Source organism: Nicotiana attenuata, chromosome 6, assembly GCF_001879085.1.
Source record: "Nicotiana attenuata strain UT chromosome 6, NIATTr2, whole genome shotgun sequence".
NCBI classification, from domain to species: Eukaryota; Viridiplantae; Streptophyta; class Magnoliopsida; order Solanales; family Solanaceae; genus Nicotiana; species Nicotiana attenuata.
This window is the reverse complement of record NC_031994.1, coordinates 39,316,098-39,388,186: the sequence shown is the minus strand read 5'-3', so window position 1 is coordinate 39,388,186 and position 72,089 is coordinate 39,316,098. Positions and strand designations below refer to the sequence as shown.

Genomic DNA, 72,089 nt, shown 5'->3' with positions numbered 1-72,089 from the left:
CGGTCGGGACCAAAACTAGCGGTTTTGACAGGTATTCCTTGATTCTATCAAAGGCTTTCTGACAATCAGCAGTCCATTTAGTAGCAGCATCTTTCTTCAACATCTTAAAGATTGGCTCACAAATGACAGTGGATTGAGCTATGAACCGGCTGATGTAATTGAGTCTTCCCAAGAAACTCATGACCTCTTTCTTGTTCTTTGGCGGTGGCAATTCTTGAATGGACTAAACCTTTGATGGATCCAGCTGTATTCCTCGACGACTTACGATGAACCCAAGCAACTTCCCAGCAGGAACCGCGAATGCGCACTTGGCGGGATTCAGTTTCAGATTGTACCTCCTCAGTCTGTTGAAGAATTTCCTCAGATTTTCCATGTGGTCGGAGACTCTCTAGGATTTGATGATGACGTCATCTACATATACCTCGATCTCTTTGTGTATCATGTCGTGGAAAATAGTAGTCATGGCCCTCATGTAGGTGGCCCCAGCATTCTTTAACCCAAACGGCATCATCTTGTAACAATACATCACCATGGCGTAATAAAAGTTGTTTTCTCAGCGTCTTCCTCATCCATCCATATCTGATGATATCTAGCAAAACAATCGACAAATGACTGCAGCTCGTGCTTGGCAGAATTGTCAATCAGAATATGTATGTTTGGCAAGGGGAAGTCATCTTTCGGACTTGCCCGGTTGAGGTCCCGGTAGTCGACGCAGACCTCTTCGGCACTAGCACAATGTTGGCTAGCCATGTTGGATACTCCACTACCCTGAGGACCTTGGCTTTCACTTGCTTGGTGACTTCTTCCTTGATTTTCAAACTCATGTCAGGTTTGAACTTCCTGAGCTTCTGTTTTACCGGCGGACATGTTGGATCTGTTGGCATTTTGTGAGCTACAATAGATGTGCTGAGACCAGTCATATCATCATACAACCAGGCGAATATATCCTCATATTCCCGTAGAAATTCCGTGTACTCTTCCTTTTCCGATGGTGACAGATGAACACTGATGCGCGTTTCCTTGACATTCCCTGTATCCCCCAAGTTGATAAACTCAGTTTTGTCCAAGTTAGACTTAGGCCTATTCTCAGAGTTCTCAACCTCTTTAACAACCTCTTCTAGTATATCATCCTCTTCTGAGTCTGTATCCGTTTGTTGCGTTATCTCATCGCATGTCACATTCATCGGTTCGTCAAGATAAGTAATAGTAATGCTATGAAATAAAAATAGAGAAAATAATAAGAGCGAGATTTATAAGAAACTGAAATACTTTAATAAATCCCATAATTGTTTTTGAACATCGGAGCTCTTTTCGAAATATAAAGAAAATACGGAAAGGAAATCAACTAGCGAAAAAGTAAAAGATAATGCATAGTGCTTTGTTCAGCCTTGCTACCCCGAAGCTTTTCGGGCCTTGGTGGTTCTGACGGACCAATTGTTGAGGCACGCCCCTCGCTCACAGCTTGTATGGAAGGGCATTCCTCCCCTTCCTCCTCAAAAATGACATGACAGTCCATATTGTCGTCTTCCAAGAACAGATTCTTCATTGCCGCCGATGTTTCCTCTTCTTCTGACCCATATATGATGTCTGCCGGCTGGAAAGTCTGCTCCAGGCAAGGTATAGGGTGCTCCAGTGGATAATAAGGGCCGCGCCATGGTGGCGACCAATCCTTGAATTCTTCCCAAGTATATCCATACCCCAACCCGAAGGTGGTGCCGTGCTTCTTCAGTTTGATAAGTTTAGTGATTCCCTGGAGGTTCTTGACGAGCCCCTTGCCAGGTTCATATCCGCTCCAATTCAGTATACTTTCGATCTTGTTATCCCACCACTTAGCCTTGTCCACGACGTTGACTCGCTCAATGTGATGGTAGGTTTCTCCGCCCATCTTCCTTCTTCATCCAATTGCTGGGATGGTCTGGCGACTGTATATGGGATTATTACCATCGCCATGAATAATCACCTCTTGGTGATTCCACTCGAACTTCACTGCTTGGTGCAGGGTTAATGCTACAGCTCCAGCGGCGTGGATCCAAGGTCGTCCCAGTAGTAAGTTGTAAGATGCTGGGATGTCTATCACTTAAAAGTCAACGTCAAACCAGGTCGGTCCCATTTGTAGACACAAACTGATCTCCCCAATAGTGGACATTTGGGAACCATCAAAAGCTTTGACGTTGATAGCCCCATCCTTGATCTCATACAGGCTCTTCCCCAACGTCCTGACAGTCACCAATGGACAAATATTGAGGCTGAACCCTCCGTCAATCAAAGTCCTGGTGATGAAATAGTCTTCACATTGCACAATGATGTGCAACGCTTTGTTGTGGCTCAACCCTTCTGGGGGCAACTCATCCTCGTGGAAAGTGATCTTATGACTCTCCAATATCTGCCCTATCATGTTCGCCATCTTTCCTCCAGTTATGTTGCTGGGTACATATGCCTCACTCAGTATCTTCAACAAGGCATTCTTATGTGCATCGAAGCTTTGCAGCAGAGCCAGGATGGAGATCTGCACTGGTGTTTTATTTAGTTGATCAACGACCGAGTATTCTTTTTCCTGTATCTTCCTCCAGAGATCAGCGGGCCCAGTTTCAATATGCCGTCCAGAGGCCTGCTTACTTGATTCAACTAGATGCTCCGAGGTATAAATCCTGCCGGTTCTGGTCATACCCTGTGCTGTAATTGCTTCTCCAAACCTAGTTTTTTCCTTCCTTCTCGCCTCGGCTGTGTAGTCCCACGGTATAGCTTTTGTGTGAAACGGTGTTATGGCTGTCATTGCTACTAGAATAGGCACCCTCATTTTGGGAGGTAACACAACAACTCAAATGGTGCAGGTGCCTTTGGAGACCCAAACTCTACCTCAATTGGCTCTGTGGTCTTTGTGGATGACGGTGTTTGAAGCTCGAGTGGTATGGACACATTTACTTTAGCATCCCCAGAGGGCTGGATCTGGACTACAATTGGATTCAGTGTGACTGTTGGTTTCTTGGGCTCGTCACCCTCGGAAATTAATCCAATCGACCCTTTGGGGTCCCAATCATCTTCTACCTCAATCATGTGCACGCCTCCACTCTTGTGGTCAGGCAGGGGATTGTTGCGAACATTAGGAACAGGCTCCTTTGCCACGATGATCTTATTGTCAATTAAAGCTTGGATTTTATCCTTTAGAGATCTGCACTCATCAATGGTAAGCCCCTTCTTGCCGGAATGGTATACACAGGTTTTGTTTGGGTTGATCCATTGGGAAGGATTTTCTGGGGTTATGGCAGGGATTGGGGTGACGTAACCAGCAGCTTTGAGCCTTTCATATAGCTGGTCGATTGGTTCGGCGATGGAGGTGTATTGCTTGGAAGGTCTACGGTTGAAGTTAGGGCGCGGTTTAGGGAAGTTTTGGCGGGTGGGAGGTGATTGATAGTGAGAGGGTTGAGCATTATAGGCTTGGTAGACGTGTGCGCGTTGGAAATATCATGGTGAGGTAGGTTGATATGTGGGGGATGGAGATGATTGGTAAGTAGGTGGTGGATCTTGGTAAGAGGGCGGAGGTGCTTGGTAATTAGGGATAGGTTGATATGTCAGAGGAGGTACTGGGTAAGCTTGGTATTTTACTAGGGATTTCGTTCTCCGTGCAACCATCACCGCACTCACATCCTTTTTCTTGGATGTGCCACCCGACTGTAGAGCCTTGTTGGTAGCCTGCAGTGCCTCAAAATTAGTGACCATACTACTTTTAATGCCTTCCTCAAACCTTTCTCCTAGCTTGATAATGTCGGAGAATTTCTGGCCTTCGATCAACATCAACCTCTCATAATACTGTGGATCCTGAGCTTGGACGAAAAACCTGTTCATCTATTCTTCTTCTAAGGCCGACCTGACCTTAGCAGCCTCTGATCTCCAATAAGTAGCATACTCGCGGAATGTCTCTGTAGGTTTCTTCTTCAAATTCTGGATGTAAAATACATCTGGCTCATTCCCTGTGTTGAATCTGAACCTATCCATGAAATCGGATGCCATTCCCACCCAGCTTGTCCACTTCTTGGGGTCTTGGCTAATGTACCAAGATATAGCATCACCTTTCAAACTTCTCATGAAGAGCTTTATGTGAATCTTCTCATCTCTTCCGACACCGACCAGCTTATCACAGTATGTCCTCAAATGGACTCTAGGATCCCCCAAGCCATCAAACATCTCGAACTTGGGAGGTTTGTACCCCTCAGGAAGTTCGACGTCTGGCTGAATGCAAAGGTCCTCATAATTCAGCCCCTCAATACCTTTGTTTCCTTCAACACCCTGGACTCGGCTAGTAAGTTTCTTGAGTTCTGCGGTTAGGTTCTTGATGAGAGAGTCTTTGTCATCAGACTCCGGTGTGCTTGAAATAGGTTGAGTGTATTGTGGCATGGTTTACACATAGATGGGGGTATGGTGGGGATGATCATTTGTGTTTAGTGGTTCGGGAATGAGGAGCGGGGTGTTGTTTGAAGTGTGACATGTGTTGCAATTTTGATGGGGAGCGGGTTGTTTCTGTGGTTTTGGGACGTTCTGTGGAGGTATAGGATTTTGAGCATTGGGGAAGTTAACGTCTGGGGTAGTGAGGTAAAATGACAAGTTTGCCAAGTTCCGAGCTTGGTCCAATTCTTCTTGAAATTTCAGTAACTTCTGTTCGAGCTGGGCGACACTTTCTTTGGAAACCTGAATACCCTGAGGAACTTCTACCCGTTCACCCGAGTTCTCCTTTCTGATGTTGCTCAAGTCTTCCATTTTCGCTTTGTTCTTGTTTCTGATAAGACTCGGAGGAGGAGGAGGTGGAGGGCCCTTAGATCTTGTGGAGTAGGATGATGATGCCAGAGTGCACAAACTAACCTTTTGGGGAGGGGAATAAAACAAAAAGTAAAAAAGGTAGCAAGTTAGTAAGGATTATGAGAAAAAAAAATGTTGCAATATATAAACACATAGTGTGAGAATATAAATCGTGTCCTAATTTGGGTGCCTCGTTGCGCCCGAGGTAGGCCTAGCAACAAGTTAATTTGGAGAACTTATAATGCTAAATGCCTCATGTTATTGATAAAAATAAGACGAATCCCAAAACGACACTAAAGTTGCAGAAAGTAAAATGTCACTAATGGCCATTGGACTTATTACATTTAAAAGCAAAAGAAAAGACTCCTAACTACTTGGTCCCAGAAGGACCTTCCGCATGTTGAATGCTCTCGTTGATCAAATCCTCCAGCTTGCGTAGGTTCATCAGTAAAAATGCTTTTGCCAGGCGTTCTCCTTCGTTTCCCTCAGCGTTCTGGCAATCAGTGACTCTTTTCCTCACTTTTCCTTCCAACTCCGGCAGACTGTATTCCAGATATTCCATCTTCTCACTAGCCTTGGTGACCCTCTCTTTCCATTCATTGCTTTGGTCACTTGATGGGAGATTCCTCCACCAGGTCAGCAAGAGTGAGGGTATACTGACCATACCGAAGTCGGGGACCTTGTTCTCCATCTTCTGCAAAATAAAAGGGTTAAGACCATACCCCCCACCGGACTCGACTATTTAAGCCAATAATTAGCATAAACAGCACTTAGTTCTCCAGATAAATGCACAGAATATGGTGGCATCCGTTTGGGTTTCGAGGAAACCCAGTGGACTTTGGGCAAGGCTATCTTAAAGAGTCATTATGTGGACAGCATAACTGACTCGACTAGGTTTGACAGTGATGCATGCACAGTTTTAACAGAATAGGGTTTCTATGGGGTATTAGACCAGTACCCTTGAGCGGACAACTCAAGAGGGAAAGGCACGGAACCGTCGACTGCACCGCTGATCGACTGGTTTTACCGCAAATACGCCTTTGCCAAATTTAGGGGGTGATATATTGGAAGGGCGCAACCACTCATTATAAGCGTTGCTATGGTATTTGTTTGGCACGAGTGGAATATGATGTTGAAGATGCAATTACAAAAATGAAACAAATTGTCACGTTCATAAAGATTACAATAATTGCTCAAAAATTACAACAATACTGAAGAAAGCATTAAAAGAAAGCATTAAAGAAAAAAGAAACAAAAAGCCAAGTCAGTTTCGTAGTAGAAAATATATAAAGACATTAAATAAAGGCAATAATAAAGTCACAAGCAACATGCAATGGTAAAAGCCTAAAGAAATCCCCAGCAGAGTCGCCATGCTCTCGACGCCCCCTTTTTCTCGCGAAATCGGGTTTACGATATTTGGGAAGACAACTCTATTCCCATTTGGGATTTGGGTTTTGGATTTGAAGAGTCGCCACCTAATGATTAAGTGCATTAGGACACTAAGGGTTTTTGAGTTGGAAAACTAGAGTTCGGGTAAGGACTAGAAATTATCTCGAGGGGAAGGTGTTAGGCACCCCTCAAGATCCACTAGTGTGGTTCCCAGCCATGTCATATTGTGACTTTAAATGCAAACAACAAGTAGGCAAACAAGCACTACTAATAGAAAGGGGTCTTCACATAATAGTTGCAAGAAATTAGAAACTTTAAAGAAACTGAAATTTGGTAGGAGAAACCATTTTCTTATTCTGAATAAATGAGTAAAGGGGGGAAATTCCATACAGTTGAAACAATTTTTTAAAAGCTGAAATTTGCGAAAGAAAAATAGTTGAAATAAAAGTGGACAAATAAGGGAATGGGTCCTAGGTTTATACATAATATGGATCACCCCACACAACACCCGGTAACCGTTTATACACGTGGTGTTATCGCGTGGTCATCATATCCATATCTACCCTTTCCCACCCCGTTGAGGTATTAAACGCGGAACGGTCTCGTTTTGCCTATTGCATGCTATTACCCGCCCCATCCTATCAGTCCCGGAGGTACTTAGGACTACTAGTCCTAAAGGGTAGGATATTAGGCTGATTGGTTTTAAAGGGCAAAAATCTAAGGCGACATACAAAAGCACATACTGCATGTTAGGGGGAAAGCATGTAAACACGTAAAGGCCCATGTACACCTCCTCAAACAAAACACATAAGTAGCATGCCTTAAACATGATTAAGGTCTCAAAAGATAGGGACTTTTTCAGCGGTTAAAACTTGGTTTTAGAAATGAAGTAGTAACAATAATAGCACGATTCTGGACAGAGATAGGTAACCCAGGGATTTGCAGACATAAAAAATCAGAACTCAGTAAAAGTAAAGGTGTGTCATTTTAGAAAATCGTTTTTCAGCAGAGTTTTTGTTTTAAGAAAAGAAAAGCTGAGTGAACTTCAGAAGATCACAACAAGAAGGGGGAACTGAAGAGTTAAAACTTAAAGAAGCTGGTTGGTTTTAGGCTAATAAAAAAGACACAATTGGTCAGTTCCTAACGGGCCTAAGGTTTGCCTAGGCGTCGTTAAACATTACCTGATTATTTATAAAGGAATGAACATACATTTTTTTTTGATTTATAAAGGTACGCGTGGTAAGGTGTTTGCAAAAAACGTTTCAAACCACTTAGCCATATTTTAACACGGTTATTGGACTAACATGAATTAACCACTACAACTCGAACACGTGAGAAGTCCTATGGGCAGGATATCTAATGCACATAAGAGTTCCTAAGAACATGATTTCTAATATGCCAATGCAGTAATGACAAGTTTTTTGGCTTGTTGTTAATCATTGCTGGTTATTAACTGAGCGTGGTTACAAGATGAGCGTAATGACAGACTGAAAATAAAGAACCTAAAGCAGGATTTCTAATGAATGAGATGCATGGCCTATACAGGTTGTCTATTGCGCAAATAAAATCCTATAAGCATGTTTTCTACCCATGATTTATACTAACCATGCATAACCCTCCCCCATATTCACTATTCACCCCCAATTGTTTGTTTACAAATTATTACAAACCAGTAGCATCTGAATTACAATACCAAAGAATAGAAAAATTAAAAAAAATGCTATGCTATAGGGAGCCTTCAATCAGGCCCAATCTTCCAACCTCAACCCCTTCGAGTTCACAGCCTTTGCCATGGTCTAGGTGCGGCAAAGCTCCCTAGGGCCCCATTAGGTCCCTGGCCAATACTAGCACCTAGACATTTTAAAAGAAAATGCAGGACAGGTGCAGTGTGGAATACCAGCCTTGTGTGTCAATGTTCAGTGAGTACTCAGAGGTACTCAAAGCAATGCTCACACGAAAGGGGCAGATCCTATTTTCTAAGAATAGTGTGAAGTGCAAGAAGAAGTGTTTAAAAGAAGAGTTTTTAGAAAACAAGGGGGTTTGTTTTAGAAAGAAACAACAGAAACAATAGCATAAGATTGTATACAATGATCATGGGGAAAGGGAAGCAAATAGATCACACAATGCTAAAAGGGATGCAGGTTTAATGGTCATGATTACACAGAATCAAGGGATTCAAGGGACTGGGAGGCAGTAGAGTTTAGGCATGCTAATGTGTAACAACAGGACATAGACATAACAAATAAAGTTAGGAGTAAACAAAGTCAGACTTAACATGTAAATCAGAAGGCATGGTGAAACATTAGAGTAAAGAATCAATTACACACAGAACAGGAGAAGCATAAGTAGAAGAGAATCATAAAATAATGAACTGAAACAAAAATAAACACACTGGTGTGAGACTTGAAATGTTAATCCGGACATACCAGTAAAGAGGAAAAGCAGGATGCAAAGATAAAGGAGTAACACTATATTAGCCTTGGCTTTCAGCCGGCTAATAATAAACAGGAGCAGAGAATAGTAGTCGAGCAAGAGGGCAAGAGAGAATGCAGTTTTGAAAGTATTCAGTGGTGTGTAAGTCAGAAGACTGTTGTGTGTTTGTGTAAAAGACTTAGGGTATTTATAGTTGAAAGTAGGGGGTAAAATAAGGTAAAAATCACAGAAATATGTTAATTGAAGACTCGGAATCAATTAATCAAGGAATCAAGGAAGTACTCCCATTAATTGAGGGAATCAAAATCAAACGAAAATATTCAGCACCATATAAGGCAAGTAGGAAAATCAGTGTATGAATAAATAAGGAGGGGATCAAGATTCAGTATTGCATACAGTAGCCAATTAAGACCAAATTCAGGAAAATTCTAATTAAGGAAAGGCTTAAAAGAACAAAGTATTATAACAAATAAGGTAACAAAATCAATTAATTCAAACGGGCGGGTAGAATGCTAGGGTTTTAAAAGAAAGTTTTTGAATTACCAATCAATCAAGGAAAATCAGAATCAATCGTGTGAAGTCATGATTCTGCATTTTTAACATATAAATAGAGGTGAATGAACAAAAGTAGCGAGCCAAAATTAGCTATATAGACAGAAGGGGAACAAGAACAAACACAATCACTTAGAGCTAGTAAAAAAAAGTTAAGATTCAGCAGGACATATTCGAAGCATGGTGACCATGAAACATTAACAAGAGTCAAGGGACATCAGGCTAACACACACAATCAAACGAAGGAGCATGCCAAACACATAGAATCAGAGTAAAGAGAATCGTGCTAACACGCATAATCAGACGAAGGAACATGCTAACACATAGAGACAATGCCAAGAAAATTAGTCTAACACACATAACCGAGGCAAAGAGACATGCCAACACCCATAATCAAACAAGTAAACATTTTAGAAATTAGGGTTTTTTAGCAGAGTCAAATTAAAAATAGTGAGAGCATAGAAACAGGTCAGAATAAACAAAGAAAAGATTTAATCATAAAGAAAATCAGTTAAAGCATGCGTAAAAGAAATCTAAGAACCCTAATTTTCAAAGAAAGTAAAAGGTGGTTCAAAGTAAAAGATCTTTCAGAATAAACTCGAAAATAAGCAGAACATAGAGGAAAACATGAAAATATCATGAGATAGCACTGTTTTGAGAGTATTCCAGGAAATAGTTTAGGGTTTCAAAAGGGAAACCCTAATAAAACTTGAGAACCTGTCGAAACTTTATTAGATCGTGAGTATAGGGTGTGAATTTCGCTTGAAATCACACCGGACAACCAAGTAGCACAACCAGGAACCCTAGGTTCAACATCATAGTCCATAAACCTCGGAAGGTCCTTAGAGGTGCTTGAACAGGAACGGTTGAATAGGCCCAACCAGATCCTTTGGGGAAAAGGGAGGTGGCAGAGATGGCCGGCAAAAAACGGCAGAACTTTTTTAGGGACTGATTGGGTTTTGGATTCTCAATAGAGAGAACCAAGCAATCTAGGGTCTCATGGCGGTTGATGGTCGAATGAGGTGAGATTTGGAGGTGGCCGGAGAGGCGGTGGAGTGTCATCGGAGAAAGAGAGAACCAGAAGGTTTCTAGAGAGAAGGGAGAGGAGAAGACGATATAGGAGAGAGAGACGGTCTCAAAGAATGAGGGGTTTAAGGGGGGGAGGGTAATTGATTTTTAAATTATGGAATTAAATCGTATGAAGGCTTGTTATTTCATTTGATCAACGGCTCAGGATTAAAAAAGATGGATCGGTTTAATTTTGGGGATTGGTGCTGGGTTGGTTTAAATAGGGTATTGGGCCATTTTAAAAATCTGATAGGTGGTGTGGCAATATTTGGCCTATAATTGAAATACATAAGGCTGTTTTTAAATAGCCAATTTTCCTTTTTTATTATTTTATAAAATATTAAAAATGATTTAAAAATAAATTAAAGGTACTGAACTAATAATACATATAATATTAATGTAAAAATACTAAAAGTGATTTTATGATTATGAATGCTGTTTAATTTGTAAAATAATAGGTTATATTGCAATTATATGTAATTTAGCTTAAAAGCGTACAACAGATGTATAAAAAAAATGATGCAAAATTACCTTAAGTATATCCTTAGTGAAATATGAAACATGAAAAAATTTATTCACGCAAAAATGCAGTTTGGATATTATTGAATTTTGTAGTATAAAAATTAGACATAAATTGATTTAAAAATCTTTAAAAATAAAGGGAAAAATACCGAAACATTATGGGGCTGCTTACTATATGTATGTATATTGCTATTTTGAGACACTATTTTGAGTTTAAAAAATATTGTAGGGAAATTGGGCTATCAACAAAAGCGACTCAGGCAATATACCATTTTGTAGGCAAACCACACTTAAACTTATCAAAAAAATATGGAATCATCACTTCCGAGAGAGAGAGTTTAGACCCTAACATACCTCGATTGAGCTTTCCTTAACAGTCTTACTAATACTCCGAGACTCTTTTAGGCAACGTCAATCTTTCGGGAACATGACAAATGAACCACAAATTAGAAGCAGTGTGATCATAGTTTAGCTCACTTGAGCAGTATACTCAAAACCTAAGTATGGCATTATGCTTTTAAAACCATTTCTGTGAAAGAATCCTACATCCCTTCATCCATCTTGGCTCAAACATAACCTAACCAAATACTTTTAAGAACTCATGCATGCAAGATATCCACTTTCATCCTCATCAATTACCCTTCTAATGGTCTACCCTAGTTATATCTAGTAATCAAGAGCTTGGGTTATAGAACTTTACCTTTTAGGAAGAAGACCTAGGTGCCTTTCTTGACAAATCTTCAAAGCTTAAACAAGATTTTTGGATAAATGTTGATGAAGAAACCCTTCTCCCTCTAGGACCCTCCTCTCTCTCTAAATGCATCAAAAAATACGCCTAAAATGAAGGGTGGTGTGTAATATATTGACATGGGGTCGGATAAGAAAATTAGAAATTTGGAGCCCCGGAACAGATCTGCGATCGCATACTGGACATGCGGCCCGCAAAATGGACCGCAAAAATGGTCCCAACAACTGAACACACTGACTTGGTTTGCGGCAAGAATGCGGTCCGCATTCACGTTCTGCGGTCGCAAAGTGCACCGCAGAACTGACCTTCACAAAATCCTAAGAAAATTATGCGACGACTATGCGGTCCGCATTTTGATTATGCGATCGCATATTGGACCGCATAGTTGACTTCAATTTGGCCAACACACTGACTCACTCTGTGGCAGATATGCGGTCCGCATACTTGATATGCGACCGCATTATTGACCGCAGAATTGCATTTTTCTGGAAAACATAATTTCTTGACTTTTTAATGCATAGCTTAGACCAAAAGGGTCCGGACCGCGAATTTTTACACATTCCTAACACATATTCATAACTTGGCACTAAGAGATCTTGGGTTTTGAGTAAAAATTTTCACGGGGCCTTACACCTGCCTTAACCCATTAAACTTTTTTAAAACTAAAAGATTTTTTTACGTACCCTGTCCCCATTTTAATCCTTTTCCTNGCGATCGCATATTGGACCGCATAGTTGACTTCAATTTGGCCAACACACTGACTCACTCTGCGGCAGATATGCGGTCCGCATACTTGATATGCGACCGCATTATTGACCGTAGAATTGCATTTTTCTGGAAAACATAATTTCTTGACTTTTTAATGCATAGCTTAGTCCAAAAGTGTCCGAACAGTGGCGAGCTTTTACGAATTTCTAACACATATTCCTAATTTGGCACTACGAGATCTCGGGTTTTGAGCAAAAATTTTCACGGGGCCTTACAATTATGTCCCAGCATGAGTGAAAAAATGTACCATTAAAACCATCCGGACCTTCAGCACTTTCTCCATTGAGCCCATAAACTGCACTTTTGATCTCTTCCTTGGTTGGCTGCTGCACTAATTCAATGTTTTTACCACTGTCAACTATTGTAGGGATATGTTGCAAAATGTCAAATGAGCTAGGGACTGATTCTTCATGGAATTGTGCTTGATAAAACCTTACTGCTTCCTCTGCCATGTCTGCCTCCTCTTCCAACCAGATTCCTGCTTCATTCTGTATTCTTTTCCATTGGAGTCTCTTCCTTCTACCATTTACTTGTGCGTGAAAGAACCTTGTGTTCCTGTCTCCATCTTGGAACCAAGCCATACCAGATTTTTGCTTCCAAAACTCCTCCTCAAGAGTCAAATATCTAATAAGTTCAGCTTGGACTTTCAGCAAATTTTCCCTATTTTCAGCTGTTGGATGCCTCTCGAACTCAGCTTCATGCACCATTACCACTTCCTCTAAACTTGCTATTTTCTGAAATATATCCCCATAGGTTGCCCTACTCCATGTTGATAATGTTTTCTTTTGTTTCTTCAACTTGTGATTAAACAGAATAAAAGGATCACCAGCAAAATCAACCCTCCAGTTCTCCTTAACAATAGCCTTGGAGGTGGGATGATTTGTCCAAAAATTGAGAAATCTGAATGTCTTTTTTACTGGTGCTGCATCTTCTCTACACTTCAATAACATAGGGTTATGATCAGACTCTATTTTAGATAAGTGGGTGATTTCAATAGCATGAAACATCTGTTGAAATTCTGCATTAGCCAAGCACCTATCCAATCTCTTGAAAATACAATCATCTCCAGCCTGTCCATTCTACCAGGTATATATGCTGCCTTTGAAGCCTAGATCAGTGAGATTACACGTGTTAACACAATGCCTAAAATCATTAACCTCATTTAGTGATACATGCAATCCACTAAACTTCTCTTCCTCATCCCAAATAACATTAAAATCACCCCCACAAGCCAAGGAAGGCTATCCCATAATTCTATACGCTCAATGAGATTACATTTAGCATACACAAAGGTTACTATGACTGACAGTTGGGTGTTCATATTGGTGATCTTCATTGTCATCTGCTGTTCCATGTTAACCAGAACCTCTACTCCATGATCTTCATCTACAAACACCCATATTTTGTTTGATATGTTACCAAAAGCTTGTAACATTCTAATTTTCCTTCTGTACCATTCCAGCTTTCTTGCCTTCTGTTTTGGTTCCATAATACCTATGAAATGAAAGTGATGCTGCCTATTCATATTGATCAGTCTTTCAAATGCTTTCTTTGTCTTGACTGATCTCACATTCCATATGATCGAATTCCTGATTAATTGAGAGATTTAGATAGGGTCCTTCTTGTTTGGACCCCAGGAACTACACCCCAGGTCCTTCTTGTTTGGCTTGCTCGATTTTGGACTCGACGTGTTCAAGGTAAGTAACACTTCTAAACTTGGTGTTGAGGGTATGAACCCCTGAATATACGTGTTATGCGTTTTGTGTTGAGGTGACGCACATGCTAGGTGACGGGCGTGTGGGCGTGCGCCGTTGAATTTTGACTCGGTTGATTTAGTGGTATTGTTTAGCAACCTAATCTTGTTTTTATCCATGAAATTTCTACGTGCTAGAATAATTTAACTGTGATCCATGCTAGAATCCATGTTTAGGCTATATCCATATTCTGTTGGGACCTACTGAGGTCATTTCTATTGTTGAGTTATTTGCTTAAATTGCAATTTCATACTCAGTCATATTCATTCATTTACACATCATATCTCACTCTCTATTATCATTTATTGTCACATCATGTATCATTGTTTGGCTGATTGGCATGAGATTTGTGAGCCCAAGAGACTGGAGAGATTGATGACTGATTGAGGTTGAGGACCTGATTATGAGTGATATTATGGGATCGGGCTGCACGCCGCAACACTCTTTATTGACTTATGTTGGTAATGGGCTGCACGTTATAGCATGCAATGTTGGCTTATATTAGCGTTTGGGCAGGATCCACCCCTCTAGAGCTTGACATACCAGCAGGGAGCGCGGTACCAATGAGTGCCGAGTGCGAGTGCCGAGGGATTGAGAGTTCCAAGTGATTGGGAGGTGCTAAGTGACTGAGAGTGTTGAGTGATTGGGATGTGCTGAGTGAATGAGTGTGCTGAGGTTGAATACTCCGAGAGCATGAGCGCATGAGTTTATCACTGTGGTACATTACATTTGACATGCATACTTTGCATGTAGGCATAGAGATGCATTTCCTCATGTTATACAATATTGTGACATTTATGACTTATCATACACATTGACATGTAGGCATAGATATGTACATTCCTCATGCTATCTGATAATGGGGCATCTTATTTGTTGTTGAAAGTTTTTGGAAAAAATCACAATTTTTCTGACATACTCATATTTTGGTGACTTTGGTGAATGATTTGGGTTTTACTGTTTTACCTAAAAAGCATGCCTATTTTCCGTAACTATGAAACAAGCTGAGCATCATATCTTTGAATTACTTGTACTGTTTCATTATATTGTTACGAGTTGTTCTTGGCTGTTGGTGTCAGACTCTGACCGTTGTCCAAGCTCGTCACTGCTTTCAACCTAAGGTTAGATTTGTTACTTATTGAGTACATGGGGTCGGTTGTACTCTTACTACACATATGCACCTTGCATGCAGATTTTGGAGCTAATATTACTATGTGTAGCGGAAACTAGCTGTGAAGATGAACCTGCATTCCAGTTGTAGCTGTCTCTTGTTCATGGTAGCTTTAGATTAAAAAAAATCTGTTTATGTACATTTCAAACAGATGATGTATTTATTTCATACTAGTTTTGTAAACTCTAAATCTTAGACGCTCATGATTTGTACTACCAATCTTTGGGGATTCTTTGTAAAAAAGTTCAGTTATATTATCATTATTTTTCTCAGTAGATCTCCTTCGAGTTGGATTATTATCAAATTGGCTTACCTAGCGGGTTGGGTTAGGTTCCATCATGACTAGTTGGATTTTTGGTTGTGACATGTTGGTATTAGAGCTCTAGGTTCATAGATTCTATGAGTCATGAGCAAATGTCTAGTAGAGTCTTGTAGATCGGTATGATTACGTCCATACCTATTTTCGAGAGGCTACAGGGCATTTAGGATAAATGTCCCATCTTTATTTCCATATCGCGCGTCATTGATTCAATTTGAAGTGTATCTTTTGAATTCCTTCCAATCACTCGTACGAGTATGTGAGCGCTCGGTATCAGCTGTGCATCGACGGCTTATGGATTCCATGGATGAGACGTGAGATGTTGCTACATCTTGGAGTTCGACCAGTCCAGAGGACTTGAGGCCAGGTTTAGATCGCAGCTTAGGCTCGATAGTTTCAGTTGTGTGAGCATGTGCTTTGGGAATTATATGTCCGATAGTGTCCGTATGAGTGGACTTTATGGATCGATGAGTGGTTAGATGGCTATATGACGAGTATGATATGACTGCAGGATGTGTTAATATGGTTTGAATGTGACGAGAAGAGTTTGCTTGAGATGTGAAAAAGTACTATTGGATGCTCGATTTCTATGGATGTGTTATACAGTCTTGAATTATGAGGGTTTTGAGAGATTCTTTCATGTTATTTCTTTTGTGGAACGAAGTAGATTTTCATGTCTTGTTGACTAGTTCAGATGCAGGAAGATTAAGCGATTGCGTAACAGTGGTGGCCGTGAAAGGGCATAGAGAGATGTCTTTGAGGCTAAGTAGGTGGGTTATCACATGGAGAGTAATATACATATGTGTGACCCTTATGACGTTCTGTGGATGGTTTCTTTCTACTAGTTTGTTATGTGTGTTACGATTTGAGTTTGGATCGGTTTAGAAAGTTGACTTGGCCGTCAAGAGGATGAATGCGAGCTTAGCAGATGATTTGAGGTATTATATGGTTTGTGTTACATGAGCTTATGAAGGATATTGTTGAATCTCACTGCGGTATTATGGAAGTAATAGAGTATGGGCAGTGTGAGTTATCGAGTGTTTTGATCTATGACTTTGAGCCAAGTGGGGGAGTATGCTATCGACGTTTTGATTGCATGGTTACATATTGTATTGGTTTCGGTTTGAGGCATACTTCTGGATCGATTATGACTTGCAGAGGTCAGTTTTAAGGATGACTTAAGTAAGAAATTTTTTGATGCATGGTGTATTACACTTTATGGGTACATGGGAATCATGGAATGATCGAGTTGTTGTTTGTGAAGGATGTAGTGCACATGGAGTAGGAATTTGCTCGGTTGCATTAAGGCAGGGTTACTTCTTTGTGTGTTGTCATGCTAATAGGGCACAAGTCGTTCGGCCTATTTGGATGCTGCAATTGAGATTTATCAAAGTGGATGACTCTCGAGAAGGTTCTAATAGATTCAACATTTATTTGTAGTAATTGGGAATCTTTCGAATTTGTATATGGCTAGAATCTGAGATTTATATTGGATAATGTCGAGACTCGCGGTATTTCTATATCATTATGGATTCTACATTTCAGTATGAAGGAGGTGAAGGAAACAATTTTAGATTCACAGAAGGTCTCTTCAGAGTAGGTATTTCGGTTGTGGTACTTTTGGGGTGCTTAAGAGGGAATACAACGACTTATGGGCCTTAGGTGTAACACCCTATATTTTGTACGTAGAAGTGCGTCGTAAGCAAACTGATGTAGGACCAAAAATGACATAATATTTGAAAGTATATAAAGTATGTCAATCATGTTTCCTCAGAGGTTACAAATATTGAAGATCATGAACAACAAGTATAGAGAGGGTTGGAAGGTTCAAAAGCTAAAGGAACTGAAAAAAATAATGTTTCTTCGAAAGTCGACAAGTTGGAAATGATATAACATGTACTTTTGGGGTGAGACTAGGGTGCTTAACGTGATAAGGAGGTTATGTTAAGATTTATGTTAGTCGTATGATAGTCATTTGTTATGTTTTGAAGTCAAGTGAGTTGTGGAACAAAAGTCGATGAAAGTCATCACATGTTACGTTCATAAGTTTTATTGAAAGTTTGGGTAAAAAACTGCGATTTTCTCTCAATATACTTAGGGTTATGGGGGGTTCCACCCATCAAATTGAAGATTTATGCGTCTATTTTCTTACACATCAAACCGTTTGTCAATACGATATCAGAGTAGAGAGATATGGCCGTTTTTGCAAGACTATGTAGACTGCTAGGTGACAAGTAGGTGTGTCACCTACTTGCTTAAATGAGAGGATTATACATGTCTCAAAAATGGGCCAGTTTAAGACGTCCAAAGAGGCCTTTTAAAGGCCTATAGTATTCATATAAAATAGGGCATAATAACCAGACATAAGCTTTGCAAAATCCTCCCAAAAATTTCCCACAAACCCTAATTGATTTTCTCTCCCTTTCAAGTTCCAATTTGAGGTAACACCTAGAGTTTGAAGAACCAAGATAGGAGCTGAGTAATCCAACAAATAAGGTAAGTTCACTACTCTCTTTCATCCATTTTTCAGCTGTAAATTCATGGTAAGTCGTTCTATATTTATAAGAACTCCCGGGACAGTGATCAGAAGATGTCAGTTCGAGTTATTCACTTGTAGCGGACTCTTTTGTGGACCGTTTTGTGTTTTTGTTGGGCTGCGTGTTTTACTACTGTTTTGTGGAGTTTTAGAAGAGGAACGGTGAGGAGAAACACCACATAAATTTAGGGTGGTGGGCTGGTCGTTCTTCGTAATATTTTCGGGTCGTTTAACACTACTACGGTGGATGTTTTATGTATGAAGGTATTGGGGTGTGTTGGGCTGTATTTTAGCATTTTATGGTGTATATAAGGCTGGAAAATAATGTATATATGTTTTTATTGTTGTATTCTTGTGTTTTTGGTGTTATCTTGAATTCGGAGAAAGTAAGAATTATAGGGGAGATGCTGCCCGCTTCATTACAAAATAAGCTTGTCATTCGTTGTGCGATAGTTGTACCTTTCGTAACTTAATGATAGTATTATTATCGTTGTTGTAGATTAAGGTGCGAAGAGGCGAATTCAACTCGGTGATTGGAAAGATTGTGATAAGGTATGTTAAGGCTAAGCCCTTCCTTCATTTTGGCATGATCTCGTAAATACATGTGGTTGATAACGAGGCATGAAGAGAAGTTCGTACTCCCCAATTTATATACATTATCCTAGTCACATAAGTTACAGTATTCTCCTTATCGGGACTTTATATTCAATTGAATATTGTTTTCTTCCAGTCAAGAGAGCAGAGGGTCTCTCTCTCTCTCTCTCTCTCTATATATATATATATATATATATATATATATATATATACACAATTACCAATGGTCTCCTCGAGAAGGTGAAAGAGGATTGCAACTAGGTAGGCAAAGATGTAGTAGTTCCTACCCCCGAGGAATCTATCAACACTCATGTGGAAGGGTATCTAAGTGTCTATAGTTACCCCTTCACGATAGCTCCCTTAGGCCCATCGTCATTGCCTTTGCAAGAGGCACGATGTCACTCTTGGCCAAATTCATCCATCATTCTGGAGGATCGTAATCCTCCTTCGATTTTTTGTAAGCAAGATCGAGGTTCATCTTTTTACGCTCGATCACCTTATGCGTCTCTACAGCCCCCGGCTTTATCGTGGAGGTTTGATCAAGCTTTACTGCCGAGCCACCAAACCCCCATTCTCGAGCATAGATGAGACCCGAGATCGAGGTTGGATGGACCGATTTGTCCGAGTAAAGACCTCGGCCCTGATCCCTGCAGAGGACATGCCGTTTCCTGAAAAATAGAACATGAATCGTAAGTATAGCTTCGCCGTGAATATCTAACTTTGCCATTTTGCTTCTTATCTTCCTTCCTCATCAAAGCTTTTGTGTTGTAGTTGTGACCGTCGTGCCGGAAGAGATCCCCGATCTCGAGCAATGGGTCAAGGGCCTGGTGTCGCAGAGGCCATACTCTGAGTGTGCTTGGATGGAAATATCGAGAGGCCAATGGGAGGCCCGTAACCATAGTAATCTTCTCTTCTTAGAACGAATTCCATTCGAGCTTTGCATTGGACTTACTCATCTTTTTCCTTTTGTAGGCCTAGGGAAGGATGTAGCATTAAGGCCCCCCTCTGTTTAAGAAGAGGCACTTTCCCCTTCACCTGCCCCGAAGCAGACCAAGGAGAAGAAGAGAAAAGGGGCTCCGAGCTCTCCGAGCTCTGCGGGCCCGGAAAAGAAAAAGCTGGCGAGGAGGCCCCGTAAACCCAAGGGGAACGTCATCCGCCTAACTATGGAGTTAGTCAAACAACTGAGGGATGAGGCTGAAGAGGACAAAGAAGAAGAAGGCTCTGGGCTGGTGACCTGTGTGCGAATTGGCACCGAAATTCAAAGAACTACTGGGCCGGCGAGAGTTGAAACGGATTTGCCTCATCTTGATGAAGTCCCCGAGTCAGAATAAGTTTTTTCCTGAGCTCAGGGGTTAGCCCCGTGCCCAACTATACCTTTCATTCGGGCTGATGTTCGGTCGGTGTGACTTGTTCTAGCTCTTCGACCGTTGACTTGGTGGCGTCGGAGTCATCGAGAATTATGAAGGTCGAGGTATCCAATAGTCGTCATCCTCGTCGGTCCCCTACTTCTCTTATTGAGTTGAGGCTGGTGACTGTGGTTGCTATTTGGCCTCCTGTTTTCCCTTCGAATCCGATCCCTTTGCTAATGAAAGTGTTGATACCGGTATCACTTCATCGATTGCAAATATCTCCTTGGCGGCGGGTTGCTTCCCGTACACTGTTTGGACTCTCTCCGGTGTCGGGAACTTCAGAACTTCGTGAAGGGTCGAGGGTAATGCCCTCATGTTATGGATCCAAGGCCTTCTGAGTAGGGCATTGTACCTCATGTCACCCTCGATCACATGGAACTTTGTTTCTTAGATGGTCCCGGCCACGTTCACTGGCAAAATAATTTCCCCTTTGGTGATTTCGTTTGCCATGTTGAAGTCGTTAAGTACTCGGGCTGCGGGCACAATTTGATCTTGTAGGTCGAGTTGTTCTACGACCCTCAATTGAATAATGTTGGCCGAGCTACCTGGATCAATAAAAACACGTTTAACTTGAATTTTACTCATAAGGACAGATATTACCAGTGCGTTGTTGTGGGGCTGTTTGATCCCTTCTACATCCTCGTCATTAAAAGATAAGGTCCCTTCCGGAAAGTAGTCCCGAGTTCGCTTCTCCCTTGCGATCGACACCTTGGTGCATTTAAATACTAGTCCTTAAGAAATATCAACACCTCCAACGATCATGTGAATCACGTGTTGTGGCTCTTCCTGCTCGTCCTATCTATTGGAATCTCTATTTTTGATGTGATTCTTGGCCCGATCGCTAAAGAATTCTCGAAGATTTCCCTCGTTGAATAATCGGGCTACTTCCTCCCTTAGCTGCCTGCAATCTTCTGTTTTATGACCATGGGTGCCATGATACTTGCATATTTGGTTGGGATTTCTCTGTGCCAGATCGGTCTGCAGAGGTCGAGGCCATCTAGTATCCTTGATACGTCCGATGGCTAATACGATGGCTGATGCATCTACATTGAAGTTATTTTCCGACAATCGTGGAGCTTCTTTGGTCCCGGCATCCCTGTTGAAACCATGCTTACTCATGAGTCCCTGTGAACTTTGACCTCGATCATTTCTCCTCTCATTCTGTGCAAAGTTTCGTCCAGACCCGCTGCCTCTACGGTCCCCGTTGTACGGCTGATATCGATCTCTATTCGACCTTGGATCTCGGTCGAAATCCCTCTTGATTCTATCCACGGGCTTGTTAGGATAAACGGACCTGGAAGGAGTCCCCAGTTGATCATCCTCGATCCTGATCTTCAACTGATATCAATTATGTACATCGGCCTAAGTGACAGCTGGATACTCGATCAAATTTTGCTTCAATTGCTGTGAAGCTATGGAACTCCGAGTGTTGAGACCTTAAGTGAAAGCTTGAACAGCCCAGTCATCGGTGACCAGAGGAAAATCCATTTTCTCCGTTTGGAACCGAGATACGAATTCCATGAGCATCTCGTTATCTCTCTGCCTTACTTTGAAATGGCCCGACTTTCTTGTTGCAACCTTGATGGCTGCGGTGTGCGCCTTTACAAATGAATCTGCAAGCATAGCAAACGAATCAATAGAATTAGGCGGTAAGTTATGATATCAAATCACGGCACCCTTCGATAGAGTCTCCCCGAATTTCTTCAGCAATACGGATTCAATTTCGTCATCTTCCAAGTCATTTCCTTTGATGACGCACGTGTGCGAGGTGACGTGTTCATTTGTATTAGTCATCCCGTTATACTTAGGAATCTCGGGCATACGCAACTTCTTGGGGATTGGCTTTGGAGCCGCACCTGGGGGGAAGGTTTTTGCACAAACTTTTTAGAATCTAGTCCTTTCAATATCGGTGGTGCCCCCGGGATTTGGTCGACCCTAGAGTTATAGGTTTCCACCTTCTTATCATTTTCCCCGATCTTCTTTTCTCCTGTCTCGATTCACTTCGTCAACTCTTCGAGCATTTTTACAATAGCGGGATTGGTCTCCGATTCCTTCTCATTCGATTTTCTCGAAGTCGATTCGACCCTGTGCACAACTTCTTGGGGCGGCTCGAGTTCGACTCTGCTCGGCATGTGGTTCTTATTTTGGAGTTGAGCTATTGCTGCCTATTGGGCCTGCAACATTTCGAACAATACCCGCAGGCTAATCCCGCCATATTCACTGCCATGCACATTCTGAGTAGTTGATCGGGTACCCATACGAACGCTGCTTTCAGGATCGACGGCCACATTTCCATTAATGGCTACATGTGAACTGACATCGATTGGGTCTGCAGCCGGAAATCCATCGAGGCCAGAAGGGGGTGCAATGTTTCCTGGTGTAATGTTCTCATTCTCGTCGTGGTGGCTGCGATCATTGTCAATGTGTTGAGGTACTGACTGAGAGTTTAACATCTTTTAATCCTGTAATCAAAGACACTTCAAAGAACAAGCGTAAAATAGTGTGTGTTACGAAAATTTGTACCAGGCAATCACTATTATGCTTGGCCCACGGTGGGCGCCAAACTATTTACCCTTAAAATTGGATAACAATTGAACTTATAAGTGGTTTTGAGGATATGTGATTTCACTTGGCACAAACTGAGAAATATGAGAATTAATGTTAGAAATTAACTGTAAAATAAAGCAAATCAATATAATGAGCGGTTATGGCCTTCGAGCTAGATCGCCGTCAAACCAACAGAGTATGCTAATAAAAAAGTATGAACTGAACATAGCTTAGAGAGAAAATTTAATGTATTGCTTTGTTATACTTGAATATGATGATTACAAAATGATTAGAACCCCCTTTATATAGTAGAGGAATTCTACTTATGGTACAATTCTAAATACAGGAGAAAATCTCATGAAATGGCTAAATGTCCGGTCTTGACTCAATACGTGCCGAGATTTCTGCCACGATCCTTTTCCGATCTTGGATATCTCGGCTTTCCGTTATTCGGTTTAGCAGGCTTCCTTCGATCTCGCTCGGCCTCGATCACGGCTGGTCTCGATATCGATCATCAACTCATGAGCTTAGCAATCCATCTCCGTGCCATAGTTCGATGCAATGCGAGGCCGAGCCTTGGTCTGCCACCTCAATTTCGATTAACCACACAAAATTAGGGAAGTCCGATTCTGACCGTATACAAATATCGTTAAGCAAATGCTCCCTTCTTCTTTTTTCTTTTCAAGAAAAATGAAGATGTTATAGTACGTATAGTTGACAAATTTCTATCACACACAGCAGTTAGTAAGCCAACAACGGTTAAGCAACACTTTAGAAAAAGTTGATGCCAGTGAACACACTACGGGGTCGTTTGGTAGAGTGTATAAGAATAGCACTGAATAAAGTATATTAGTTATGTTGGTATTAGTACATGTATTAGTTATATTGAGATTATTTCTTATCGATGGTTTGATTTGATGTATTAAAAATTACATACATTGCATAATTTTTTTAGAAAATTATTTATTTACAAAAATACCTTTTAAATTCCTTAGGGATACTAATATTAATTTGGTCTATACAGTTTGTGCAATTGCTTATCCAAGATGGTGTGTCCATGGAGCAATTGGTCTCACAAGAGAGGAAGAGGAAGAGGAAAAGGAAGAATCACATGATTGTAGAGACTTACAATTTTTTAGCATTTTTAAAATATGATATTTTAATAGAAGAGATGATTAATTGAAAGAATTTACTATTAGAAAACGGGGTGGAAAAAAATTAGAAAAGGCAAAATTGTCAACTTGTATCTTATTTATATTAATTAATGAAAAATAAATATAAAAAAAATTAATCAAACATAAAATTTGAAGGGGCAATCTTGTTTTTAACTAATCTTATGAATGTATTAACTATACATAGGAATTAGGATAATACCATATAGGGTGTGTAACTAATGCTTGTATTAATTATACGTAAGTTGAAAAAGTGTATCAAACAATGTATTACTAATACGTAAAGTTAATGCATGCATTATTTTTTTGCAATATACTCTACCAAATGACCTCTAAAAGTCTATGTATAAAATTACACAAAAGGACAAAGTTTACGAATAACTCTATTAATTATCTTAAAATCATTGTTTCGTTTTTCATTAAACACAAGCAAAATTTGGTTTTTCCTGCATTGGAACTCCCTCCCTCCCTCCTAATGTAGCAATTCCACGCATACCAAAAGGCACCACTTGATTTTACCTTTTAATGAATTTATTTGGTACAAATTCGAATTAATTATATAGCAAATTTTGAATATTAGATAATTAATTTAAAAAATGAGGAGGATAGAAAAAGGAGACCAATCCGGAATCCTGTAATGTGGGGACCTGGGAGTTTGTGGGCTGTAAAATATAGTGAAGGCATAGAATGTCATGTACGGAAAAATGTTCTTCAATTAAATGGAGTTGCCTCTTTCTTAAGCAACAAAAAATACATTCCCTCCCCCCTATTTAATGATAAACCCATGCTCTCCCCCAAAATTTATTACTCCCTCCGGTCCAAAATAAGTGATTTTTTGGCCTTTTTTTTTTGGTCCAAAATAAGTGATTTTTTCAGATTTCAAAAATGAATTAATTATTTTTTTTCCTACATTGCTCTTGGAGTAAATACGGTTGGAGTATGTGTTAGGAGTGTTTATGTGAAAAGATAATAAAGGTTAATATGGTCAATTTGATTGCTAATTAATGCTAAAAGGTGGATTTCTTAATCTGTGTGAAAACAGCTAAAAAATTACTTATTTTGAACCGGAGGGAGTACTATTATTATTGTTAGGTTGTACATCTTATTTATTATTTTCTGACAATCCATCTTTTTATAACAATTCTCTAATGTTGAGCTTATCTTTAAATTTGAATGTTTAAGAAAATAGTCGGTTTGATCCTATTTGTTTATCGTTTAAGGTTTCAATGGAAAATTATTTAATAACATTAATTATAAGAAATAATTGACTAAAGCGAATGAAAAAATTGTCTTCTAGAGTGAGACATTTTAAAACAAAGTCTCCAGAAAAAGAAAAAATTATGATATGCTGGGGAAAGAGTTGGATGATAGAAAAGGTAAATACTCCTTTGGGTGCACTTAAAAAAATTTATTTAGCAGTGAGGCAGTGACCTCTTTGGTAAATATATAAATCATTTGGGTGTAATGCCCTAACAGATAAAATAACGATGTTATTCTTATGGTGTCGAGTCTTGATATATGGCACTACATATCTTCCTATAAAGTGGGATATATCTTCAAAACACATTCACAGTTATACATTTAAAATGTAACGAATACTGTATATTTTTTGGGTTCCAGGAATTGAACTTAAATTTTCAAACTATTGCCTTTCAGGCCTGTATAAAGTCACTCAAATTACAAGACGTCATTCTTTTCTGTTTTGGTGATTATGAAATTGCAAGTGCTAGAAAATTCTACAACCTCACCGTTCATTGCATCTTTATATAGTGGTTTTAATTTTTCTTTTTCTTTCTGGAATGGAAGCGTATGTATTGTTGATTTTGTGGACATGGTATAAGTAATATTTTGGCATTTTCGAAAAGTATATAAATTAAAATGTTAATCATCCAAAATGGCTGAAGTCAATTGTGAGAAAAAAGAGGGGCCAAATGACTGATTTGACACATCCCTTTTGTTCTATACTGGTTTTGCATGATAGCCGACCCTTTCTATGAAGTCAGCCACATGTTATCCTCCACAAATTGCTCCTACTACTATGACTACTTCATTTTCATTTACGACTTTTTCATATTAATTTATTTATAGTATTTGTTTGTATTTGGAAGGTGAGCTTTCGCTCATCGAAAAAAATTTATCCGTGTGATCAGGAGGTCACGACTTAAGTTTTTATTGAAATTCATAGCCTGTTTGGCCAAGCTTTTTTTTGGGCCAAAAGTACTTTTTTGGGCAAAAGCACTTTAGGCCAAAAATTGAGGTGTTTGGCCAAGCTTTTGAGAAGAAGCAGAAGCAGTTTTGGAGAAGCAGAAAAAAGTAGCTTCTCTCCAAAAGCACTTTTCTGAGAAGCACTTTGAGAAAAATACACTTAGAAGCAGTTTTCAAAAGCTTGGCCAAACACTTAATTACTGCTGAAAAGTGCTTTTCAAATTAATTAGCCAAACACAAACTACTTCTCACCAAAAACACTTTTTAAAAAAATACTTTTGAAAAAAATACTTCCCAAAATAAGCTGACTTTAGAAACTTGGCCAAACGGGCTATTAATGTGAGACTCCATACATTTACCCGAGTCTTGTCCGCATATAGGCTTAGTGCATTCGGTTTCCCCCATTTGTTTAAATTTGGATTGCAACGGCTTCATGTTATTTGCAAAAATCTAGAACAATTTGGCCATCCGATGGGGATGTGAGCAAAAAGAAAAAGAATTTAGTCTTTATCAAACTTTACACGCTAAATATAATTTGACTATGATTGTATAATAGACAATTGGCCATAAAACTTAAAGATCCACAAATAGATAGAATGCCGAGGAGATATTTATGTGCTTGATAAAGATGGGACTTTTACACTATCCTATTCCTATAAAAGAAAAGGAAAAAAAAAAGGTACAACGGCTGCATTGCTGTTTGGATACAGATACAATTCGCTTGTGAAAATCTCTCTTTATGGTTCCAAAAAAGTTGTTTGGCAGGAGGTACTAGAAAAAATAACGCAAGCATTAGCTTTATGCCTTATTAATACCTTATTTGGTATATTTCTTCAATCTGTATATAATTAATACTTGTGTTAGTTATACGTCATACTTGGTATTATCCTATGTATAAGTAATGCATAGGAAATCATGGCATTAGTAATACCAAAGTTATTAATGCATGCATTAGTATGGTTAAAGATAAAATTGTCCTTAAAGTTCCTTAAAGCTAGAGAATATGGAGGGCATTTTTGTAAATAACTAATTTTCTTAAAAATTATACAGTGCATTATAATTTTAATACACCACACCAAACAATAGATAAAAAATAATATCTGCATAACTAATACTTGCATTACTATACACATACGTTACTAATCCTTGCATTACTAATATACCTTATTCCGCATTATTCTTATACACCCTACCAAACGACCCCTAAGTGAATAGAGGGAAAAAGTTTATTGTTTACAAGAACCTATTATCATGATTAATGGACAACTGAGACAACACATTAATACTATAGTTAAGAGACACAAATATACTAATGCATTTATTAGCTTGATGTAAATATACATTAATACTATAGTTAAGAGACAAATATACTAATGCATTTATTAGTTTGACGTAAACATTTAACGTAAGTAATTTATTTTGTTAGTGAACATAGAGCCTCCACCACCGAACAACGGAACGTGGGTGGTGGAGAGTTTGATAGTTGCGTTTCTCTGAAAAGAATTTAATTAGGATGGGTACGGTCCCACCACCAACTTTGTCTTTGAGCATTTGCCCTGAATTTTCCCTTTTGCTTCACCTCTTTTCTTTGCATAATAAGGTAAACAAAAGCACGGCTACTGGAAAAGTAATGACTTAATTTTGAAAATCTGTCACTCCAAAATTTAACTTTAAAATGAACAGAGTACAATCTCATGTTTTATGCTATGACAATGCAAGGATACAAATTAGTACTTGAACCAGAAATAATAAAGCAAAAGAGATCGCTCGGTTATAGTTTCTGACAGAGGGAAAACAACAAATTTAATAATAATAATAATAATGCACCTAAAGATATAACACAAAACAACAGATTTGAATTTTTGTGTCAGTGACAAGCTCTCTTCTTCCTCATGGGGATCTGAGTTTCTGATTACAAAATCTTTCATCTTTTACTGAGGATCTTATTTCCAGGCAATAGAAAAGGAAATGGGAACTAGCATTATCGAGTAACTCTGCTCCAAATGGGACCACCCTTAGAGTTTCTTTCTTTCTTTCTTTTTTGTAACAATAGTGTTTTGGTCGCATTTCGACTATTTCACTATACTTGTTAGCTCTAACCAATATTGGTATCGAGTAACTCTACCTATTAGGAGACCACCTCTAAAGTTTTGTAGAGATAGTAACACGAATCTCATTTCATACCAATGACGAGATAGCTAGCTGGTACACCTTGACTATTTCGCAGAGCTAAGGGGCAAAAGAGGGTTCGGGGTTTGTATGAACCCCCTCCCCGAAAATTACACATGGTCAAAATTATTTTCTTATATGGGAATAGATGTTGAATCATCTTAATTGGCTTCTTCGTGTGTTTACTCTTTATGTTTTCAATTCCCTAAGTGAAATTCTGGTACCGACTTGTTATCTCTCGCCAACACTAATAATACCAGGTAACTCTAGCAACTACGGGCCGCCATTAATGTTTTATGGGGATGATAACAGAAATCTCATCAAGATCAATTGGAGATCAAATTTCTGTGGGTCGTACAAAGCCATGAAAACAAGTAAATGAGACAACTGTGCCGTGGGGGTGAATTTGATCCAGTTCTAATGCTTGTCTTCTCCTTTATTATGTGTGTAAATTCATTAGGGTAACCTGTAAACAGAGGACCATCCTAGTCTATGTTTCTGTTTGGTGTTTTTAAAACATTCAGAGCCATAGTGTGGTCCTTCCCACTGTAAACTTGGATCATAAAATCATAGGTTAAAGTGATTTCTGGGCTACTGACATTACCTCGACTTAATGGTACACTTTACCAGTACTTGTCTGGTGGAATTTGATGCCATTTCGCGAGCTTAATGAAGGGTATTGCTGCGATTTGGGCTTTATGCGCAACAATTTATGGGCTTGAAGGTCATTATGGGCTTGTAGTTAGAGATTGGGATTCTTTCATGAAAAATTTGCATCCTATAACAACTTAAAAATAGCACGGTCTAGCCAGTTTTCGGACTGGTCATTCAAAAATAGCCAGCGTTTACCAAGTCAATGAAAAATACCCATTATTTTGCTGCAACACAGACCGGTCCAGCATAATATACTGGAGTTCGGTGCACCTGTGTATGAACTTCCAGCATATTATGCTGGAATTCCAACACACGGAATGTTCCAGCATAATATACAGGAGATTCGAGCACTTGTGCATGAACTTCCAGCATATTATACTGGACCGGTATACTTTGCTGGAACTCCAGTATATTATGCTGGAGTTCTAGTGTACTTATGCTGGAACTCCATCATATTATGCTGGAGTTCCAGCATACTTATCCTGGAACTCCGGTATAATATGCTGGAGTTCAAGTATACTTATGCTGGAACTCCAGCATAATATACTGGCGTATTTTTCGGGTTTTGAACAGTGTTTTCGCTCAGATTTATCTTTACGTGAAAAGTGGCTAAATTTTGATTACTTTTGAAACTGGGCTATTTTTGAACGACCACTTGTAAATCTGACTATTTTTGAATTTCTCCCAACATAATAGAAATTGCCAATTTTTTAGCCTTATATTAGGTTTGGCAAAGATATCCCCAAAAAACAATCGGCATTATATAGCCAAATCTTAAAAAAAAACTACTCTCTATTATATTGTCTCCCAAAAAAACTACTCTCTATTATATTCTCTCCCAAAAAAAACTACACGCTTATTTTGGCTTCCCTCCCCCTTTCTCTCCTTGTAATTCTTCTTCTATCTCTTCTCTTTTGGTCTCATAGTTTAGAAAAAATTCTTGCAAATTATGCAAAAAAATCAGTGGGATGAAAAGTTAAGGTTGATCTCACATCAGAGAAAATCAGAAGCAAAAACTAAGAGAGAAAAAATATATTTAACTTTGTTTTTCCTCTCTCTTCTTCTTTTTTTGGCTGGATTGAATGAGTGGGTGCGATTAAAATTGGTTGAAAATACCTAAACGAGGCTATATACAAAATTTGAGCAAGATTAGCAAAAACTAAGAGAGAGAAAAAATATTTCAACTTTGTTTTCTTCTCTCTTCCTTTTTTGGTTGGATTGAATGAGTGGGTGTGATTGAAATTGGTTGAAAATACCTAAACGAGGCTATATACAATATTTGAGCAAGATTAGAAGTGATTTAGACTGGTTTCAGGTAAAAAATCAAATCTAAAAATCCAACTACGACATGTGTATATCACGTTGTATATTGTGTACATCAGTGTATATCACACACGAGTTTTTAAGGACGTCTGTGTATATCACTTTGTATATCGTGTATAGAACATAATTTTTTATGGGCGCCTGTGTATATCACATTGTATATCGTATATATAACACAAATTTTCATGAATATACACAGATACACATAATATACATGAGATATCACTAATGTACATAGAGATATACACGGGTTACAATAGGGGATACACACGTGGAGTCGTTTTCAACTTGAGTTTTCAATATGAAATGTGTTATACAAAGAAGGAAAATAAAATTTAATAATTTTGTTGATATACACATTACTATTATGTTATACACTGTGATATACAAATAATATAATTATTAATTATTGATAAAAAAGGAAAATAAATTTTTGATATAGCATGTTTAAGCAAGTTATAAAATATAAAAATAATAAATATAATTGTGGGAGTAAATAATATTTTAGTATACAAAGAAAATTAATTTTTGATATGCATAAAGAAGAAAAATAAATCTATGATATCTATTTTGCTATACACATGTCCAATGTGCTATACAGTGTGATATACAAATAATACAATATTTTTATTGTGATATGCATTGATATAAAGTCAGATACAACTATATATATAATTTTATATTATTGATATACAAAGAATAATATTATTTCTATACAAAGAATGAAAATAAAATTTTAATATACATGTTGATATAGACAAAGAAGAAAAAAAAGTTGTGATATACATATTATTATTGTGATATACATTTATTGGCTATTTGATGCTAATATCTATAACTAGGGCATTTTCTGCCAATTATATGGGTATGTTGTTATACCATGCCAAAACCCTTTTTTTCATTCCTATACACTATTTGAAACCTTATTACGAAAAATGTTCATGTTTTGGTATTTATCCGGCCTAAACACATTTTAGTTACAAAATATATACAATTCATTATAAAAGGCTCAATCAAGGGATATAGTTATACCCTTTTTCTTTTTTTCTCTCCTCTCTTTCCTCTCCCCTTCTCTCCAGATTGAACTTACATTTAGAGATTTAGAGAATCTAATCCCTCAGTTCTCACTGTGGTGGTAGCCGGCTTGATGTTTTTGAGGTGGATTGGTGGGCATGATGCAGCGGAGAATTTGCAACGTAAAACAAACTAGTATTTTTTTATTGCTACATCTCTTATATTAAGGAAATTCAAAAATTTATGAACGGAAAAGGGTTCAAAATGCCCCTAAACTACTGGAAAAGGATTAAAAATACCCTTCATCTACCTGTCGGGCTAAACATAGCCCTCCATCCACTTTTATGGTTCACTTACGCCCTTTGACCGTTAGGTCAATGCTAAATTAAAAATAATTATTATTCTTTTTGTAAAACTTAAAAAAAATTGCAAAATATTTTCATTTTTTTAAACTAATGCACCAATAGTCCACTAATTTAGTAAAGTCTTCTTATTTTTTTTTTTCAGTTGTTACAAAAAAAAAATTAGTTTTCACAAAAAATATTATTTTTTTCAGTTTTAAAGCATTTTTTTTGTAAAAACTGAAAAAAATGTTTTTAATAAAATATTTTCGTTTTTTAAAAACTGGAAAAAATATTTTCAACAAAATATTTTCGTTTTTTGAAAAACTTTTTTTTTCAGTTTTTTTTAAAGCATTTCATTTTATTTTCGTTTTTCAGTTTTCTTTTAAAGAAAAAATATTTTCGTTTTTTTAAAAAAAACTTGAAAAAAAAATATTTTTCAAAAACGAAAATACTTTGTTGAAAATATTTTTTTTCAGTTTTTAAAAACAAAAATATTTTATTAAAAACATTTTTTTTTTGTTTTACAATTATTTTTTCAGTTTTAAAAAAAAAAAGCTTTAAAAAACTGAAAAAAATATTTTTTTTTTGTAAAAGCTGAATTATTTTTTGTAAAAACTGAAAAAAAAAAAAGAAGACTTTACTAANATTTATTTTTTTTAGTAAAGCTAGTAATTTATTTTTAGTAAAAACTAAGAAAAAAAAAAAAGAAGACTTTACTAAATTAATGGACTACTGGTGCATTAGTTTAAGAAAACTAAAATATTTTGTAAAATATTTTTTTTTTAGTTTTACAGATATTCCTTTCTCCAGTCAATTGCTCTTCTTTGAAGGCTAGAAGCATCCTCAGGTCATTGAGGATGGTCAAAGCAATGGAGTTTTCAAAAAGAATAATAATTATTTTTAATTCAGCATTGACCTAATGGTCAAAGGGCATAAGTGAATCAAAAAGGTGGATTGAGGGATATTTTTAGCCCAATAGGTGGATGAAGGGTATTTTTAAACCTTTTTCAATAGTTTAGGGGCATTTTGAACCCTTTTTCGATTTATGAATACAGAAACAGAGGTTTTAGCCTTATTTGAGCAAGTAGGATTCAATTGAATCCTTTTACTGGGCTGCAACTCCTTGATTGATGACCGATAATAGTGATTGTGCAGTAGCGAAGGCAAGTGATACTTATGCAACCGTCAGTGTTAGTGGCGAGTTGATAAATAGAGGTAGCTGATGATAGAATTTCTAAGTAGAAGAGGCGGTGAATTCAGGATTTTCAGTAAATTGGTACCTCTATTCAGATCTAGGCGCATCTATTTTGTATCTGATTTATACATAATAAAAATAAATTTCATACAACTAATTATATATTATATAACTTATCTACAATTTTCATACATTATTTCTACCCAATTATATACAACTATAATATCATACCACTTAAATACAAATTTTATATAAATTTTATACAATATGTCTTTTGTTTATTTTGTATCTGATTTATACATAGTAAAAATAAATTCATACAACTAATTATATATTATACAACTTATCTACAACTTTCATAAATTATTGCTACCCAACTATATACAACTACAATATCATACAACTTAAATACAATTTTTATACAATATTGTTCAACTTTCATACAATATTTAAATAAGAATATATATAAACAATAGAATACAATTTTTCTACTATTTTATTTCAACTTTACTACAATTTCGTAAATATAATGTATGTCATGTCTTCTTCTTCTTCGAGTTTTAATCTGAAATTCAGCCAAAATCAAGTCTAATCTTCACCAAAATACCTTCAAAATTGAGATATAAACTCCAAATAATATTTCCAATTGTTTGCAACAACACCCAATCCAAGGAAATAATGGTTTTTGAAAATCCAAATTCGAATTGAAAGCTTTAAAGATTTTTAATGATTGTCAATGGTGGAGAGTCAAACACCTTCAAAATTTATTGATTGACAATTTCAATTTGAACACCAATTGTGCAATATTACTAGAATTTGAACACCAATTGTGCAACACCTTCCGCTCTACATTATTGGAATTTCAGTAAGCATGAAATATCAAATGGGAATCGAATCATATTGGACGGCGTAAACCAATGTTTTTCCATAGCAGTAGTTTCTGTTTTGGTCTACGTTATAGTATATTTTTCACGGACAAAAATCAAACAGTCCAGGTAAAAATCACAAGCCTGAGTTGTTCGTCATGTCGAAATATAAAATCATACGTCAGTAGTGCTTCTATAATATCACTTATGGTTTGTACTCAAGGAAAATAAGAGTTTTTTTTTGAAAAATTAAGGCATACCCAGTTTTTAATATAAAGGGATACTCATTTAACTCCTAAAGTGTATATAATTGATAAATTTGTATATAGGATATAATTAGATTGAAACTTGAGTAGGGAGGGTAATAAAGTTTCAAATAGTGTATAGAATGTAAAAATTCCTTAAGGATTTCCTTCGTAGGGAAAATGACACAGTATAGCCGTTTTCAAAATAATAGCCAAAAAGATGTACATTTTTTGTATACATGCTGTATATATATATATACATTATGTATGTTATATATAAAATTACACAAATTTTATTTTCGGCTATCGTATGTAAATAGTTTCTTGCGCGGGCTAAAAGTAAAAAAAGCCCCAATGACCAATAGTTCTACATCTAGCTCCTACTAAAAAAGCTATTCTATGAATGGCCACTACTTCATTACACTTGGGCATGGCATTAATCAAGTTCCTTTTTCTACGAATATGAGATAGATAGACAGCTATAAGACTTAAGAGAAATGTGAGGGCCCAATTACATGGATGTACATCTACTATTTTCTTACCCCTGGACAAACCAGGACGCATTTCATGCACCAAATAAGCCCTTTATAATGAAGTGATTCATAATTTCTGTCTTCACCATAATTTCGACAATTGATACAATAAAACCCGTCATTAATACAAGCATTTGAAATTAAAGTATGTCATAAACATAATTCGATTTCAGTGAGTTAAAATTTGAATACCGAAGTCGTATAATTAAACTAAGTCAAATGTTATTTTCACTTATTATAATTTTATTTTATGAGTTGCAAACATATTAATTGGGTCTTTTTGTGTATGTTCCCTTCTACCCTTTTAGTTAATCTATCATTAGCAAAGCTCTGTGATGACACTGATTAGGAGAGCAAAATATACTATCACAAAGATTGTTGCAATTATATGCAGTCCCAAATTAAATTAGGAATTACTTTTGTAAACCTACAAACTATAACATTTAAAAGTCAATATATTTACATATAACAAGAGATGTAAAACAAAGAAAATATAATCAGCTCCACTATTATAGACACTTATCATAACCATAATAAAGATAAATCGTCAATTGAGAACATAAATAGAGAAGAAAATACTTGAATAAGCTAAGAAAAATATGAATATTGTGCATGCGGCATGACTGAGTCCCGGAAGAAAGAATGATATTTAATCTGTCTTCAAATCCTAAAGAAAGAAATGACATTTTCAATCATTTCTCATAATTGACTAAATGTTAACATTCTAATATTAAGAGAAAGATAGACACACAAAAGGCAAGAAATCTAAGTCAATAGAGGAGCAAAACTTTCCATTTGGATGGAGTGTTAGTTGTGTTTGGATATGGGTCTCATACACTTGATCAATACAACTCTACTTTCACCATTAACATGAAATCTTACACACTTGACATTTTGCTTCTTCTTCCCATCCGATCCCTGCATTAGAGGAAAATATCCATCATTCAGATACTGATTCATACATTTAGGCCTACTTGAGATATAATATACCTCAGTATTAATACCTCAACTTTTAGCAGAGTGCATTAAGTTTATGATGAGATCACCATATATTCAGAAACCTTCTTTTGGAGACAATGAAAAACTGATGATTGAGGTTTTGACATGATTTAGTTTGCAATACCAAAATATATCATAGCATTAGAGGACGAAATGAAGAAGAGAGCTCAAAAGGACAAGTTTTAGATGGAATATGAACATACGGAATATGGTTGTTTATGCCATTGATGAACCGAGCAATGTTGCTGCACTTATCAGGACAAATGACAAGGCTTTTTGAAGGATCACCAGCAGTTAAAAGAGTCATCATGCTATCTCCATCATCAGTTTCCCGATTCTTCAAATAGTCAACATCTCCAACATACTCCGTAATAATTGTCAAGTCTCTTATGAACCTGTCTGCTTCCACAGTAAATCTGATGAATAAGAACAAACAGATCATTTTCAGCCTCCAAATAGGAAATATTTAATGTGTTTATCCTAAAAACGGATAACAACTGAATTTATACTGTCGTTTTAAGGACACGTGATTTACTTAGCACAAAGTGAGAGAAAAAGTAAATTGACAATGAAATTAACTGCAAATATAAGTAAAGCAAACCAACTGAAATGTATAGCTTTAATCCTTGAGCTGGGTTGCCCTCGAATCAAGTAAATATTTCGCCGGAAAGTACGAACAAAGTGACAAAAATATTGAGAGCTTAAGAGAAAGATAATATATTGCTTTTTTAACGTGAGTATGATGATCAATACAAATGATCAGCTCCCTTTTATATAGTAGGCGAGTCCTACTCCAAGTACAATCCTAAATACGGTAAGAAATCTCATGATTAACTGATAAAACAGCCTCTCCTTGATACCTGCCGAGATTTCCGTCGTGATCCTCGTCTGATCGCGGATATCTTGGCTTTCCGTTATTTGGTTTGACATGCTTCCCTCGATCTTGCTCGTTCTCTTTCCCGCTCGGTTTTGATCTTGGATGATCTCGATCTCGATCGGTCCTTGAGTCACGAGCTTGGCCATCAAACTTCGTGTCACGATCTGGTATGACATGGGGTCGAACCTTGGCCCGTCACGCCCGGTCTCGACTAGTCATACTAAAATAGGGGCAAGCCCGATTTGACCGTTTACAGATAGTCCCTTCATTTTTTGGAGAGTAGTGACAAGAAATGATTTGAGCCTTTGATCTTTACTTCGATATATCAATGACACAAGCGCCATGATGCAAGCAACAGAGGTAACCAAAACGCCTCGTCGGTACAATTTCCCAAGAATTTAATGTGCGTCAGCCGACGGTCGGCCATTACTGGCTTTGAACCACCATCTTAAACGTATAAATATATCTTTCTTCATTTTTCCAACTTTACTTACAAATCTTCTTCACTCTAATCTTAAAGATCCTTTTCCTTCCTCAGAGCTTTGTATTTTCAGATCTCTGAGTTTCTTTACTTGTTTCATCACAAAATACCAAGCGTTCCTCCCCGTCTTATTCTTCTCCATTTACAAAAAATGGCTAAGACTTCAAAAACCGTTCCACAAAGGAAACCGCTTCTTCATCAAGGCCCGCCGGCGAAGGAGCCGTGGCGGAACCTCCCCTAAAGGACTTCGTTCCGATAAAGTGCCCCACTGCTGCCGATTTTAAGGTAGAGAATACACCCTCGACACTGGGTCGATGCGAATCGATGTGAAGATACATATGCATAATTACCACCGGTCTCCTCGAACAAGTTAAAAAGGACTGCAACTGGGTTGACAAACACGTGGTGGTGCCCTCGCCCGAGGAATCAATCACTACTCATGTGGAAGGGTTTTTAAGTGTTTACACTTATCCTTTCACATTGGGTCCTTTAGACCCCATCATCGTTGCCTTCTGCAAGAGGTACAATGTGACTCTTGGCTAGATCCATCCATCATTCTGGAGGATCGTGATCCTCCTCCGATTTTTTGTAAGCAAGATCGAGGGGCGTCCTTTTACCCTCGATCACCTTATGCGTCTCTACAGTCCACGACTTTATCGAGGAGGATTGATCAAACTTTACCGTCGAGCCACTAAACCCTCGTTCTCGAGCATAGACGAGACCCAAGACCGAGGTTGGATGGTCTGATTTGTCCAAATAAAGACTTCGGACCTAATCCCTGCCGAAGACATGTCGTTTCCTGAAAAATGGAACATGAATCATAAGTATTGCTTTGCCTTGAATATTTGACTTCGCCTTTTTACTTCTCATCTTCTTTCCTCATCTAAGTTTTTTGTGTTGTAGCTGTGGCTCACGTGCCAGAAGTAATCCCTGACCTCAGGCAATGGGTTGAGGGCTTAGTGTCGCAGAAGTCTTACTCCGAGCGTGCTCGGATGGATTTATCAAAGGGTCAATGGGAGGCCCGTAACCATGGTAATCTTCTTTCATTAGTACGATTTCCATTCAGGATTTGCATTAATCTTACTTATCTTTTTCCTTTTGTAGGCCTCGAAAGGATGTAGCAATGAGGCCCCGCTCTGCTGAAGAAGAGGCGTTTTCCCCTTCACCTGCCCCGAAATAGGCCAAAGAGAAGAAAAAAAAGGGGCTTCGAGCTCTCCAAGTTCTCCGAGTTCTCTGGGCCCGGAAAAGAAAAAACCGGCGAGGAGGCCCCGTAAACCTAATGGGAACGTCATCCGCCTAACTATGGAGTCAGTCCAACAACTAAGGGATGAGGCTGAAGAGGACGAAGAAGAAGAAGACTCCGGGCTGGTGGTCCGTGTGTGAACTGGCATACAAATTCAAAAAACTACTGGGCCGGCGGGAGCTGAAACTATTTTGCCTTGTTTTGACGAAGTCCTCGAGCCAGAAAGAGCTGAGACGTTTCACCTCGAGGTGAGAAGGCCTTTGAGGAGGCGGTCGATGCTGGGGTAGAAACCATGTTCGAGGCCCCCGGAGATGAAGGCGGTGCCCCATAAGATTTACTTGGGGCAATAGAGATTGGAGATTCCCCCTCGTTGGCTTCGTTCTCTGATTCGACGATTAAAGATGCTCAGGCGATGGAGATTTCCCACGATGAAGGGGTCCATGGAGTAGAAGACCCTTTCCATGGTTACTTTGTTGGAGTGGAAGATGTCACCGGTCTGGGTGACTTGGAAGTGCCGAGGAAGGGCTCGAACAAAGCCTCCTCGAGCTTTAAACTGACTGATCAATTCTCGGCCCCCAGTGTCGATCCCGAGCGTAAGTGATCACTTATCATTTCTGTTCCGGAGGATGCTCAGGTTTTTTTTGCCCCCGTAGGGGTGGCTAGCTATCTCCGATGCTTGGTCACTAAAGAGGACCAAGCCAAGATGGATGAAGTGGAAGTTGCTTGCTTGTTCAACGAGGCCCAGCATGCTCTGAATCGGGTAAGTTTGAGGTCCATTCCATTATCTTTTTTTTTTTAAAAACTTTGAATTGTAGATGGTACTAACACTTTCTTCCTTATTTGTAGGCTTCGATGTTGCATCACGAGGCCTTCCTTCGAATCCAGGAGGAGCGCAAGGCTGAGAATCAGGGCCTCACTGAGAAATGTGATACCTACAAGCTTCTCAGTGGGAAGCTTCAGGCAGATTTGGTGACAACTCGAGATGAGCATACTGAGATGGCCGAGCAGGTATTCCGAGTTCTTCATGATAGTGAAGATGAGTTGGAGATAACAACTAACGATCCGATTCTGCAGGTTCGATAGAGGCTCGAACAGATCAAGGACCTCCAAAGGCAAATAGATGAAGTACAAGTCGAGGCTGAAAAGTTCAAGGGATGTATGAACATCTTAGCTTCAAAAAAGGAGGACGTCTAAGCAGAGTTGGAGTCGGCCGAGTCTCAGATTCGGGCTGCAAGGGAGAAGGCCTCGGTACATGCAAATAAAATCGAGGAGCTTCAGTCCAATTTAGCCAACTTGGCCAAAGAGCTCGAGGTGGCCAGATCTAAGACGGCCGCAGCCAATAATATGGCCTAGGCTAAATGCGAACCAATACAAGGTCGATGTTAAATCCACCCTAGCACATGCCAAGAGCATGGTGGATCGTGCGAGGTGGCAAGCTCAAAGGGAGGCCCTTGAGGGGCCCGTGATCAAAGCTTCGATATATCTGCTGAAATCGAGATTGCCAGGGAAGAGGAAATAAAGGCTCGGAAGCTGGATTTTCCCGAGGAAGACTCCGAGAATCCGAGTGAATCCGGCGGTGGAGAAGACTCTGAGGGCGAAGATACCTCTTCCGATAAGGATCATGCTGCTTAGGCTTTGTTATTTTTGTAAATTTTCATTTTTATTTTGAGGTCCATCGGCCCTTGTACAGAACTCTTACTCGGGTCGTATGGCCCTTGTAAAAAGATTTTTGAGATATAAAAAAACTTTCTTTCCTTACATGGCTTCCGAATTGTTGTCTTTTTGTTAATTTATGCAAGGGTCAAAGTGCCTTAGCATAAGATTACGAAGTCGTATTCGAGGGCCCAGGGTTCGGGATGGTAAACCGTGAATAAGCATTGCTCCCTGACCGTTTCTAGTCGATGGACCCCGAATGATTATTCAAACTTGAGCTTATGTAGCCCTCAAGCTTAATGATCGAGTGAGGACCTACTCGAACTCGAAATAAGGTAGCCCTTAGGCTTTTAGTCGAGTGAGAATGATCTCTCGAACTCGAAGTAAAAGTAGCCCTTAGGCCTTTGTAAATTTTGTATTTGGCCGATCTGTCCTTTGTAAAACGATCGTTTAAACATATATATAAGGCTTTACCATTTCCGGCTTTCGAATTTTTTCCTTTAATTGCTTGTTCACAAAGGTTGGAATGCCTTAGCACAAAATGATAAGGTTGTGGTCGAGGGTTCGAACAAACCTTGCCTTTATTGCCCTTCTGGGTCAAGGCGTTATTGGGGTTCAGTGTTACCGAAGTTGTTTCCCGAAATATTTTAAGTTTAAGATTTTGCTGAGGGTAGTCTAACCGGTTGTGAAAGAATTTTTTCTTTTTCGAAGGCCTATATTTGTTACGGATTTTGGACGTCTCTGAACCGTGTTAAATAGGCCGTAGCCTTTTAATTCGGGTGTAGACCAGTGAGTTCGCTTTCCCGAGTTATCCAAGCTTGCCTAAGATAACAGTCCCCGAGTGGGTATGGCCGTGGCCTTTAAAATTCGAGGGTTGCCTAAGAGGTCTTATGTCCTCGATGTTCAATAGTTCGATATGTTCGAGTTTATTTTATGGACGGCAGTCCCCAAGTGTTGGGGTGATTATCCGAACTCCAGTTGCAATCGGACCTTGGGCTTGTTTCCATAATAGATCGAAAGTATGGGGTTATAAAGTGGAAATTTTTCCAAGACATTAAATAGTTACAAATAAAGTACTTCTCTTTATTCTTGTCGAAAATAGTCATACATGCGTACATGTTTTATGTCAGGGCTCGAGCAATCTATGCGGGCACGGTTCATTTTGACCGTTTGGCCCTTACAATAAATCCTACCTAATGAGAGCCCTTTATTTCGAGATAAATTCTTGCTAGAACAATTCAATATCAGAGGGTAACCCCCCCTCCCCCCAGTATTCGAGGTTGAATGTAGAGAAATCTCGGATACTATAAACACAATCTTTGATACCGATTCGTGATCGGCCTTCAATTCTAAGGTAGCACGATCCGCTATTGCCTCGTTAAAAACCTTGCAAAAAAACCTATTTGGGACAAAAACGTTTCAAGGGAAAAAGAGTGCAACGCGTGCTTTCAGACCTAAAGGCTTCGTACTACTCCTCGTTGATAACCTGCAGATGTTAGTCAAAAAATAGGAAGAATTAAAATGGGGTTGTACCTCAACAGTAATATCGTTTGAGATGAGTTACGTTCCAATTATTCGGTAGTTGAGCTCCGTCCATCGTTCCGAGCTTATAAGATCCTTTTCCTGTGATCTCGAGAATCTGGTACGACCCTTCCTAGTTCGGACCCAGTTTTCCTTTATTTGGATTCTGGGTGTTTAGCGTGACCTTCCTCAGTACCAAGTCCCCGACATTAAAGTATCAAAGTTTGGCCCTTCGATTGTAATACCTCTTGATTCGTTGTTTTTGGGCGGCCAATCGAACAAAGGTAGCTTCACATCGTTCATCCAATAGTTCCAGGCTCGTATTCATGGCCTCTTCATTTGATCCCTTCGTCGCATATCGGAATCTGATGCTCGGCTCCCCAACATCTACCGGTATTAAAGCTTCGACGCCATAAACCAAAGAGAACAGGGTAGCCTCGGTACTAGACTTCGAAGTTGTGTGATACGCCCAAAGGACTTCGGGCAGGACTTCTCTCCATTTTCCTTTGGCGTCGGTCGACCTTTCCTTGAGGTTTTGTATTATGGTTTTGTTGGTTTATTCTCCTTGCCCATTCCCACTAGGGTGATAAGGTGTTGATAAAATCCTTTTGATCTTGAGGCCTTCAAGAAATTTGGTCACCTTGCTGCCGATAAACTGTTTTCCATTGTCACATGTAATTTCGGATAGTATTCCGAATAGACATACGATGTGGTCCCAAATGAAGTCGATGAATTCTTTCTGCCTGATCTTCTGATAGGACTGTGCTTCAACCCACTTAGAGAAATAGTCAGTCATAAATAAAACAAATTGAGCCTTACCTGGTGACGATGGAAGAGGGCCGACGATGTCCATCCCCCACTTCATGAATAACCATGGGGATAAAATCGAATGCAGCAGCTCCTTGGGTTGATGAATCATTCGAGCATGTCTTTGACATTTATCACACTTTTGCACAAACACCTTTGCATCTTTTTCCATATCAATCCAGTAATAGCCGGCTCTGATTACCTTCCAAACTAATGATTCGGTGCGTGAGTGGTTCCCACATGTGCCTTCGTGGACTTCCCTCAAAACATACTCGGTATCACGCCGTCCCAGACATATCGCTAGCGGACCGTCGAACATCATTCTGAGTAAGGTTCCATCTTCGGACAAGTTAAATCGGGCTGCCTTCGTACGCAGGACCCTCGATTCCTTTGGATCTGAAGGAAGTATTCCGTTCTTCAAATACTCTATGTATTTGTTTCTCCAATCCCATGTCAAGCTTGTGGAATTTATCTCGGCATGGCCTTCTTCGACCACTGACCTCAGGATTGTATGACAGCCCCCGAATTGAGTTCGTTGTCTTTGGCTGACGAGCCTAGGTTTGAGAGGGCATCGACTTCGCTATTTTGATCTCGAGGCACATGTTGCAAAGTCCATTCTTTGAACCGGTGAAGAGTTACTTGTAGCTTATCCAAGTATCTTCGCATTCGTTCCTCCCGAACTTCAAAGGTTCCGTTAACCTTATTCACAACGAGGAGGGAGTCGCATTTGGCTGCGATCACTTATGCTCCCAAGCCTTTGGCTAGTTCGAGACCTGCAATGATGGCCTCATATTCAGCCTCGTTGTAGTCAATTTTATAGTTCTAATAGATTGTGTAACCACGTTGCCTGTGGGTGGTTTTAGCACGATGCCGAGTCTGGACCCCTTTACGTTCGAAGCACCATCCGTAAAGAGGGTCCAGTTCTCCGATGATGTACCCGAGTTGACTAACAATTCTCTTTCAACCTCGGGTACTAAGGTTGGCGTGAAGTCAGCCAAGATTTGAGACTTGATGGCTATTCGGAATCGATACTCAATATTGTACCCGTTGAGTTGTACGGCCCATTTGGCCAATCGCCCCGAAAGCTCGAGTTTATGGAAAATATTTCGAAGGGGATAAATTGTTACAACATATATGGGATGACATTGAAAGTATAGTTTTAGTTTCCTAGAGGCGCTTATCAAAGCGAGTGCTAACTTTTCTAAACGAGGATACCTAGTTTTGTCCTCACCTAGGGTCCGACTAACATAATAGATAGGGAATGGCATACCTTGTTTCTTCTCGGACTAGGACTCCACTTACCGCTATCTCGATACTACCAGATATAAGTAAATTTGTTCGTCTGCCCTCGGCGTGTGAAGCAGCGGCGAGCTCGACAAGTATCATTTAAGCTCCTTTAAATCTCGTTGACATTATGGGGACCATGTGAAGTTGTTCTTCTTTTTCAACAACGAGAAGAAGTGATGACTCCTATCCGACGATCTCGAGATGAATCGACCCAGGGCTGCAATGCGCCCGGTTAGCCTTTGTACAACCTTCACATTATCCACTACCGCGATATGTTCGATTTCTTTGATCTTATCGGGATTGATCTCGATTCCCTGATTCAAGACCATGAATCCGAGAAACTTTTCGGACCCGACCCCGAATTCACACTTCTCTGGGTTGAGCTTCATGTTGTATTTCTTCAGTATACTGAAAGTTTCCTGCAAATGCTTCAAATGGTCCTCTGTTCACAGGGACTTAACTAGCATGTCATCAATATAAACTTCCATGGATTCCCTATTTGTTCTTCGAACATTCGGTTTACTAGGCGTTGATAGGTTGCACCAACATTTTTAGTCTGAACGGCATTACATTATAACAGTAGGTACCATACTTAGTGATGAACGAAGTTTTTTCCTAGTCTTCCGGGTTCATTTGTATTTGGTTGTACCCGGAATAGGCGTCGAGAAAACTGAGGATCTCGTAGCCGGCCATGGCATCGATCACGCGATCGATGTTAGGCAAAGGAAAAGAATCCTTGGGGCATGCTTTATTTAGGCCTTTGTAGTCTACACACATCCTAAGTTTGTTTCCCTTTTTAGGGACTACTACTACATTTGCTAACGATCTGGGATATTTTACTTCCCGGGTGGATCCTATTTTGAGAAGTTTGGTTACCTCATCTTTGATGAAAGCGTGTTTAACCTCGGACTGAGGCCTCCTTTTTTGTTTCACCGGGCGGAACTTCGGGTCCAATATAAGTTTATGAGTAGTGATCTCTGTCATATCAAGATGGGACCAGGCAAAACAATCCATATTAACTTTAAGAAATTGAATAAGTTTTTTCCGGAGCTCGGGAGTTAACCCCGTGCCTAGGTATACCTTTTGATCGGGCAGATGCTCGATCAGTATGATTTGTTCCAGCTCTTCGACCATTAATTTTGTGGCGTCAGAATCATCGGGGATTATGAAGGATCGAGGTATCATATAGTCATCATCCTCGTAAGTCCCCTGATCCTCCAGTTGGGTCGAGGTCGGTGTCTATGGTTTCTATTTAACCTCCCACTTTCCTTTCGAACTTGACCCTTTTGTTGATGAGAGCGCCGATATCGGTATCACTTCGTCGATGGCAAACATATCCTTAGCGGCGGGTTGCTCCCCGTAGACTGTTTTGACTCCCTCTAGTGTTGGGAATTTAGAACCTGGTGAAGGGTCGAAAGCACTACCCTCGTGTTATGGATCCACGGTCTCCCGAATAGCGCATTATACCTCATATCACCCTCGATCACATGGAACTTCGTTTCTTGGATGGTCCCAACCACGTTTACTGGCAAATTTATTTTGCCTTTGGTGGTCTCACATTCCATATTGAAGTCGTATAGAACTCGGGTCGCGGGTACATCTTGATCCTGTAGGCTGAGCTGTTATACGACCCTTGATCGAATTATGTTAGCTGAGCTACCTGGATCAATCAAAACATGTTTAACTTAGGTCTTATTCATAAGTATGGATATTACCAGTGTGTCGTTGTAGTATTGTTCGATCCCTTCTACATCCTCGTCATTGAAAGACAAGGTTCCTTCCGGTACGTAGTCCCGAGTTCATTTCTCCCTTGTGATCGACACCTTGGTGCGTTTTAATACTGGTCCTTGAGGAGTATCGATCCCTCCAACGATCATATGAATCACGTGTAGTGGTTCTTCCTTCTTGTTCTGTCTACTGGAATCTCTGTTTTTGGAGTGATTCTTGGCCCGATCGCTTAAGAATTCCCGAAGATGCCCCTCGTTGAACAATCGGGCTACTTCCTCTCTTAGCTGCCTGCAATCTTCTGTTTTATGACCATGGGTGCCATGATACTTGCATATTTTGTTGGGGATTTCTCTAGGCCCGATCGGTCTACAGAGGTTGAGGCCATCTAGTATCCTTGATACATCCGATGGCTGATACGATGGCCGATGCATCTACGTTGAAGTTATATTCCGACAATCGTGGAGCTTCTTTGGTGCCGACATCCCTGTCGAAGCCACCCTTGCTCATGAGTCCCCGTGAACTTTGACCGCTATCATTTCTCCTCTCAATCCGTGCAACGTTTTGTCCAGACTCGGTGCCTCTACGGTCTCGGTTGTACGGTTGATATCGGTCTCTATTCGACCTTGGCTCTCGGTCGATATCACTCTTGATTCTATCCACGGTCCTATTAGGATAAACGGACCCGGAAGGAGTCCCCAATTGATCATTTTTTACCCTGATCTTCGAATGATATCGATTACGTACATCGGCCCAAGTGACAGCTGGATATTCGATCAAATTTTTCTTCAACTGCTGTGGAGCTATGGAACTCCGAATGTTGAGACCTTGAGTGAAAGCTTGAACAGCCCAATCGTCGGTGACTGGTGGCAAATCCATTCTCTCCGTTTGGAACCGAGATTCAAATTCCCTAAGCATCTCATTATCTTTTTGCCTTACCTTGAAAAGGTCTGACTTTCTTGTTGCAACCTTAATGGCTTCGGCGTGCGCCTTTACAAACGAATTTGCAAGCATAGCAAACGAATCAATAGAATTAGGCCGTAAAATTATGATACCATATCATGGCACCCTTCAATAGAGTCTCCCCGAATTTCTTCAGTAATACAGATTCAATTTCGTCGGCTTCAAAGTTATTTCCTTTGATGGTGCACGTATACGAGGTGACGTGTTCATTTGAATCAGTCGTCCTATTTATACTTAGGAATCTCGGGCATACGGAACTTCTTGGGGATTGGCTACGGAGCCGCGCTTAGAGGGAAAGGTTTTTGTACAAACTTTTTAGAATCTAGTCCTTTCAATATAGGTGGTGCCCCCGAGATTTGGTCGACCCTGGAGTTATAGGTTTCCACCTTCTTATTATTTTCTCGATCTTCTTTTCCCCTGTCTCGATTTGCTTCGTCAACTCTTCGATCATTTTTATAATAGCGGGATTGGTCTCCGATTCCTTCTCATTCGATTTTCTCGAAGTCGATTCGACCTGTGCACAACTTCTTGGGACGACTCGAGTTCGACCGTACTCGGCGTGTGGTTTTGATTTTGGAGCTGAGCTATTGCCGCCTGTTGGGACTGCAACATCTCGAAGATTACCTGCAGGCTAATCCCGCCATCTTCACCGCTATGGGCATTTTGAGTAGTTGATCGGGTACCCCTACGAACGCTGCTTTCGGGATCGAAGGCCACATTTCCCTTGATGGCTACATGTGAACTGACATCGATTAGGTCTACAACCGGAACTCCGTTGAGGCCAGCAGGGGGGCAACTTTTCTTGGTGCAATGTTCTCATTCTCGCCGTGATGGCTAAGATCATTGTCAATGTGTTGAGGTGCTGACTGAGAGTTTGACATCTTTTAATCCTGTAATCAACGACACTTCAAAGAACATGCATAAAATAGTGTGTGTAACAAAATTTGTACCGGGCAATCACTATTATCCTTAGCCACACGGTGGGCGCCAAACTGTTTACCTTAAAAACGGATAACAATTGAATTTATATTGTGGTTTTAAGGACACGTGATTTACTTAGCACAAATTGAGAGAAAAAGTAAATTGACAATGAAATTAACTGCAAATATAAGTAAAGCAAACCAACTGAAATATATAGCTTTGATCCTTAAGCTGGGTTGCCCTCGAATCAAGTAAATATTTCGCCGGAAAGTATGAACAAAGTGACAAAAATATTGAGAGCATAAGAGAAAGATAATATATTGCTTTTGTAACGTGAGTATGATGATCAATACAAACGATCATCTTCCCTTTATATAGTAGGGGAGTCTTACTCCTAGTACAATCCTAAATACGATAAGAAATCCCGTGATTAACTGATAAAACGGCCTCTCCTTAATACGTGCCGAGATTTCCGCTGTGATCTTCGTCTGATCACGGATATCTTGGCTTTCTGGTTCGACATGCTTCCCTCGATCTTGCTCGATCTCTTTCTCGCTCGGTCTCGGTCTTGGCTGATCTCGATCTCGTTCAGTCCTTTAGTCACGAGCTTGGCCATCTAACTTCGTGTCACGATCTGGTACAACATGGGGTCGAACCTTGGCCTGTCACGCCCGATCTCGACTAGTCATACTAAAAAAGGGGCAAGCCCGATTTGACCGTATACATAATGAAATGTTGATTTTTGAATAAGTTGGAAAAGAAGTTAAGAATGTCTACCCTTCTTTGGGATAAAAAACAACCATAAGAGGTGGACATTCACCCCGTTCCACCATGTTCTTGCATAGATGCAAAGTTTCTATATCATCTTTTGGTAACACCTGTAGTTGAGAAATACAACAAAAGTCTTAAAATTTAGAATGATTTTCTGACCAAAAGAATATTTAAAATCCTTAAAAGATCTCTCCTTTTGTAGTTACTTTTGACATTTACAGTTGCTGTTGCTTACTTCTTTTGGCAAATATTTTAGATTACATAGAAATCAAAACGGGCATGTTTTACAAAGTGATAAAGCATAATTGTAGTATATTTTTTGAATTGTTGTTTGATATGTGACTATAATTCATGGTTTAGCACATTATTCGCCTTGCATTTTATACGCTTTAATAATAAATTACATTTTATTTACGCGTAATAGGGTCCATTTTATGTGTAGGTGAATTGGAGATGAAAGTAGAGAAAATGGAGACTTACAAGTCGAAAGCGTGCGCGGGAGCAGGGAATGAGAGAACCTGGCGATGCCAGGATTGAAGCTGGCGATACCCCTGGCGACGCCAGTCTTGAAGATGGCGAGAGGCTGGCGAGGCGAGGCGAGGCGAGGCAAAGGCCCATCATAACCAGGCGTTAGACCTGGCGACGCCAGGCCTGGGGCCAGGTCCATCAGGCGTAATGCCTGGCGACGCCAGGCCTGGGGCGAGATCCAGTCCGAGTTTTGAAGACTTAGTTCGTTTCCCCGCTTGACCAGGATTTGACCTGCACGTTTAGGTCTTGTCCTAAACATATAAATAGACCTAAAAATACCACTTTGAAGGACTTTTTGCAACCGGGGTTAAGGATAGCTCGTGGAACAACTGTTGGGAGTTAGAATCATCGATTTCTACATCCATTTATCCTTACTTTGTAATTAAATTATGCAAAATACTTTGGATATTGTTACTATGAGTATAAGTAGCTAAACTCCTAATCTAGGGTTTTGATAGAACCTGTTGGAGGATGATTTTCTTGTTACGTTAATATAGATTTGCCGTAGTATTCTCTCTATTTGTTCAACTATATGCGTATTGATGTTGATTGAAGGGCCCTCAATCTGTTCCTATTTAGTATATATTACTCGGGAGAGAGTGCATATTTAGGTAGTTGTTGAACAACATCACTCCTAATGTATATTAGGGAACAATACGAATGGTTTAAAGGTGGGATTAGGGATAACGAAACCTTGGCGCGATCTAAGTGAGCTGTACTTAAGGCCAACTAGCGTAATTCGGGAGATATGTCTAGTATATTGTGGTAATTACTCGGGAGAGAGTTACGACGGTCAGAGTGTTCATGATCGATAGAGAAGACTTAGGCAAATTTATAGAAAACATTGCAGAAAGGATTCCGACAATAGGAGAAATCAGAACCTTAGATCATTCCAATTCTTGTCTTCGTTCGTGGTTATTTCTTATTTAGTGCATTTTTATTACGCAATATTTATTTAGTAAACATCCAACTTATTACTCAAATATTTCTGAAGATTGATTGCGTGAATTTGTGCGAGTCTAGTAGCTGAGCTTAATAGGTTAATTCCCTGTGGGATTCGACTCCGGACTTATTCACCGGAATATATTTGCAATGACCGTTAAATCTTTTTATAAGGCATAGTTGGGCGTGATAACTGTTATTGGTATTTCCAAAGCATAGTTCATCATTACTCTGCCAACTCTGAAGTCTAACACATTTCTTGGGCCAAAACATAATGATCCCAATATTTCTATGTTTTACTATACCTGCATCCCCTCTCGTTCAAGTGGCAGCACGATTAGCTGATCTTGCAGCCATGCCTGACATATAAGTAAGCTCATTACTGAATTCTGCTCCAGCGGTCGTCAAAGCCGTAGCAAGAGACGCCATTTGTTCCCGTCTCCTGGTAGGATCCTCACAAGGATTGAAGGGAAGCAATCTTCTCCTCTTCTTCGACACTACCAAGCTACTACTACAGTACTACTACGTTTTCGTTTCTTTTGGCAATCTAAAGAAACAAATGATCAAGATCACTCACTTTTCAAGTAATAAGAGGCATGGAAAGGTAATGAAACCATAAACAAATGAAGAACACAATGACGAGACCTTGAAACGATTTTTACCTGGATTAAGCTTGTCAATTGAATTTGTCGGTCTCTGAATCCGGAAAAAATCAACAATTTTTGTCTGAACAAGAGGAAATTCTGCATATCACAGGAAAATGAAGCTATCAATCACCAAAAGGAATAGGTTGGAACCAATCATGGGGTATCATCCCTTATATTACGAAAACAGCAAAATTCAAGATACACATGCTTTACATGTTGTGAAGTTAGTTAAGGGTGGCAAGTGGGCAGGGGCGGGACCGGCTAGGTACCGCGGGCCAAACGGGCCAGGACCGGTTGAACCGGTATTTGTGGGCCTGATCCGGGCTTCTAGGCCAGTTCTACAGATTGGAACGGTAGGATCGGGACCGTGTGGGACCGGGACCAGACCAGTTCCTGGCGGGCCAAACAGTTCCAACGGTCAAATTTCAAAAAACAAAATATGTATGTTGGGGAATATAAAATCAGGCCATTGAGTGTCACAAAGTAGCCGTTGGCTATTTACAAAATAGCCATTTAACCCCTCCCCCCTCCCACTTTGTTTTAACCCCAAACTTTTTATAATTATACTTTTCCCCTATTTTCAACTATAAATACCCCTTATTCTTTCATTTTTCTTACAAAATCATCAATCTCTCTCTGATTTTCTTCTATAATTGCTACTATTGCTTACTTTATTGTTACAACTTGTGAAAAATTATGAAGCTGGTGAATTGAAGTCTTCAACGATAATCAATTTTCAACAAGTTGTTCGTCAATTTGGTAAACTCGTTCCAACTCTTAAGTTTTAATTTTATAGTTTTGTTTGTTTTATTTATTTTCTATTACCTGATTAATTAAGATGGCTTCCTTAAAAAAATTGGTAAAAATAAGGAAAATCCAAGAGTGGCAAATCTAGTGGTCAATCTGTTCCTCCTCCACTGCCCCGGCTCCCCGAACCAAACCCTATATCCGTCCTACACCTGCTATTCTTGATAACGATAATAGTTTATTATAATTTACTGAGAGTCAAGTTTGCCAAAATATTGCAGCTGGTGAACAATTAGACCATTAATGAATGCTCTTTATTCTAATCCAACTATTGATGAAAATGATGATGAGGAAATAGATTTTGAAAAAACTCAACCGGATGATGATACACCCACTAGTCCTGCTCCTGATGTTAACCCAACTAGTGATAACCCTGCTAATCCAAATGATGCCCCATCTGATACTCATGTTACTGCCCCTACTTTTTCTAGACAACCTATCAAACAGACGAAAACATCTCCTGTTTGGCCATTTTTAACTCAACTAATTCCAGAAAATAAAGCTAAGTGTAAAACTTGTGGCACGGAGTTACCTTTTAAATAGTTTGGATTGCGAGGGGGAGGGGGGCTTTGGCTAGACACATATTGAAACACCCTCAAGATAGAGTGAGATATCTTCGTCTGAAAGCTTTTGCCGAGGGTAAAGTGTACCTACTCCTAGTCAGGCTGACCCTAGTACCGGTTCAAATCAATTTCAACCGGGAATTAACACTGTTACCAGTGATATTTTATTATGATCTAAAAAAAGATCGAGAAGAATTGGCAAAAATGATAACTGTTATGTGCTTACCCTATAGTTTTCCTTCTGACCCTAACTTTGTGCATTATATTAGAAATTGTTTGAAACCTACTTATAAAGGTTTACCTCGCACAATCGTAAAGAGCGATATTTATAAATATAAACATGAATATTAACAATATTTGCGCTATATATTTACTCATATAAATTGTCGTGTTGCTATTACAACTGATATTGGTAGAAGTGGCAACGACTGTGATTACCTTACTGTTACCGGTCATTAGATTGATGAAGATTGGATAATGCAAAAGCGCATTATTGCTTATAAAATAATTAATTCACGTCACACAGGACAGTTTATTGCTAGCACAGTTACGGATATTTGCAGATATTTTTGCATTAGTGATAAAATAATGTCAGTTTCAATGGACAATGCTACTAGCAACACAAACGCTATAGCCTTGCTTACCAATACGCTAAGTCCTGCATTTAGTAATATTTTTCATATTAGATGTATTTGTCATATTTACCATTGATGTCTGACTATAATTATATATTTTTAGTGCATTACTTACCTTATATTTTGGTATTTTAATACTAAATTGTACTATGTTTGTGCTTAATTGAGTTTATTTTATGTGTAGGTACTTTGGAAAATAAACTTGGGAACAAAGTAGAGATTTTATGTGTAATTTATACACTATAAGAATAGATACATGATTATTTAATTATTGGATATATATGACGACCCGGCCCGTCGTAACGTGAGTTACCACCCCGTTTTCCCCATTTTCTGCTTCCTTATGTTTTACTGTGAGTGAATGAGTCGATTTGGATTGGTTTTGGATGGAAATGAGACACATAGTCTCTTTAAGAAAGGTTTGCCTTGGAAAAGTCAACCGGATGTTGAGTTATGAGTTAGAGGGCTCGGATGTGATTTTCGATGATTTGGTAAGCTTCGGGGGATGATTTGTGACTTAGGAGTGTGATCGGAATTGATTTTGGAAGTCCGGTGTAGAATTCGGCTTGAATTGGCGAAGTTAGTATTTTGGCGAATTCCGGTTGGTAGGTGGGATTTTGATCCGAGGGTCGGAATGGAATTCCGAGAGTTGTTGTAGCTTCGTTAGGTGATTTTGGATGTGTGTGCAAAATTTCAGATCATTCGGAGGTGTTTTGGTTGGGTTTTTGATCGAATGCGAGTTTCGGAAGATTTGGATGAACTTAGGCTTGAATTTGATTTAATTTGATGGTTTAGGTGTTATTTGTGGTGTTTTGATGATTCGAGCAAGTTTGAATAAGGTGTTGGATCATGTCTGTATTTTTGGTTGAGGTCCCGGGGGCCTCGGGATGATTTCGGATGGCTGTCGGGGAGTTTTGAACCTTGGTGAATTTGCAGGTTTTTGCTGGTATCTGGTGTTTCCGCATCTGCAGAATATGGGCTGCATATGCAGTTCCGCAGATGCAAGTGGTTGGTCGCAGGTGCGAGTTTTTGAGGTAAGGGGCTGTTTCTGCAGGTGCGGGCATGGAGCCGCATCTGCGGTGCCGCAGATGCGGTAGATGTGTCGCAGAAGCGGAAGGGTGTGGATTTGGCATTTCCGCAGAAGCGGACAACCATCCGCAGAGGCGAGGTCCGCATATGCGGTAGAGGACCGCAGATGTGGTCGTGGGTTTTAAATGAGGATCCGCAGAAGCAGAAATTTGACCGTAGAAGCGGTAGACGCAAATGCGGTAATGGGATCGCAGATGCGAAAATCCCTGTTAGCAGAAGGGTTGTTAGAGCTCATTTGTTCCGCGAGCTTAAGTCTATTTCCACCATTTTTAAGCAACCTTGAGGGCTCTTGGACGGAATTTGAAGGGGATTTCGACTAGGTGTGATTGGAGGTGATTTCCTTGGCCTAAATACTTGAATTAATGGTAGAATTTACATGGAAATTTGTGGAAATTCATCAAAAGAGGGTAAAGCTAGGGCTTGGAAATTTGGTATTTCAAAGTGGAATTTGAGGGGACAAATGGACTCTGATTTTGGTAATTTGATATGTATAGACTCGTGGCGAGATGAGGAATCCGGTGATGTTAATTTTCTGATTTTTCGAGAAGTGGGCCCGGGGCTTGGGTTTTGCCAACTTCGTGAATTTCGATATTTTTCGAGTCTTTTCGATTGAGTTGTGTTTCCTTAGCCTATTGTAACGTATTCGTTGTGGTTTTGGCCAGATTCGACGCGCGAGGAGGTTGATTTGCGAGGCAAGGGCATAGCGAGCTAGGACTTTGGCCGGCTTGAGGTGAGTAATGGTTATAAATGATGTTCTGAGGGTTTGAAACCCCGGATTTGCACAACGTAGTGCTATGTTGAGGTGAGACACACGCTGCATGATGAGCATGGGGTCCATTACTGCTGGGGATTCGGAATCGGTCCATCCCGATTGATGATTCTACTGTATTTTGACTGAGCCTTAATTAATATCATTGTATTATGGGCTAGTTGCCATGTTTGGGGCCTTGTGCCGACCTGTAGAACCCTTAGGGGTAATTGTACATGATTGACCTCACTTTACTCGTTAAAATCATACCCTCCGTCATGTTTCTAACTGTTTAATCTAATACGAACCGGCTTTGGAATAACTAAACCAAAAGGAGAGTAATATGTGGGCTGGGATCCCTATCTTATCTTAGTATGCCCGATAGGCTAAGTTTATAGTGATTGAGAGAGGTTGAGAACCCCATAGTTAGGGTATTTGATATGTTATGGATCGGGCTGCACGCTGCAGTAGTATATATTTAAATGGATCTGGCTGCACGCCGCAGCAGTATATTATTGGATCGGACTGCACGCCGCAGTAGTATAGTGGTTGGGCTGTAGGAGCCCCTCCGGAGTCTGCACACCCCCAGTGAGCGCAGTCGACTATTATTATTGGATCGGGCTGCACGCCGCAGCAGTATATATATATATATATATATATATATATATATATATATATATATATATATATATATATATATATATATGGATCGGGCTGCACACCGCAGTGGTATAATTATGATTTCGGTTACCGTGAGGAGTAAATGAGTTGAGTACTGGCTTAAAGGATTTTTACCTGACTTCTTCATTCAGTTGCTGTTTAATGTTCTTACTGCTTTGATATAGAACTGCTTAGTGCTTTTTACGAGATTTCTTTCCGTCAGTCATTATTTGTTGCTATTACTCACTGAGTCGGAGTACTCACTTTACTCCCTGCACCATGTGTGCAGATACAGGTATTCCGGAGGCGTAGATTGAGCTATTGCTGCTATTCAGATCTCACCGGAGTCATCGAGGTAGCTGCATGGCGTTCGCAGACCCGATTTCTCCCTCTATCCTCTTTACTTTCAGCATTTTAGACTATCTTTTGTTTAGGCTGCTCCTCAGACTTGTATTAGAGGCTCTTGACTCGTGACACCAGATCGGTGGGATTTGTAGTGATATTCCTTGATTTCAGCACATTTTATCTACTATTACAGATTTATAAGCATGTTAATTTGGTACTTAAACCCTGTTAATTGGTAATGAACTCTATATGAGGGATTGAGAATGTTGAATTGGTCGGGCTTGCCTAGCACTGTGTTGGGTGCCATCACGATCGGGTTGGGGTCGTGACAATATATAATGATTAAAGGTTAATATTACAAACGGAAAAGGTCCAATAATATCCCTCAACTATGGTATATAGCTCACTTTTGTCCTCTGTTAGTAAACTGGGCCAAAAATATCCTCCCCGTTAGCACAATGGGCCACTAATGCCCTTCAACCTAACGGCCTTCCACACAAGCCATTTTAATCTTACATGGCATCCACATAGATGTTACATGGCAGCCACATAAGCGGGGCAGCCTCATAAACCCGCTCCAAATCCCATTTCCAAACAAAGATCAAACAAAGGCTATAACCCCATTTCCAAACTCCATTTCCAAACAAAAACCTAATTTCTTCCTAGACCGTTCTTCCATGGCGATTTGAGAGTTAAGTTGAAGTGCACCTAGCGTCATGTGCTCGTGAATACGACTATGTTAAGATACTTGATTGTGTCGTGTGTGTGTAAGCCATCTGCATGGATAAGGTGTTCCAATGCAATGGTTTTCTGCAATCTCTTCTTTCTTCCATAAATTATCCAAGTGAATAATGGCTTAACAATTATCGACATTTCTTGGTGATTGAACTCTTTAAGTTTAAGTTGGCTTTCCTTTGAGGGATGTCCAGATTTCAAAAAACAAAACAAAACTATCAAACACTGTCAAAACAAAACAAAACAATGATGTGCAAATTGCCATGGAAGAACGGTTGTTAAACCTTGCTCGATCTTATCATCACCTCAACTCTCAAGTCGCCATGGAAGAACGGTCTAGGAAGAAATTGGGTTTTTGTTTGGAAATGGGGTTACGAACTTTGTTTGATCTTTGTTTGGAATGGGATTCGGAGCAGGTTTATGAGGCTGCCCCGCTTATGTGGCTGCCATGTCACATCTATGTGGATGCCATGTAAGATTAAAATGGCTTGTGTGGAGGGCAATTAGGTTGAAGGGCATTAGTGGCCCATTGTGCTAACGGGGAGGATATTTTTGGCCCAGTTTACTAACGGAGGACAAAAGTGAGCTATATACCATAGTTTAGGGATATTTTTGGACCTTTTCCGTATTACAAAAGAAGACAAAAGAAACAACTAGAAAGAATTGAAAAGTTAAGGGGGAAAATGAGAAATGAAGGAGAAGCTAGGCAGCACTTGAAAAGAATGCCCAAGCAAACGTCAATCGTTATTGTTTTCTACGCCAGGACCAGCACTAGGCGCCGGCCTGGACGCTTGAAGCGGGGACTTGTACTATTTCGCTCGGGACTTGGTTATATCGGACCTATACACCCACAACTCGTATAAAAGGGGTCCAAAACCTATTTTTGGAGGGGGACGACATTTTTGAGAGCAACTTTTGACCAATGGAGAGCATAGAGCCGCCGTGGAGGCCGGGTTTCATCTTTCTTCCATCAAGCTTTATAATTTTTATGTTTCTTTGTATGATTTGTTGTTTTGGCTACCATGTCTATGTGGAGCTAAACTTCACGTTCTAGGGTTGTGGTTCTTTCATGAATATTGTTATTTGAATATTGATTTTGATTACTTGATTTATCATATTGGTTTATTTATTCAATCTTGCGCTTAATTATTTAATTGTTTGATCAACAATTGAATACCATCTACGAATCTAGAATTGAACTCGGAAGTGGGAATTCTAGATTGCATATAGGATTGAGTAGAGAAAGTTCTTGAACCTGGGCATCGGGGAACGAATTCGCAGTTAGGATAGACATATACCTAATTGCCTTGCTTGGTTGATTTACAGGAATTTTAAATGTGTTCTAGTTGATTTTAACTCCATAGATATACAGGCGTTAGGTTATCTTGAATAGGTGAGTAAGAACTCGACAGATTCTTATGAGCAATATTAACCCTGTCAACCAATAAGCTAGATAAATTAGTTAGTCAATTTAATTGAAGAATACAATAGGAATGTTAGATAGCCCATAACCCTAGATCGTTTTCATCACATTGATAACATAAAAATCTACTCTTCCTTTGTTCAGAGTTCATTGTTTGTTTTCTTTATTTTAATTAGTTTAGAAACAATATTTCTAGGTTTAATTATTGTTAGATACTTAGGATAATCTAATTTAGTTAATAGTTAATCACAAGTCCTCGTGGGTTCGACATCTGACTTTCGAGTCACTCTATTACTTGACGACCACGTATACTAGCGTATGCGTTTGGCCGCAACGACCATTTAATTGTGAGTGATGGTATGAGGATTTTAAATATTGAAATTGAAAAGGTTAAAATGGCTCTTAACTGGCTTTTTTATTTAAACCGTGGAAGTATACTTAGAGAATATTTTAAAAGATGTGATGAATGTGGCCTGAGAGAAAAAAGGTTCCTAAACCTTATAACTAGATGGAATTACATGTATGAAAGTTTGGTTGTTGTATATGAATATAGAAACCCCATAAAATCAACGTTTAATGCACATGTAAGTGATAATGATGAGCACCTTACGAATGGGGATTGGGCTAATGTTAAAATACTTGTTGATTTTTTAGAAAAATTTCATATTGCTACAAATAAATTTTCTGGGAATATTATCCTACTATTTCTAAAGATTTAGTTTATATTGCAGAACTTGCTAATTTGTTTGCTCATTTTTCAGGAGGGGGGGGGGTGGCGGAATTTATAAACTTGCTATTGATTCTGTGAGAAAAAAATTTAAAAAATATTTTTTCCCTATTCCCCCTATTTATGGTGTTGCTGCTTTGTTAAATCCTTGTATGAAATTAGAAGGTCCTCAATTTTGGTATGGAACTGTTTATAATAGTTAAGCACTTGAATATGATGAGTTGTCTCAACTTCCGGAAGCAATAGCCTCAATTAGAATAAATGCTCAAACTATTTATAATGCTTATCGAGTTGCATTAAATCAAGCTAGACCAAATATTCCAACTCCTTCTTCTTCTAATTCTCAATCATCTAAAAACCTACGAGAGTAAGAGCACCTAGTGCTTGGGCGGGGTTTAGGGGTTCTCAAGGTTCTAGTAGTAGTGATTTTTCACAACTAAATGAGCTTGAAGTTTATTTGAGCAGGAAATTAAGGAAGTCAATCCCGACTGCTCATTTAATCTTTTGGAATGGTGGAAGGACAAAGAAAAATACTTTCCGGTTCTTTCAATGATGGACCGAGACATTTTAACTATTCAAGCTTCAACAGTGGCAACGGAGAGCGCTTTCAGTCAAGCAAGACTTCAACTCGGTGATTATAGAGCGTCTATGAGGGAGAGCTTGGAAAAATTAGTACTTTTCAGAGATTGGATCCGTTCGGAAAGAAGAAATTTTGGACTTGCTGAATCACAACCAGAGGAAGACGAAGCTTACGAAGAAATGCTAGTTGAACTTGCGGAGGATGCTGCTTCGCTCGGAAGCGGCAATGACCAAGCTACTTTTCCGCCACCACCAATGGAAATTCCTCCGAATCTTGATGGATTTATGAAGTTTGTAAGAGATACCATGTAACTTGTATGAACAAAAATTAATATGTATTCTGTAACTTGTAATTTGGCGCATCTTGATTAGTTTCTTTATCTTCTCAATGGTGGTATTAGCACCTTGTTGCGCTCATTCCATAGGGGGGAGGAAGACTAAAAAAGATATTGCCATATTTTTTTAATGCTATAATAAAAGTACGAGGCATTGCTTTGAATATCTCTTTATAATATTTTTGTCTTTAGACTTTAAATTTGAATTAAAAATTTAGGTCACAACTCTATAATAAAAATTACAAGGCATTGCCTTAGATATTTTTTTTAATATCTTTTTGTCTCTAATTTCTATTTTTTTTTTAAAATATCCATTGGGCCTACTTAGTCCGTGGGCCGGGAACGTTTAGCCCGGGACCATGAGTTCGTGGGCCCGGTCCCGGGCCGGTTCTTACAAAAAAGACCATTTGGACCAAGACCGTTGGCCCGTTTAATTTCGGACCGGCCCGGGGCCGGGACCGGTGTTACATCCCGTACTTTAATATTAGGATAAGTCGTAGCAATCCATATGAGCTTGAAGGGATTAAGCAACCATAATTTACCGATCGTGAGTACTTCGAGAGTCATAATTCTCTTCCGAGCAATTACCATAATTTACTAGACTTATTCTTTCGAATTACGCTAGCTGGCATTAGTTCACCGCTCACTAAGATCGCATCAATGTTTCGTTATTCCTAATCCAACCTTTAAGCCCTCCGTATTGATTCCTCATATACATTAAGAGTGATGTTATTCAACAAATACCTGAATGTGTACCTTTTTTCAAGCAATACACAGTAAATAGGCACAGTCAATTAAGGACCCTTCAATCAACAACAATAATCACATAGTTGAACAGGTAGAGAAAATTCAATGGCAAACTTATATTAAACATAATGAAATTTCATTCTCCAAAAGGTTCCATCAAACCCTAGATAAAAGAGTTTATCTACTTATAATTGTTTGCACCCAACTACAATATTAGAATTCATCACCAACAATATAAAAAGGAAGAAGAAAGATAAAAACTCGTTTTCGAATCTTCCGCCTTGTTCCTTTGCTTGTTCTTGCCTTCAAAGATATTTTCTAACCCTTAAAAAGTCATTCTTTGATGTATTTATATCACTTAGGGCTGATATGGAGTGGAACTAATCAATCCAAACTCGGATGGGAAAAGCTGGAATCCGTGTCTACGCTCTCACGCCCATGAACGTGGATTTAGCTTTTGAAATTCTTCCGGTTCGCGAAGCGATCCGTGCCTTTGCTTCAATTCATTGTTTTGTCCTTTAGTATTCTCCTTTTTCGCGTCCGTTTCGTGCCACGCACAAGAATAGATGAGCTCCCAATCCTTTCATTTTTTTTCTTTTTTGCAATAGTTTGACATCTTTTGATCCATTATCATCCGAACTCACTCCTACACACAAGAAACACATAATGAGTATATTACACTTCAAAAATTATGTAATCTCCCATAACTCACATGATAAATAAGATGAAAATACCCTCAAAATCATGTACTTTTGGTCATTTATCACACCCCACACTTAGACTTTTGCTCGTCCTCGAGTGAATAAAATTAAGCACATCTGCAAGAAATAAATTTCCAAACCTACTCAAGCATCATGCCAATGACAATGATTTATATTAACACTTAGAACCTAGCATAAGCACTATTCATACTTTCCTCAAGATTTTCGTCATGCCAAGACTAATTAAAATAATTGTGTGACTCTCTCTAACATCCTAGCCTCAATATTTGACTCCGGTACATTTCAAACTAAGACTCGCTTATTGTGCCATCTCAAAAACCAAGGATTTTACCAATCTGTTGCAAATCATGTGCCCTCACCAACAAACCAAAGAGAGAAAGTAGTCCACACACTCAAACATAAGTTTGAGTATATTTTAAGGACACTCAAATCGAAAGGAGTCGCTCATTCTCGTAAAAGGAACTCATATGCCACCCAAGTTCGTACTATGGGCATGCCCATAGCGTAAGACTAGGCTAATTTTAAGCTTGCACGTGCTCGAATCAAGTAGGATTTCATATGTTGTAATGTAGGCTACGGGACATGTAGTATATATTTGGAAAAAAATAGTGATTAGCTCTGCTAAGCACATTAATACACTTTACTTCACTTTCAACCACCTGCTCGTCACGACCAAGTCAATGTCATGCCACAAACCAATACACGATTAGGCCCTTCTTCTTTAATCATATCATCACGTAGATGTTCACTAGCCCGGATCAAGACATGGGAGTTGTACTATAAAAAAATTTCTTTTTTTTCTTTTGTGTTTTCTTCAATTTTTGAACACTCCCTTTAATTTTGGTGTTTCCTGCTAGTAATTCATTTACATACAACGCACCTTCTCGGCCTTCTTGTGGTTCAACTCAAAAGCTACCCAGTCTCTCTCTTTAGTCTTATAGCGACTTAAGTGCTTTCAGAGGTAAAGGGTGAACAAGATTTTGTTAAAAACAAAGGGATATTCAACTTGTAATGTGGGTGCTAAGGAAAAAGTCAGCAAGCTCAATAGGGTAGACTATGGATAATATTAGCACTAGTAGGCAAAAGAGGCTCAATAGTCAATCAAAGAAATGCCTATATCATCTTTAGCCATACACAACTTAATCATTTTGCTTCGACTCACACACGGGACAAGTTCTAGAGTAGCCCCAGATGGCACGGAGTACAACCAAAATTCTCACCTCGCACAATGAACATGACCCACTCAAGACGGCTTAGAATCGACTCTCAAGTGAAAGCAACTAAGCACAATCATCATAAACTAAACCATATAGAAAGTACATAACAAAAGTCAAAAGATGAGCCCAAGAGTCAAAATAAAGCCACATATATTATCAAGGAACATAATCACTAAAATTAAGAGGAAAGTGCTACGAACAAATGCTCCAGGTCTAAGCCTCGATATAAAATATGTCACGAAGCACAATACTCAAGATCTTCCAATTCCATTATCAGTTCAAAACAAACAAAGGAAAACAATCTTTTTGTATTTTTTTCTTTAGTCTTTAATCCCTCAAGAAGACAACAATCAAATTCCAACACCCTCACCCCACACTTAAGAGAGTGCACTGTCCCCAGTTTCACAGTATCACAAAAAACATACAATAAATGATCAATAGTAGAGTGGGTGTCAAAAACTCTCTCATCATATCTCAGGTTGCGGGGAAGACCGGTCGCGAACTTTGATCCACAATGTTGATGGATACTCTAATGCGACACAAGATGTGTTGACGGCTGCTATCAGCTCACCCTCCATAGTTGAAGCGGCAACCCCAACAACCTCCTCTCGAACCATAGTCGGCTCCTTAGTAGCAGTGCATCAGTAGCACTCAAAATAGACAACTCTGCATCTCCCAACTCCTCGAAGTCTTTCTGGTGTGCCTTACCTATTTCCATCCAAGAATAGTCTCGAGCTGCACAACGAACTGCTCTTGCATCCACTGATCTCTAGTCTCATGTGCGGCTAGCAAAGCACGGTTTCGTGCCTCTAAATTTGGTCGCAACTACTGAAGTGTGCCCTACATATCAGTGATATGCTCACCATGTCCTTTCTTCTGTATAGTCACTACCGATGGGTCCTGAATAGAGCAAATATCATGGAATGCCGACTTTGTGCCTCCACATATCTCATCATCCTCCTCAGCCAACTTGTATTTACCAAGTAAAGCAATCAATGTATGCATGAAGTAGAGCATCCACTGCATGTTCTTCCTGGTCTTCGCCATTTGACTTTGCAAGTTAGCTCCAATGTTCATCAAAATACCTGTCATCAGGTCATATACCAAGAACACTTGCTCCCAAATCATAATAGATTTGTGCATTGCTGGCATCAATCTGTTGCATACCCAATTCAACCATGCTCGAGCCTCTTTGTTCATGTACGTCTTTTCCAACCCATCATTTTTGTCCACTTGGCTCGTCCTAATCCCCCACACAATATCGTAACTATATGGTCCAAGTTCGGCCTCTGCTCTCTCCTCCAATACTCTAATTGGGACTGTGAAGGTATACGGTAGTATCTACTTATTTTTGTGGTGGAGATGTCAACTTCAATCCCACGAATCCAGACAATAACATTGCCACTGTCAGTATCCTAATTTGCATACAACTGTAACGACCCGATCGGTCGTTTAGAGAATTTGCACTCTGCTCGGTAGTTTGGGGGCACGAGTAGCTCCGTATGATGTATTAGGAATTGTGTGCGAAATTTGAGTTCATTCCGAGTTGATTTGATATGTTTCGGCGCGAGTTTTTGGAAGTCGAAAGTTCGAAAATTCATTAAGTTTGATTTGAGGTGTGTTTCGTCGTTTCAATGTTGTTATGCGTGATCTGATTCCCGAGTAGGTCCGTTTATGTTATGGGACTTGTTGGTATATTCGTACGGGGTCTCGAGGGGCTCGGGTGAGTTTTGGATAGGTTTGGGCTGTGTTGCACTCGTTTTTCTTACGTTTCGACGTTGTTTCTTCAAGCATAAATGATGTTGACACCCAATTTTTCCCTATATATTTTCAATATGCAAAATACTTTCAAAATAGCGTATATATACATATATAAGCATGTCCAAGCGTTTAATTTTTTATTTTTTTATAATTTTTAAGATTTTAAATTGATTTATTTCCCTTTTATTTCATCCATAAAATCCTAATAATTATGTACAAAATTATTATTTGGGTAATTCATCTATTGGATTTTCATATTTATGCCAAAATATGGCTAAAATAAATTTTTACATATTTTTACAAATTCATTTAGTATTTTTAAAGCTAAATTGCACACAATTGCAATATTAGACATTTTTTAGGTTTAATTGTGTCTTATATTCATAAAATTGAGTCTGGTATTTTTAAATTGTTAAAATGTGTTATAAAGCATTTTAGTATTTTCAATTTATTCATATAAGCCATTTACTATTTTTTATAAATTAAAAGGGGGAAAGGTGGCTATTTAAATTTTAGCCTAAATTGGCTTTCAATTTAACCCCAAATCAAACCCAATTCCACCAGCCCATTTCTAATTTAACCCGACCCCTAAACCCTTTAAAACCAACCCGAACCCGGTTCCCCACCTACCCTTTTAATCTAGGCCGTTGATCATTCAGATCAACGGCCATTATCGCCCCTTACCTTAATTAATCCCAAACGACCCCAAAACCCTACCATTTGTTACAATCCGCCGCCTTAGAATCCCCTTCCTTTCAAACTCTCTCTGCAACACCGCCTAAACCCTAGCCGCCGCCACCCAAGTCTACCCTAATTCCCTTCAATCCCCACCTAATCCATGGACTCCCATAGTGATTGGAGGCGTGTACTCGTCTCCTATGTCTAGTGGTTACCTATTTTTGTGGTTCCATGGACAGATCTCGGAGGGATCTGGTCCAATCCCTGCTCAACTTCTATCTCTGGTCTTTTTCCGGCCACCCATGACCGCTCAAGTCAGATCCTTGACTTTTCCAGCTAGATCGGTAACTTTTCAAAGTCTTTCTCACTTTCTCTGGGTTCTTTGAAACCCTAGCTTTAAGAGCTTTTCGATTTTCTTTCTGATCTATCTTAGATCTGTGCACGTTATGAACTTCTTGATGTTTTCCAAAAGGTTTTTCGATTTCCTTTCAAAGTGACTCTTCATTTTCAAATTAGGGTTTCTTAAAACTCTTCTTAAAGACCTCTTCTCCGATTTTCAGTGTTGTTTTACTATGTTTAAACGATGTGCTTATGTTTTTCTTCTATCTGGTTCATCATGTTGAAACCCTAGGTACTTTTGGGTTTTAACCGAGTTCTGAAGCTGTCTTTTGTTTGTTTGTATGAATGTTTGTTTTGATTGAGTCCTTTGTGTTTGAATCATTTTCTTGCTTGACTTACCTAGTTCTGAGTTCTTACCATTTTTAACTCGACTATGGCATAAACCCTAATTTCTTAAAAGGGTTTTCCTCACTTATTACTATGAGTTCTTTATTTGTTTCTGACTTTCTTTACCTGTTAAGACTGATTTCTATACTTTGGCTCTACGTATGATCCATGACTACTTGACCTTGTTGCCTACTGTGCTTCGAGTAGGTTTCTTTACTACTGAATCCTAACTTACTACCGCTACTGTTGTATGTTTAATTTGCTCCTCTTTGACAATATATTTGACCCTGCATGTCTAGTATGCCTGTCCATCCCTTGCTATCTATATGTTGAAAAGCAGAGCCATGATTCTTTCTTGATTGATCTTGATTTCCTCAATGTTACGACTGATTGCAAAGGGTTCCCTTATAAACCCTAATTTTACTCATTTTGTTTAAATTGATTGATTCCCTTCCTTTCATTACTATGATATTTTTACCTTGAATCATTTCCCCAAAATTAAGCATATTTTGTACTTAGATTTAAATATTTACCTTATACTTTTACTACCCCCTTATATGGCAAGAATCAATCTGTCCCAAACTGATTTCTTTCCTTTATTTGACCCCATTAGTATCCGTTCACGATGTGGTTCCCTGATTAAAAGGAAGTACTTGTGTTAATTGATTCTGATTGTGGTTATTTCCATATTTGAGTTGGAACTTTACTTGTTACCTTATTCTTCACTCGTTTTCAAAACTATAAATACCCTACCCTCTCTTCTTTCAAACAGACGAACAATTGAGTTCAGAACACACACTTACACACTCAAAACTCTTTCCTTGTCTATTATTACTTGTGCTACTGCTTTGTCTAGCCGGCTGAAAGCCAAAGCTAGACTGTGGAATCCTGCTTATTTTACCTTTCTGCACCTTGCTTTCTCTACTGGTATGTCCTAGTTAATTTTTCAAGCATCAACAACAATTTACTTCTTTAATTGTTTCAGTTTCCCTCATTCTTGTTTACTTCTGCTTGTGGTTCTGCAGTCAAGTTACATTACTTACTAGCATGCTGTAATATCCCCTTTCCCTCTAGATTAATGCACTCCCTTATTTTTGTCACTTACTATGAACTTGCTATCCTAAGTCCCTATTCCCTCAATGTGATTATGGTCTTTCTGACTAGCCTGTGATCACGCCAGTATCAGCCATTGCTGTGCAGGTCCAACTAGTCCTAAGACCCTTAATGGGGTTATGTGTTCACAGTCAGATGTATGTATGTCCCAAACCCCTTGACCCCTTTGTATGACTGTGATTTTGTGTGTGATCCCATCTTGGGAATTTGAGTTTTATTTACAACTGATTTCAATCACATCTGTCACTAATTTCTTTCAAAATGGACTATCTGTCCAGCTTTTTTTAAATAAATCTCTTTCAACATGTGTTCTGCACTTCCACTATATTCTTAGAATCTAGGTTCTGCCCCTCTTGTGTGAGCCTTGCCTTGGGACCCTTGAGCTCCCTCTGAACTTGGACACATAAGAGTTGGCCCTTTCACACTACACTCATTCTGTTTGGTTATGCAAATCTGGGTGTGAGCACTGCCCGGGACCCTTTGAGGTCCTTAGGGAACTCTGACACACCCAGATATGAGAAAGGCTTTGGAATAACGTTGGCATTGAAGTGATTAATTACATAACTCAGAGAGGAAGTCAAGATCAGGCTTCCTTTGGTTGTAATTTATTATTCTGCACTTCTTTTGTAATTCAATCATTTGGTCTGTAATAATTTGTAAACATTATGGGGTTGGCTAGTGAAAAAGGATGGGGAATATGCATGTTTTAGCTATTAAAAGGGTAGAAAGCATGTTACTAGATTTACATTCCTACTTGCGCAATAGAATCGATGTGTAGGACTCATTTCATGCATTAGAGATCCTGTTCCTTAGGATTTACACTTATTATTTTTCAGCATATCCATTTCACTATCATACCACTTAGTAATTCCTACGTTAAATGTATTAATAACCGGTATTTCTGCAATCATGTTCCTACTCCATGTACACTTAGAGATCCTGTTTTAGGCTAAACAACATTAACAAATATATCATCTCTGCATGCCCTAGTAACTGTAATATTTTTGCATATAGAAATCCTGTTTAGGATTCTGCATATATACATCATTCTACACCTCTTTTCATTTAGATACCATGTCTTTAGGATCTCACTTATATTCGCTTAAGCACACTTAGGCTAACTATGAATGCATGAAAAGGAATAAAACAATTTCATTTAGTCTTTACAACTAATTGGCCATAATTTCTATGTGTTGAACACTTGGAACAACATGTTTAGGTAATAACAATAGTCTCCAACTGTCAGTAATCCTGAATAGCTACTGAATCTTGTTCACGCCTAGGCAAGCCTTAGGTAAGTACTTAAATAAAACTAGGACTGCCTTTGTTTAATTATCAATTGCTACAACCAGCAGACATGCCTGATTCGGACCTCTTTTCTGAGTTATATAATGAATCTGGTTCTGACTCAAACACCCTGCTTTAGGATTTAAAATTCAGACCTTCATGCTGCTTATATGCATTATTTGCAGAGGTATACATGAGTCTTTTAATTGTTTATATGTTTCCCCTCTAAATGCAGTTCTACTTGTTTTGTATGTCACCTTAGCATTTTACCTTTAAACCTAATAGTCAGCTTAGAACCTCCTTCTTATAGGAATAGTATTCCTAAATTCCTCCAGGACCAATAGGAATGGGACGGGTAACAGCATGCAATAGAGGTCGAGACCATTCCTCGCTTTAATACCTTCACGGGGTGGGAAGGGTAGATATGGATATGATGGCTGGTGCGCTAATACAACGTGTAGCTCCTCTTTTGAGGAGTGATTACCGGGTATTGCATTGATGTGATCCATATTACAAACAAACTTAGGACCCTTTTTTCATTCACGAGCATGCTTAGATTATAACTCTTTTCAAAACCTTGCTTTTATTGTTTTCCAAACACTTGTGTATTTAAATTTAAAATCCCCTATTATTTGAGCCTTATTTGTTTACTTGCTAATCGCACAAATTCACAAAAAACTATCTGGTCGGGAACCACACTAGTGGATCCTGAAGGGTGCCTAATACTTTCCCCTTGGGATAATTTCAAGCCCTTACCCTATCTCTGGTTATCAAATGTAGTTGTAGTTTAACCCTATATGTGCCCTAACGACCTTAAAAATCTTTAGGTGGGGACTCTTCAAAATACCCAATTCCCAAAAGGAAATGAGTCTTTACACCCCATGAATGTCGAAACCCGTACTCCTCCCCGATCGAAGGGAAAGAGAAAAAAGGGGGCGCGACAAATGATACCACATTAAATATATCATCTCCGATTTCTATTTTGATTGAATCATTAGATTCGTGTCGTAATTACGGAGCCATGGTAAAAAGAATCGTCGAATTTGGACATCGTATGAGGATTTTATGGTCATTTTACTAAGAATTGGGTATCTAGATTTTTCAGATTAATTACGAAATTGTCATTGACTTCGTATTAAAAAATCTGTACTATTTCCAAATATTGAAACCAACATATCTCCTTCATTATAAGGTCAAATGGAGTGTTTCAAAAGCCTAACTTGACGAAAATTTCACAAGGAATCTATTAGAGGCACCAAAAGCGAGTTTCAGGATCGTTTGGCACACAAAACGAGGCAGGATAGCTGGGCTAAAATACTTAATATGGAAGGTTTGTTCATTTGGTCATATTTTTGAGTCGGGGAGCTCGGATTTGGACAATTTTTGGAGGCGATTTTCACCATATGGATTGGGGTAAGTGTTCTATACTCGATTTTGGTTATATTTCATGAATCGATCTTCATTTTTGGTATTTGACTGATGATTTCAAAATGAAATTTGGGGGTTTTGTCTAAAATTTCATAAAGTAAAATTTTGAGTTTTATACATCGATTCGGAATCGAATTTGAGCGAAACTAGTATGGTTGGACTCGTAATTGAATGAGTTATCGCATTTTATGTGTTTTGTCGGGTTCTGAGGCGCGGTCCCAATTTGACTTTTTGGTCGATTTTGGGATTTTGATTAAAGATTCGACCTTTATCAATTGGGTTTGTTTCCTTTGACATTATTTGATGTATTTGAGTTGCTTTTGGCTAGTTTCGAGCCGTTTGGAGGTCGGTACACGTGGGATGGCATTTTTGGAGTATCATTTGGCTTGCTGGGTATTGGATTTGGCTTGTATGAGGCAAGTAACACTTCTAAACTTGGTGATGAGGGTATGAAACCCCGAATTATGTGTTATATGTTTGGTGTAGAGGTGACGCACATGCTAGGTGACGAGCGTGTGGGCGTGCACCGTGTGAATTGTGACTCCGTTATTCCTGTGGTACTGTTTAGTTACTTGATCTTATCTGTAACCATGAAATCTCTACGTACTAGAGCTCTTGAGCTGTGATCCATGTTAGAAACCATGCCTAGGCTTCATGCTTATTCTGTTGGGACCCACTGAGGTCATATTGTTATAGAATTATTTGTTTAAATTGCAATTTCATACTCACTCATGTTTATTCATTTCATATCATATCTCAGTCTCTGTTGCTATTTATTGACACGTCATATCATCATTTTGGGCTAATTTCATGGTATTGTGAGACCGAGAGACTGGAGAAATTGATGACTGAGTGATGCAGAGGGCCTAAGTGTGAGTGATATTATGGGATCGGGCTGCACGCCGCAATATGTTATATTGATTTATGCCTGGATCTAGATTATTATGGCGCTTGGGCTGAAGGAGCCCCTCTAGAGTCTGTACACACCCCTAGTGAGCGCGGTTGATTTATATTGAGGGATGGATCTTCCCCGGGCATGGATTTTGCCCGAAGCATTTATATTTGGGGATGAATCTTCCCGGGCTGCATTGGCCTTATGCAGTACTGAGTGACTGACTGTCAGTTACTATGTACATATTCAGGATGGATCTTCCCTGGGCTGGATTGGCCATATACAGTACTGAGTGACTGAGCATGTCGAGTGGCTAAGCATGATAAGTGGAAAGCGTGAGACAATGAGATTGAGTATTCTGAGAGTGTGAGTACATGAGTTCATCTCTGAGATATATTGAATTTGACATGCACACCTGTCATACAGGCATATAGATGCGTTTTTCCTCATGTTGTACGCTATCACGACATTCATGACTTCTCACACACATTGACATATAGGCATAGAGATTTATTTTCCTTGTGCCATTCATGTCACGACCCCAAACCCGATCGTGATGGCCCCCAACAATATTGCTAGGCAAGCCAGACCACAATCGTTCCCAAATTAACCGTAAACCTCAAACCGACAATCTAAAGAGATTATAATAGTTTTAGAATAATAATCCAATATTTATGATAGAATAATACTGAGAAAAACACGAAAGCTGATAAAACGCTCCCAAAGACCTTGGGTCATGAGTCTAGAGCCTCTAAAACAATCTGAATAACAATATCTGAACGAAAATACTCAAGTCTGGAAATGTATATATAAATAAAACTGAAATAGGAAGAGTAGTCAGGTCCTGCGAACGTCAAGCAGCTACCTCAACAACTCTGAATAGCTCTGGAAAACAAGGACTGCTCAGCTAAGCCTCCGGTGTACCTGAATCTGCACACAAGGTGCAGGGAGTAGGGGTGAGTACTACCGACTCAGTGAGTAATAAGCATATAAAATGTCTAAAGATAAGAAATCCACGAAATGCCACAAAGCAAAGCTAAAACTAACAGTCCAACACCTAACTACGAACTAACAGCAAAACAACTTCAAATATATTAGTCAAGTATAATGTAAAGATGCAATGCAATGCACATGACTACGGCGCGTAGCCCGATCCATTTAACGTCGACGGCGCTCACTGGGGGTGTGTACAGACTCCGGAGGGGCTCCTTCAGCCCAAGCACAATATAATCATACGATTCGCTGCGGCGTGCAGTCCGATCCATAATCAGTCCACAATATGCATATGAGTCACGTAACAGATTCAATTAATTTCCCAATTTCCAATTTATTAAGAAGAATATACTTTAGATATTTAACTTCAGGAAAAGTGACTTAGCGTTTCATAACAGTGATTAAACACAGGACTGAGATCAATGATTATACAAAGCATGCTATCACAATGACATTCATCCTCTAAGGATGCTACAGATCGGCACAAGGCCCCAAACACGGCAATAAGCCCAGATATATTCAATACAGGGTGCGTATCGGTCGCCAATATAGAAATATTCTTGTTCGGGATGGACTAATTCTCAATCCCCAGTCATAACCAATCCCGCACCTGCCATGGGGTGCGAGTCACGCCCTACCATAGCGTCACAATGTGATAAGTCGGGGTTTCAAACCCTCAGGCCATCATATACACCAACTACTCACCTCTAACCGGCCGTAGAATGGTCCGCAATGCCTTTTCCTTTCGTATCGACCTCCTCGCGCGTCGAATCTAGTCAAAATCACAACGAATACATAAATACGAGTTAAAGAAACATAACCCAATCAAAAATACTCGAAAAGTACTAAAATTCACGAAGTTGGTAAAACCCGAGCCCCGGGCCCACTTCTCGAAAATTTCCAAAAATCACACCAACAGATTCCTCGTCTCGCCACGAGTCCGTGCATATAAAGTTTACAAAAATCGGAGCTCGTTTGACCCTCCAAATTCCATTTTTACATCACAGCTTTCCAAGCCCCTGGCTTGACCCGTTTTTTGATGAATTTTCTACAATTTACATGTAATTTCTACCATAAAATCGAATATTTAGGCCAAGGAACTTACCTCCAAGTGATTCTCAGTCAAAACCCTCGAATTTCCTTGTTCAACGCTCTTAAGAACGTCAACAATGGAGGAAAAGTATGAAAGGGTCGCGGATGAAATATTATTTTAAAACCCTTCTGTCGCCCAGCGATTTTCGCTTTTGCGGGACCGATTCTTCGGCCACATTTCCGCTTAAGCGGTTTTCACTTAGAAGCCCGGACTTCGCTTATGCGACGCGAAGTCCGCTTCTGCGCTTCCTTAAAAACCGCTTCTACGGCGCCTTGTCCGCTTATGCGGACCCGCTAGTGCGAGCCACCTTCCGCATCTGCGGAATTTCCCCTAGCCGGCCACGACCGCTTCTGCGACCACGTACCCGCTTCTGCGGTCCATTTCCGCAGAAGCGGAAACACCAGATGACAGAAAATCTGACCTGCAATTACACCTCAAAACTCTCGTTTAACCACCCGAATTCACCCCGAGGCCCTCGGGACCTCAACCAAATGCACAGATATTTTCTATTACTTAATTCAAACTTGCTCGTAACATAAAAACACTATCATAAACACCAAAATCATCGAATTACCACGGATTCAAGCCTAAGTTAAACTAAAACTTTCGAAACTTGCATTTGATCTAAAACCCGACCTAAACACCTCCGAATGATCTGAAACTTTGCACGCATATCCAAAATCACCTAACAGAGCTACTGCAACTCCCAGAATGCCATTCCGACCCTCGGATCAAAACCTCACCTACCATCCGGAATTTGCCAAAATCCAACCTTAGCCAATTCAAGCCTAATTCTACACCGGACCTCCAAATTCAATTCCGATTGTGCTCCTAAGACACAAATCATCCCCCGAAACTAGTCGAATCATCGAAAATCCATTCCGAGCCTTCTAACTCATAAGTCAACATTCGGTTGACTTTTCCAAACTAACCTTCCCATAAAGAGACTTATTGTCTCATTTCCAACCGAACTCTATCCGAATTACTTCAAATTCTCCAAACACATATAATGAAACACATAGAAGCATAAAACGGGGAAAACGGGGCGGTAACTCCCGTAACGACGGGTCGGGTCGTTACAATTCAAAAATAAAACATTT

The 72,089-nt window shown here is 39.3% G+C and overlaps 1 pseudogene; it reads right to left on the bottom strand.

The window, feature by feature from the left end:
• LOC109227786 lies at positions 35,129-49,843 on the bottom strand (annotated as a pseudogene).